Raw genomic sequence first — 61,288 nt, forward strand, 5'->3', positions numbered from 1 at the left:
TCCAACCTGGCCTTGGACACTTCCAGGGATGGGGCAGCCACAGCTGCTCTGGGCAACCTGTGCCAGGGCCTGCCCACCCTCCCAGGGACCAATTTTTCCCAAATATCCAACCTCGACCTCCTCACTTTCAATTCGAACCCGGGGCGTGCTGCTGCTGCCGCTGAACAGCCCCGCTTTACTCTCTCAAACGCTACCGGAGCCACAGCGGCTCCCCATCGGCGGGTCCCACAGGCGGCCGGGGATCGCGGGTGGAGGGACCGAGGGACGGATGAAGGACTGGACGAACGATGGATGGATGGATAGATGATGGAGGGAGGGAGGGAGAGAGGGAGGATGATGGATTGACGGTGCCGCCGCCGCTCCTCCCCCGGCCCATCCCGTCCCGTCCCCGCGGGCTCCGCGCCGCCTCTTGCCGCCGCCCCGCTCCGCTCCCAGCTGACGGGGGCAGCCCCTTGTTTACTGGCCGGGGCGCCGCCGCCAGCCCGGCCTGCGCTGGAAAGGGCCGCCGGGCCGGGGCCGACAGGCGGGCAGGGAGGGGCCGGCCGCTATAAAGGGGGGGCTCCGCGGGGCTCCCACCGGCGATGCTCGGCCGGGCCCGGCCCCCGCGCCCGCCCCGCGGGCTCTGATTCGCGCCGGGCGGCGGCGGCGGCGGCGGTGGCGGCGCGGGGATGGGAGCGAGAGCGGCGGCGGCGGCGGCGCTGGCCGTGGCCGTGGTGCTGGGAGCCTGGTGCGGCCGCGGCCGCGGAGAGAGTGAGTGGGGGCCGGGAGGAGGGGAGGGAAGGGAGGGAAGGGAGGGGAGGGGGCGCCGGCGGCAGCGCGGGCCCCGCCGTGCCCTTTGTACCTGCGTGGGGCCCGCGGGCAGCGCGGCCGCGGCCCCGGAGCGCTCCCGGGTCACCTTCACCCCCCCACCCCGGTTCGGGAGGGCCCGGCGGCCGCCGGGGCGGGAGCGGGGACGGCCCCGGGAAGGGCTGCGGGGGTCGCTGACGGAGCGGGCGGCGCGTCCCGGCCCGCGGGGCCCCGCCGTGGGGCCCGGAGGTCACCGCGGGCCGCGCCCGGGGCAGGCGCGGGGTGAGGGCACGGCCCCCTCTCCGGTTCATTCCCCGGGCTCCTGCCCCTGATCCCCTGCCCCTGATCCTCTGCCCCTGAGCCCATTCCCCGGTTCTCTCCTTGGGTCCCCTCTCCTTGCTCCCCCACCCCAGTCCCCTTCTCTGCTTCTCCTCCCCGGTCCTCTCCCCAGACCCTTCCCCTGCTCCCCCACCCCAATCCATTTCCCCAGGTCCCCTCCCCGGTTCTCTCCCTGAATCCTTTCCCGGCTCCCTCCTCCCTGATCGCCCTACCCGGTCCCTTCTCGGGTCTGTCTCTAATCCCCTTCCCCAATCCTGTTCCCGGTCCCCTCTCCAGCCCTCTGCCCCCTCCGCTCCTCGGCCGCCTCAGAACCGGCTCCAGTTTCAGGAGGGTTTAGCGTGGCCAGACGTGGAGGTTTTGTCTTGAACCACTTTTGGGTCGTGGTGCCAAATCCCCAGGTATTAAAGGGGTGAGAGCTCCGAGGGGATGGTCTTGTGTTTACACAGGGGCTTGTAAAAAAAGAAAAAAACAAAACAGGGGCGTAAAGATTTTGGGGTGGAGGTCACAAGCTTGTTAAACCCACGGCTGGCTCGAGGTTAAGCCTTACGAGCTGTTTTGGTGGGTTACATTAAATGAACTTGCTTAGGAAATCCTTTTAATTAGAGGTTCTTTAATTTGAGGTAATTTTTACCAATTTTTTAACAAAAGGGAAATATTTATTTAAAGGCAGCTGACTGGATCCGTGGATCATCTCTGCCATGGACAATCTGCCTGTTAGCATTCCCATTGGAAAAGGTGGTAGCAAGAGAATCGGTGCAAATATAGGCAATCCAGTGATGGACATTTTTGGGATGTGAATGGTATTCAGGGGATAAAGCAGGATTTATCCATAAAACAGCCTCTTTTTCCAGCAGTAGGACAAGTTCCATGTTTCAGAAATACCCCAGTTTCTTCCTCATACATGTTTTTATGTTCAAAGCCTTAAAGAAGGCCAGTGGTTCAGTGTTACCTTGGAAGAGTCAGTCCCATGGTGTGGGCAAACCTGCCCCTTGCCATCAGAGAGATGAAAAAGGCAGTTGACATACAGCACTAATAATAAATAAACCCATGTACAGCTTTGAGTCCAGCAGTTCCTAATTTGAAAACGTTATTATTACTGCCACAGTGAAGCGTGTCATTTAGTTCTTTATTTAAATCATATTTGCTTTTAGGAATGCAAATGTGTTTATGATCTTAACTCCATAATCTTTGCTGTGTTACTGCTTGGTGGGATCACTCCATGGATGGAGAAACTTAGCACAGGATACCAAAGCAAAGCCTGGGCTGGAATATTTTCATATCATTCATACAGTGCAAGTACTATTTTGCAGACAATTCAGACCACCAGGTCCCTAAATCAGAAGGTTTTCAGCTGCTTGTGGTGCTTGGCTCAGTTTTCTGGGAATGATTAGGTCACGGAGCTCTCCGATGGGCATGGAAAACAAGCCGGACCCGCGAGGGCACCAGCCTGGCTCGGAGGGGAAATGCACCTACAGGAGTTGCATAAGCAAACAAATTGTTCCCTGAGCAACGGGGCTGATGAGAGCAGCTTTCTTGGAGCCCTGTGCTCACAGGGACAGGCCCTGAGATAATGCTGTTCTCACTGACAATATTCCCCCTCCATAGTTTTCCTTGTGCCCCGTGTCCTTTCCCTTCTTGTTACTCCCTTCAGACAGCAGCAGTTTGGGGGGAAGGCAGTGTATGGAATGTGTAGGTGGTTCAGGAGGCAAATGGAGTGGATGGTTTAAGTTCACATTTACATCCTTTGGATGCAGACACTGAGTTTTCCCTCCTCAATCCGTCCCCGTCTGTGTGAGAGCTCTCTTCCTCTTACACAAGACTGGAGGGAGTTGGTGAGTTCAGAAGTTACTGACACAATTAAAAAAAAAAGGGTTAAGGAAAGGAGGCCCAACCTGTACATAAAATGAAGATCCATACGTCTTGTTTTGGGAAGAAAAACAGGTTTGTGTATTTATTTTTTTTTATCGCTGTGTAAACATAATGCAATTTCTTGAAATAAATCTCCCACATGACTCATGCCCGTCAGTTCATTAGCTGTGGTATTTGGGGTGGGATTTACCTCACCTAGTTTTAGGCATCTACTAATGGAACAACTTACTCTGGGCTCCTTTTGTGGTTAATGGAAAACTAATCAATGCACTCACTGGAGTTTGGAGTACACTTCCCCCGCTTCGAAACTCTGGCCCTAAATTTGGGTGCTGCACATGCATTGCCTGCTGCTGATGTGGGAGTTGGGAATCTAGCTGAGATTTCTCCATCTAAGTCATCATGTGGGACATATTTTACTGGGTACTGCTGTAGTACTACCCTTACAAATAGGTTGCTTCTTAATTATTGTATCTGGCTCACACAGACGTTCATGTGCTTGGGAACTCATTAAGAGACTGCCCCCTTGTCCCACCTCGACCCTGTGTGTCAATTTTTGGTGTTGAGAGACTTGGCCTAGAATGAAATTGTGCTCCCAGAAGTGTAGAGGAGGATGAGTGCAGGAGGAAGGGGGAGTGCAGGAGGGCAGGGCTGCACCAAGCCCAGCACCAGCCGTGTCCATGCGTGTCCTCTCACCGCTCTGCAGAGAGGCAGCTCTTGCTGTCCTGAGCAGGGTAAAACCCCAGAGCTTTCTGGAGGTCAGTTTTGGGGTGACTGTGTCATGGAATAGAAATGATGCTGATATTGGCCATGTGTAGAGCCTGTTCCTGCTGCCTTTGAAGCAGGAGGGTCCTCAGGTCCGTCGGCATCGACGCCGACTTCAGCCGTTCCCCCGAGTGATCTGCGTGGTGCTGGGATGGTGTCACCTCACTGCTGGTTATCTGTGCCTGGAAACGGGGCAGGATGAGTCCTGCTTGCTGTTTGTGTTTTGAGCTGAGTGAGTAGAGCAGAAAGATAGCCCAAACCAGGCTTTGTAGGCCAGACTGGGAGCTTATCTGTGCTTTGGGTGACCTCCAGGAGAGGTTTTCCCTCCACTCAGCGGTGCCAGTGTGAGCTGTGAGAGGTAACAGGCACCCTGAGGGGCTGGGGATTTGTAGGGGCTCGCTCTGGAGTCCATATCCAGCTCTCTGCTCGCATCTGAATGTCTGAGGCGCAAAACTGAAGCTTAAAAATTCGTATTTCACAATTAGATGGTTTGCATGTTTATGAAACTATTGCTGCAGTGGGTAGAACTGTCTCACAGGCCCTGCCACTGTCATGTCACTTAACAGGGTGTTTTCCTGTCTCAGCAGTTATCCCAAGAAACACCCAAAAGTCCTTTTTCCACTTTCCTAATACCACTACCTTGTGTAGAATTGCAAAACTTTTGCCTGGACCAAAGAGAGTGTGATTTTTCTCCAGTAATTTGTTTATTCAGTAGGCAGCAAACACTATAAAAAAAGCAGAATTAACTAATAGTTACCTCAAATGGTTTGTGAGCCTTCTGTGCCAGATTACACTGGTCTTTATTGTTGGAGGCCAGAGCTCTGAAGCAGTGAATCATTAAGGTTTGGTGTCCACATGATTTACTATAAACAAGGTTTAAGTTCCACCTATTCCCCTGGTTGGACTCTATCTTGAAAACTTAACCTCTGGCATCAGATCTGGTTTCTTTATTCGGGATTTGAAGGTTGTTACCAAACCAGTTTTGTCTGAGAGGCTTCAGCATCCTGGGATTTGTTTGTTTGTTTGTTTGTTTGTTTTTAAAAAGCAGGAGTTCAGCTTGGTGCTGATGGAACATGTCTCCAATGATTTATTCCCTTTTTGAAGTTGCTGTGAGTAGCTTGGTAGCAGGGATGGAGGATGTGCTTCCTCTGGCAGCTGTGCTGCTGGTTGTGCTGAAATTCGGGAATTTATGTGTAGCAGAGGCTTTGCCAGGAGTTTGCACAGGAGCAGCTTTGGGCCCTACTACTGGAGAAGCAATTTGGGATTTTTAGTTCCCTGCAAGCTGATTAATCTGTTTTTTGAAACCAGGTTGTCTTGTGGCTAGAATTGATGGCTCAACTCTGCTCTCCATCTTTTGGGATCAGATCTCCCTTGCCTTCATCAGGAATGGTTGACTAATTCCACTGTCCCTGCAGAAGAAATACTGTTGAGGGAAGCTGTGGAAAAAATGCTTATTACTTTGCTTTGAACTGCTTCTTGTTGTCTTGGTAACAATAAATTTATGGGGTGACTTAAACAGCTACTGCAGGAACAGGAGATACAAAACTGCTGCAAATTCAGAGGCATGAAAAGATGGGGAAGCCTCCAACCAAAAAGCACATTTTGTTTCAGATGTTCCTCATTCCTTATTATTCTACTTGAGGGGGTAAAGAAAAGAAGCTCAGATACTGTGGTGGTCCTTATCACTTAAAACCTAAACTGAAGTAGAAGGTGAAAAATAGTTAACTCTGATTTTTCTCTCAATGTGGAGAAAAGCTGGTGAAAACCCCAATTTAATCTGTGTAGATTTATAACCATACTAGTCTTTTATTCAGTTGTTTACTTCAGAAGCAAACCTCTAATGTGCTCTGAAAGCCTCCTGAGCTTCCATCCCAGGCTCCCAGCAGTGTTTGACATCCTTCCATTAAAGGGCAGGGATGGAACCCCCGTGCTGGAGAAGAGGATGTGACCATCATTCCATCATCCCACTGCTGCTGCTGCTCAGCTTTGGAAGCAGCAGAGTCTGGATAACTCAGGGGACATCCTGGTTTGCCAGGATGTGTGGAACCCCCTGTCAAGTCTGCTGGCAGCACTGATGGCCAGTAAGGCATTCTGTCTTGGGCTTAAAATGGGTGAAAAACGCAAAGAATAGTTGTAAAACACGACCCAGCTGATGGATTGTGGATGTTGTGCTCCCAGCTCTGGGAGATTTATATGATTCTTTAACTTCTCAAAAGCTCCACCTGCCTCTTTTTAGATTCAGCTTCAGCAAAGCTTTGTTCTTTCCCACATCTCCTCAAAATATGGGGTGTTCTCAGCCTTTGGCCACCTCTAGTGGGGAATCTGTGTCAGGATGGGGAGAGCTGGAGGGGAGGGAGGTTTGTGTTGTGTCCTGGGTGGGTGGTTTAAGTTGTTGGATTTTTTTTGAGGAGGTTGGAGGATCTTTGAGCAGCTTTTCAGGCTGTTTGGGCCAGGAGCAGCGTGGCCTGTGTTAGTGGTGATCTCTGGAAGCCTGGAATGATTTGGATCAGGTTCATGGACAGGGGAATTTAACTGGGTTTGAGTCTTTAGGAAAGTGGGAAGAGCTGTGATCTCCAGGCTGTGATCTCCAGAAACCAGGCTGGGGTTTGATGGGAGCAGAGCAGACCTTTGGAAAAGGGATGGAGGGACAGGACACAGGGAATGGCTTCCCACTGCCAGAGGGCAGGGGTAGATGGGATATTGGGAAGGAATTCCTGGCTGTGAGGGTGGGCAGGCCCTGGCACAGGTTGCCCAGAGCAGCTGTGGCTGCCCCTGGATCCCTGGGAGTGTCCAAGGCCAGGTTGGACGGTGCTTGGAGCAGCCTGGGCTGGTGGAAGGTGTCCCTGCCCGTGGCAGGGGGTGGGATGGGATGAGCTTTGAGGTCCCTTCCAACCCAAACCTTTGTGTGATTCCACGATAACCCTCCCTGTGAAGTCTGGCTGGGTGTGCATCTGTTCCTCTGCCCAATCCCCTCGGTGCTGGGCACCCACCCTGAGGTGCTGAGGTGATGCAGCAGTTCCCACCCAGAATAGCTCCTTCAGACCAAGTTCCTCAGCTCTGCCCCTGGAAAACAGGGAGATTTCCACAGCCTGAGATGCAGCCACAGCACCAGGAGGGCCTGGCCCTGACTGTACCAAACTGGAGATCTTCCCACCCGAGCTCCAGGTTCTCTTTCCGTGGAGCTGAGCAGGGATGGCTGTGGGTGAAGAGCTTATCTGGGGCCAGCTCAGTGTCCAGTTCCTGGTGACTTCCCTAATTCCAGGAAAAAGGATGAAAGACTGAGGCAATTGTGCTCAGTGTGTATCTGCATCTCATGGCCTTGAGCCACAGCAATAGCCTGGAGCTCTTACTCCCCACAGCAATTCCCAGTCTGGAGAGCTGAGCTGTACTTTTTGCCCTTTCCTTTTCCTTCAGGTCACATTCCAACAGGCAGGACTTTATCCTGTGAGGCAGCAGCTGGCCCTGGGTACCACCTCAGCACCGCCTGTGTGCTCAGCAATCATGAGGACCACTGATAAATGAGAACCAAGACGTTGGATTTTGAGTTTAGCTGAGTTTTACCGTTGTGGTGACTTGTACACCGAGTTTAATCTGTCCTTCTGTTACTTCTCCTTTCGTGAAGAAACCACTGCCCTGTGCTGTCATGCACTTGCTTCCTTGGAAACGCCAAAATCTTATTTATTGCAAATAAATATGCAGAGTATGTTGCTCTCCCAGTTCTTTTAGCCCAGGGGTGGGATGTGCAGCAGGACAGCTTTGGAGTTAATTCCAGTCTGGGACACAGAGGTTGCTGCTTCCTTTCCCACTTTTTCAAGTGCATCCCTAATCTTTGAGGCACTTTTTCTTCCAGAAAGCAATTTATGAAACAACTTGGCTACAGTGCCAAAAAGTCCCATTGGGCAAGAGCATTGCTTCAGATCCCGTATTAGTGTTGCCAAATTTAATATTTTTATTTTTTTTTTAATTACGGTGGAACAAATTTTTGAATAATCGTTAAGACATTTGCGTAGAATTTGGTTTTAACCCCTGCAGCAGAGGGCTGTGTGAAACCAGGAGGAGTCAGGCAATGCTAACAGTGAAATATTTGTGTCTGCATCAGTTGTGATGTGGTGATTTTAGTGTTGGTGAGCTTTAAATACAGTGACAAAAAGGGGAAAGGCCCTGTGCTTTTTGTTCTTAAGTGGGGAGGGAAGATGCTGGCTAAGCTTTAGACAAAGGAGAGAATCCTTTTCAAAAAAGAAAAATTCATAAAGAATCCACCTGGATTTGAGTATTAAGGTCTGGCTGATGTTTCTGTGAAGTTTGATTTCAAAAGGGTTGTCACTGGCAGTTCTGTTGTGCTGTGCTGGTGCAGGGCTCTGAATTTCCTTCTTGATTACTTACCTTTGCTTAGAGTTAACAAAAATATTTCCCTATTCAAACTTTTTCCTTCTGCTGGTGCCTGGATTCCTACTCTTCTGTTTACCTTCTAATTTGTAGTTGTTCACTTTGCCAGTTCTTTGGCTTACTGGTTCTGCTAAATAAACTGCCCAGGTAGTCAAAACAGGGGAGATTTTGCACCCTTGAGAAAATAATAACAAAAAAAAAAGCCCCAACACCTCATCTGAAAAGAATGCTCAGGGCAAAAATTGGTGGTAAGGTGAAAATAAGGTGGTAAATGCCTCCTGTCAGCAGAGTCTGGGCACAGGCGTGGGCTGTGCTCCTGCCCAGGTGTATTTCCAGGTTTTTCTGCTCCCTTCCCAAGCGCTGCCATCTCTGGCCATTATTCTTTTGGTGTCTTCCCCTCCCTTCAACTGTTCTGAATCGCTCCCTCTGATCCTCTGGCGTTAATTGCACAATCTGAGGCTGGGGTAGGTGTGTCGCTGGCAACTGCCTGAAGAAAACAGCCCCAGTTGCTCAGATGTCTCTTCCTTTTGTGAGGGGTGTCTGTCGTGACAGAGGCAGCAGCCTGACCCTCGAGATGGCAGAGAAAAATGATGAAATGCTCTTTCAGCTTTATTTTGTAACCTTAATACCAGGGAATGTTCCCCACAGTGTATTTCTTAACACTCGAGGGCTGCCTCGCTGAGGGGGCCACGTGTCCCGGTCACGGCGCAGTCAGACAAGAACTGTTGTGTTTAAGAAGCTCAGAAAACAATGAAGCTTCTGTTAAATAAATAAATAAATAAATAGATAGATAGATAAACAAATAAATAACATCATCCTTTGCCTCCCAGTTTGCAGGAGCATGGACATCCGCAACAACCTGACCCGGCTCAGCATGCTGGAGAACTGCACCGTGATCGAGGGCCACTTGCAGATCCTGCTGATGTTTAAAACCAAGCCGGAGGATTTCCGTGAGCTCAGCTTTCCCAAGCTCACCATGATCACAGACTACCTGCTGCTCTTCCGTGTGTACGGCCTGGAGAGCTTAAAGGGCCTGTTCCCCAACCTCACGGTGATCAGGGGGACTCACCTGTTCTTTAACTACGCCCTGGTGATTTTTGAGATGGTTCACCTGAAGGAGATCGGGCTCTACAACCTCATGAACATCACGCGGGGCGCCGTGAGGATCGAGAAGAACAACGAGCTGTGTTACCTGTCCACCATCGACTGGTCGAGGATTCTGGACTCTGTAGAGGACAATTACATCGTGGCCAACAAGGATGACAAGGAGGAGTGTGGAGATGTTTGCCCTGGGACCGTGAAAGGGAAGAGCAACTGCCCCCCCACCGTGATAAACGGCATTTTCATCGAGCGCTGCTGGACGCACGATCGCTGCCAGAGGGGTGAGTGCAGGGTGCTGGAGCTCAGCTCCGGGTCTGCTGCCGCTTTTTTGACCTTCCAGGTCCTGTGAGGCACTGGCAGAGCTTGCCCAGAGGAGTCTGGAATGATCCATCCTTGGAAGTGTCCAAGGCCAGGTTGGACGGGGCTCGGAGCAGCCTGGGCTGGTGGGAGGTGTCCCTGCCCATGGCAGGGGGTGGGACTGGGTGAGCTTTAAGGTCCCTTCCAACCCAAACCATTCTATGATCTGCTGGAGAACTAACAGGTTCTCTAACCTATTAATTACTTACCTTTAAGCACAAGTTCCTAAAAGCCAGGCTCAAAATTGGCACTGGAAGGTGAAGAGAGAACCTTTGTGATGGGGCTGTTTGAGAAGTTCTTTCACCTGCATAAATGAGGAATCCCAAAATGTGTGTTTTGGTTTCTCTGGAGAGTCAGGAACTGCCTGGAGCACCCCATTTTAGTGGACTGTGAGTGGAACTGATGTCTTGCATAATGGTTGGTGCTCTGAATGTCCCTGTTGGTGCTTGTGTAGGGATTTAAAAGTCCAGACTGACTGAAAGGCTGCAGCAGATGGGAACAGGACAGCAGGGAAAAGTCTCTGTGGAATAAACCTGACCCTGGAAAGGGGCAGTAACATTTTTCCTGAAACCTTCCTGCCTTAAAAACGTCTGAGATCCGTGGATGAGTGAGCAGTGTTTGCACAGAGTAAGAAGCAGGAAGCCAAGTCAGACCTGAAGGGGAAAAGGGAAGGAGGAGAGAGGACCTGGCTGGGGTGGGGGGTGAAATGATGGGATCTGAGTCCAGGGTTTTGGATCAGGGGACAAGGTGTGTTCAGAAAGCTCCCTGAACTCCAGTTCTCAAACTCTGCTGGAGCTGCTTTTAATTTCATGCAGATTTGTTTTTACTGAACTTGGACCTGACCTTAAGTTTAGCTTTAATTATATATTTACTTTTGATTTATGTCAAATCTGACTTGTCGGGGAGCAGAAGTGAACTGAGGTGAGACTGACACATTGAGGGTTGTCTGCCTTTCTGGAGGCTGAGCATCCAAATGAACCAGTGTGTCCTGAGACGAAATTAGGAAACTTGTGGGCTGGGGAGAATTTCTTGCCAAGCTTTAAAGGGCAACTCTGAGTGCTGAGTGCCAAATTTCAGGAGGAATTCCTACCAGTGTGCACAAACTAATGCAATTAATGTGGTTTCCCCTCCGCTACTCCTCACCCCAAAATTGTCCAGCTTCCTTTTAAAGAAAGTGGTTATTTTTTGTGGCCAGAATAACAGGGTAGGAGCAAGAAGATGCGAGTGTGTACGTGTGTTCCCTTTTTTAAAATAAAAAAAAAAAAATAAAAAGGAATCCTATTTATAAACTTTGGGGGGTACAGTTATATCAGCACTGAAATGTAGTTTATTATGCATTTAGTTTGTTTTGCTTTCTGCTGTTTCATGAGGTTAAAGGTCCAAGTGACACTTTGTCAGTGGCCAGACCTTGGTGTCCCTCATTCCTGGGAATTTTTCTGGGCTACAGCAGACTGGAATGTATTGTTTCTCTCCTTCATCCAACTGCCTGTATCCATGAAACCTGTAGGAATGTGATACTCTACCACTGGGACAGGAATCTCAGCTCCTCAGCCCTCTGGTAAACGTTCACTGAGCTTGTTGGAGGACCCCAATGCAGCCCCACAGCGACTGAGCTCGCCTGCTACGTCTGTTTGACTCAGGGATTGAGATTTAAATTGGAAGATGGTTCCAAAAGTCACTGTACACAGATGGTCCCATCTGATTTTCCTCGCAGAAGCCGTGGACAAGCAGTGCTCCTGCATATTTGGGCAGCCACTGAGCTGCATTTCCCAAACCACTTAACAAGCCGGGCTTATCTTTGTTTTGAACGGCAGGATTTGTTACTTTGAATTTTTTGGTAGCCGGCGTTTCCAGCACGGGGTGGGGGTCCTCCTGTGCCTTGGGACACCTTCCCGTGTATCTCTGGAGTTATTTTGACAACCTGAGGGGTCCTTTGGACCTTCCAGGCCGTTTGTGAGGAGCCTTCGGGCTGGGAGCGATGGTGGAGATGAAGCGACGTTTATTTAGCGAACCTGCCGGTGGAATCGCTGCGTCCTCTGTTCTCCTGCCAGCCCATAATGTATCCTTAATCTTGTAATTGTTGTGTCAAGATTATTAAGAGCTTGTGTGAATTGCATTTTGGCTTTCCTTAGCCCGGAGAGCCTCACGGCAGCTCCCGGTACCGGGGGTATTCACGGCGTGAAATCTTTCCCTCTGCGTCTTTGCAGCTTATCTGGGAATCTTCAGCAGCTAAAGCAGGTCTGAATTCTCCTGCCTCTCTGCTTTTAAGTGTGTTCTCTTTTCTTTTTTTCTTCTTTGAAATGCAGCAATTTCAGTATCGTTTTCGTGGGGAAGTTTGGCTCTGTGTGTTTGTTTTAAGGCAGGTTATTTGTGCCCCTGCTTTGTTTTGCTGTGGAATCTCCTGTTTTCCTATTTTTTATTTTGCATCTCAGGATGGGAAGTTGTTGCTGTCTAAGCCCCACAGCGCTGCTGGAGAGCACTGCTGCCCTGGGACTGGGAAAAAACCCCAAAGGAGATGTAAATGTTGATGGTTTTGATGTGACAGAGCGTGTGTTGATTGATGGACACAAGTCCCAAACTGAGCAGCTTTTCCAGCCTGCAAGAGAAAATCAGATGGGCAAGAAGTTTGGGAGAGCACACGTGGGGAAGGCTGAAAGGTGTCACAGAAAATGAACTCCCTGCCAGGAGGGTGTAGCCAGGTTGGGGGGATTGGTCTTTTCCCAGGTAACAAGTGACAGGATGAGAGGAAACGGCCTCGAGTTGCCAGAGGGCAGGTTTAGGTTGGATATTAGGGAAAATTTTTTCATGGATAGGGCTGGAAAGGCTGCCCAGGGCAGTGGTGGAGCCACCATCCTTGGAAGTGCTCAGAAAATGTGTGGATGCAGCACTTGGGGACACAGATATTTATTTAATCAGCACAAAGATCCTGGTTAACTGCAGGATTGACTTTGAGTTACAGCACAGAATCCTCTCCAAGGCTCTGAATCATCCTTGCAGCTCCAATTCCAGCCTGGAATTTTTATTTTTTTGTTTTCACTTGGTGATAACACATTGGAGACAACAAAATAAAGGATCTCCTTCCAGACCTTGGAGAGAAGGTTCAGGACGAAACCAGGGAGGAGGAACTGAAATCACTTGTGGGCAGCTGCAGCCTTTGAAAAAACCAGTTTCAATGGTGAGGAATCTGTGTCTGAGTGTAGGTGGATTCACTGTGGATTGGGAGCTGTCAGGATGTGCTTCCTCAGGGTTTTATTTGCTTTTTTTTTTGCTTTTTTTTTTTATTCTCCCTAAATCACTTGTGTTGGTGTGAAAAGCAAGTCGGTTCAGTTGAGGCCAACTCATGTTATATTTTGGGTAGGAAGGGAGGGAAATGTGTAGTCTGGTTGGAATTTGGGTCTAGCCTGATGCTGTTTATGGCAGCCAAGCGCTGTTCCTGCTCTGGGGGGTTTTGTACCTCTCCACTCACATTTTTAACAGGTTTTTTTTTTTTCCCCCCCCATATGTTCTTACTTTTCTTGCCATAAAAACACACTTTTTGGTTCTGTGCAGCACGTTGCTGCAGAGAGAGTCTTTGCTGAAGAATGCAGACAACAAAAATGCTGGAAATGCCACGTCCTAGACCTCGGTCTGGATCTGCCAAACATGATTTTCATATTTTACATTTTTTCCACTTTTTTTTTTTTTTCTATATGTCTGTCACTCCACTTGAGGAAGGAACAATTCCCTCTAAAATAGGATTTCCTGCCAATTCCCTCTGCATTCAGAGGCTGCTCTGTCCATACAGAACTTGGAGCAGTTTGCTGGGTTTCTCAGTGTAATTATAAAGGCAAGTTCAGCCTTTTATTGCATTTTGGGTCATCTGGAAGTGGAGTAAGGTAACAGGAAGGAGAAGTAGAATGGCCAGATGAAAGTAACCAGGAAAATCATCTGCAATCTCAGGCAGTCCCTTGGTGGATACTGAAGGGCCACATTCCTGGAATAGAAGGATGGATATCTGAAATATTTTTTTATATGGTCAGATAGTGATAGGGAAAAGGGGAATGGCTTTAAACTAAAAGAGGAAATATTTAGGCTGGATGTCAGAGAGAAATTCACACAGAGAAGCTGTGGCTGCCCCATCCCTGGAAGTGTCCAAGGCCAGGTTGGACGGGGCTTGGAAAAACCTGGGCTAGGGGAAGGTGTCCCTGCCCATGGCAGGGGTGGAACAAGGTGGGCTTTGAAGTCCCTTCCAACCCAAACCATTTTAGGATTCATTCTATAGTTCTGTGAAATATAAGCTTTATTCTTTAGAGGATATGATGAAATTCAAGTTCTGTTCATCCTGAATGAAACCTTTGCAGGAATCCGTTCTTGGTCTTGGGATTTCTCGTTACCAGGAAATTTGAGTTCCTGAGCGTGGGGGCCATTCCAGCTCTGTCAACAGACTCTTTGTCTGTCATTTATTATCTTGCTTTTGTGGGTTAAAAACAAAAGTTGTCTCTCAATTAGTGCAATTTGGAAGTTGTGGCAGAATACTAAATTTGTGGAAAGTATGTGAAACAATTAGGGCCCATTGAAGGGGACATAAAACAGCAGATGGAAGGGATGACAGTCTGGAATAATTGACATGCAGAGGAGCTGCTAAAGAAAGATTCTGTGCAAAAACAATAATGTTTGTCCAGATTTTGGGCTGTGATTTTTGGGGCAAAGCAGGAGTTGGACTCTGATCTTTGTGGATCTCTTCCAGCTCAGGATATTCCACGATGGTTTTTTTTTTTCTGTGATGTTGGGAAAGCAGGTGTAATGGAGACACAACAGAATCTCTCTTTAATTTTCCTGTGATTTATCCAGGGAAAGTTCTGGGGCAGGCAGGGGACAGGTGAGGAACTGAGTAGCTTTGTTTCCCAAGTACAAGCAGCACGACAAAGCACTGAGGGAGAGATTGCTCAGCCTGAAATGTCTTTCAACTGCTGTGAAATCTCACTCCCAGAGAGAGCAGTGCCAGTAGAAACTCTGCAGCCCTGAACCATCTTCAAGGCAGGTTGGAATAACAAAGTTCAGAGGTGTGTGTGGGAAACGTTTTTGTGGTGTTTACTTAGGTAGAAATATTACTTAGCAACAGCTTCCTGTAATTTTTATGTGCTGGGAATGTCTGTAACCATCAGCTTGGTTTTATTACCTCTGGATGGGAAAAGGGGGCTCGAAGCACCGAGCAGGCTCAGCCAGCCCCAAGGGCAAGATATTTTTAAAGCTTCAAACACAAAGGAAATTTTTCCAGTTGCTACTACACGAAGTGGAAGTGCTGCTTTTATTTGGAGATCTGATAAGAGCTGCCTTTTTTTCCCCTCTCCTAGCCCTGACAAATGCCAGATGGAAGTTGACACCGGATAATCTCACCGGGGTGGCTGTGCTGACCCCTGCCAAGGAACAGCTTAATTGAGGGCCCATGGTTGGGGCTGTTGGGATGTTCACCCACACTGAGACACCCTAAACTAATTCACTTGAGCTTATTAAGACCAGTAGAGAGATTTATGGTGCTTGGGGGGTGTGATACAGCCCAGAAGTGGGGGAAAAGGGGTGGAAACAGCCCCTCCATACAAATGCCTGTTTAAGGGTATTACATTTAAAATCACCAAACAAAACTTGTGAAGGGGCAGCTTTTCTCCACCACCCTGGGGTGACACAAGGCTGGAGGATTTCAGTACAAGAAGGTTGCAGCTCACTGAGAAATCCCCTCCCATGCAGCTCCCGTGGTCTCTGATGTTTCTCCAGGTTCTTCACTGCTGCACCTTTATTTGGGAGTGAAAATTTTCTTTTCTTCTCCTGTCCCAATCCCCAACCAGCACTTCAAACAGAAACATCTGTCTGATCCTTTCCATCTTTAGAACTCTGGAAAAACAACATCATAGAAGAATCACTCACCTGACAGTCAATACACATTAAAAACAGGTAATTCCTCCACATAGCTTAGCTATCTTAATTTCTGTGCAGAGGTCTTGCCCAGGCAAAAAGGTTTTTGAGGAGTTGAAAAGCAGAACGAGGTTATTTTGCCGCCAATACAGCGAAAATTGAAAAAGTTTTCATCTGCTCTGTTCTGACCTGCTATTTTAACTCGTCCACCCTCAGCCCTGTCTCCAGAACACTTTAATTGTTTAAGTCTGGGCCCTCGAGGAGGCTGAGGGGAGTTTAAGGCTTCACGTGCAGTGGCTCAGCCCTGCCGTTACTTGAGATGTTTTTAAAGCCCTGCTGGATCCTCAGCGGTGACGTCAGCCCTTGTGAGTCCCAGGGGTGCTGTGCCAAGTGTGCTTCAGGTACAGCACTTACTTCTCCCGCTCCAAGAGCAGTTCCAAGTCGCCTTATTTGCTTAAACAAGGGAACCTGCGCTGCCCCTTGGGAGATAAAGTCCGGGAGACCGAGCACGCTTGGCAGGCACGGGAAAACAGCCGTGGAAGTGGGAAGTCAGAGAACGTAAAAACAATAATAAAGTAATAATTCTGAGCGACAGTTAAATGTGTGTTAATGCCTGAATGAATGGTGGAGCAGGAAGTGGTTCACCTGGTGTGAGGTGTTTGCTCAGGGAGGAGGAGATGGTTCCTCCTCAGCAAATCCTGCTGGATGGTCGGGGCGCTTTGGTGCTGTAAGTGAGGATAAGGAATTAGCCAGTTTATGTGTCCTGTGTGTTTTCCTCTCTTCACCCCTCCTTCATGAGGGCAGGAACAATTGTTCTGTATTTTAAATATTAAAACTGGTGATTAATTATTGGAACATTCTAAGTCAGATGGAATTCTGATGCCCCTTCCCGGATTTAGGCAAACAGAGCCAAATAAATGTAAGCTGGGTGATGGTAAAACATTCTTTGATTTTGCAAAGAAAGGACTGGAAATATTTGTTGTTCAAGGCAGTGAAGAGATTGTGAACTGCTGGGTCCATACAAAGAAGTGTATTCAGGGAGTGTGAGCAGACCCACTGAAATATGTCACTTGGCAAAGCTCTCTGAAACATCTTTCTCTGTTAGGAATTGGATTTGACAGGGATTGCCTTTGTAGATAAATTTCGTGTTTAAAAAAACCCCAACAAAACACAAAAACCACAAACCAAAAACACGAAAAAGGTCAAAACCCCCCAGGTGTGAGCAGCACAAAGATGGTTTGTCACTGAAAGGTCGAGGATTTCAGGACCTTTGTGATTAATTACAGAGCTGGGGAATAACCAGCCATGTCCTGGAGGAAGCAACACTCACCCTCCTCTCAGCTTGTAACAATAGCTGGGTACAAGTTCAATGATTAGACTTCCCAATTATATCCTATAATTGTCTGCAAGTTCCCATCATAGGGATGTGAATGGACTTGCTGGGGTGTTTATGCTGCTTAATTAGGGCTGGTGGGTGGGAGAGAGAAAAGGTTGGGTCGGGGAAGGTTGGAGGGGGGGTGGGTCCTGGCTGAGCTGCTTGGGATGAACCTGTAGTTATTCCAGGCTTGGGTCCCAAGTTTTCATCTGGTATTGCATAAGTGTGCAGGGAGATACTGGATCCCAGCCCTGGACCTTCAGAGCCTTTATCTTGATTTTTGTAGCGGAGGGGACTGAGGGGCACCGGGCTGACGTCGTTGGGGAGGCGTCAGCGTGGCTTTATTTTGGCCTGTGACATGGAAAACAAACAGTGATTTAACTTTGGCTCCGTGTGGTGCTTAAATGTTGGCTGAGTGGGTATAAATGGTTTCGTGTGAAGAGTCTGGATTCCTTGTAAATCTCGATTTAAATGAACTGACGAAACAGGGCGGGACACTCGGCACCTGTTCATGGCCTGCAAGTTTTATCCTTGGAGTTTCCTTCTTCAGAATGGCTGTTGAGAAGGACAGGCTCTCTGGGACCAGGGACAGGAGCCAGGGAAGGGCTGGAGCTGTGCCAGGGGGGTTGGGATGGATCTCAGGGAAAGGTTCTTCCCCCAGAGGGTGGTGGGCACTGCCCAGGCTCCCCAGGGCAGTGGGCACGGCCCCAAGGCTGCCAGAGCTCCAGGAGCGTTTGGACAACGCTCTGAGGGACGGGGGGGGATTGTTGGGGTGTGCTGGGCAGGGCCAGGAGTTGGACTGGATGATCCCTGAGGGTCCCTCCCAGCTCAGGACGTTCTGGGGTTCTGTCATTCTGTGACACTGCAGGGCAGGAGAATTCCATGGACTAACACGGAGCTTCTGTGCCCTCCATGGGAGTTCCTTAATTTGAATTGTGTTTATTTCCCTTTTTATTTTCCACTTTGAGGGGTTGGAGGAAGGTGATGTTATGAAGAAAAACCCACAGAAGAGTTGGAAAGAAAAGTCCGGTTAAAATAATGTTGGGGTCAATTTTCTTCTATTTATTTTTAAAGAACTCAGGGTGTATTTGATTTCCTTGGCATCACTTTGGTGCACTCCTGAAATAAAAATAAAAAAATGTGATTTTGATCTTGTGCATCAGGTTAAAGGTGCCCTTTTTCAAGGGTGGCAAGAAATCCTGCTCCCCTGGAATTGTGACCTGGGCAGTTTAAGCTTTTGCAGACATCAGCTCCCACACTGCAGGTGCTGAAGGACTGACAGGGACTGGACAGGTGAGCTGTCAGGAGTTATGTCAGGAATTATGACCCTTGTTCATAGTCCTCATGAGGGTGACAGGGATTTAGCAAGATAGGTCTGATGAAGATTAAAATTTGCAAGGTCTTTTTAGCTGGAAAAGAGGAGTTTCTTTAATCTGTTTGTAGAACTACTCCAGTCTATTTTTTTTCCTGTGCAATTTAGAGGCTTCTGGAGCTGCACACATCCTAGTGCTGCTCACCTGGGACTCCCACACAACTGCTGCTGGAATTTCGGGTCCCTGATGTGATGAGCTGAGCCTGAGCTCAAGTTCCAGCACAAGACAGGAGTTGGGTGCTGGGATGGGACATTCTCATGGGGCAGTTTGATGACACAAAATGGGGCTGCCCATTTGCTGGTTGAGTTTCCCCCGTGGATGTGAAGAGCCCTCATCTGACACTGGGTGTTCCAGGGATGGATTATTTGGTCTGTCTGAATTTGGCATCAGCTCTGAGGTGGTTGTTCTGAAGTAATCTGCAGCAACTGAGAGTTTACTGAGCAACCTGCAGCAAGAAAAAAAACCAAATTCCAGATGTTGCTCTGACTTGGGCACTGGGAAATCTCTCCCACAGAGGGTTCAGACAAACTCTGTCATATCCAGCAGCGTTTTGTGATTGAAGAGGTGCATAAAGGATGCTTGGGTTTGATTGGGCTTGACTGGAAAAATCTCAGGAATGATGCAGGAAGCTTTATCCCCGTGTTTTGGGTTTCCCAGGAATAAGGCACATGCAACTCCACGGACATCCTGGGATAATGAAGCGTTTTTCTGTTGCCATTTTCAACTTCATTAAGCACATCCATGTTGCATTACAACACTGCAAGGGCTTTAATGCTCCATGAGCAGTGAAAGGATTCATTAAAATTTGAGTATCAGACGAATGTTCTCCTTGTCTTTTCTGTGAAGACAATCCAATTATATTCTCTGGGCAGTGAAAACAGTGATTTAATAGAACGAACAGGGTTGTTTTTTCTGGTCTTGGGTCTTTTCTGAATGTCATCTTTCTGAAGTCAGGCTGATCGCACTGATGTGTTTACACAGCTTCAGTTGGGGATGAAGGAGTCCAAGAGTTCCCTTTAAGTACCCCTCAAAAAGCTCCCAAAAGCCAGAGAGGAAATGGAGCTCCTCAGTGTGATGTCTGACTGTCTGAAAGTCTCGCCCAGAGGAGCCTTAACATGGCTTAAAGGAGTAAGGCCTTTGTTTTAGAACTGTACTTGAAGTGAAGCCTTTAAAGCTCCATAAACTGTTTCTCTGTTCATTCAGTTCCATGGATTTTAGGCTCCAGGAATCCGTGTTTCTGGCAGAGGGGAATTGTAGCTGTATGGTACAGTCTTACATGGAGAACCAACCGAGGAAAAAGCATTTCTGTGGAAACTGGTGCTTTATCTGAAACAACTTCTCACCTCATCAGTGTCTGCACAATTAGTAAATTAACAAAAGAAATGCCATGTGCAGATTACCTTTTCCTTAGGCTTCTCTTCCACACTCCAATAATCTTATCATCTCCAGGGCTGCTTAAATAATTCGTGTGGTGTTTGGCTGCTCTCTCAGCGCTCGGATATCAAGTTTCTAGTCCACAAAACCAGCCTTTTCGAACCGGGTATCTGCATCAGGAGTCAGTTTTTGTTCTGGGAAATAGAAAATGTTCTCCTTGGAGTGTGTGAATTTGGTGGGTGTGATAAGAAAAACGTCCCCTTGTTTTGCATGGCTGGGCTGGCCAGAGGAGGAGCTGCTCTTGTTGATCAGCACATGGGGGAAGAGTGTGTTGTTTTTCCACATGCTCTAATCTGTGATAACAAAAAGAAGTCCAGATTGTGTTTTTCAAACGCTCTCTAGGTCTCTCTGTGCTCAGATTTGTCAGTAACTCTCCACTGTGGTAACATGTCCATCCACCCAGGGCCTGATTTGAAGTGGCACAGGTTCAAACACACGCTGGGCTTTGATGCTGGGGGAGGCTGAGCAGGACTCAGCAATCAACTGTCAAGTGTTTTGCTTTGTACTCAGTGTTCTGCTGAGGGTCGAGTGCTGGGTATGGACTTTGGTACCACCGGTCTTGTTCTTGGCACTGCCAGCTGTTCTTGGGTGGTTCTGGGCCCCTCTCTGTGACTTCAGTAACTGCAGGAAGTGCCTCGAGGCAGAGTTTAACTGCGAGGTGGGTTTGGACAAACCATCAGCAACGTCTTAGGGGGATTATTTGATGTGGCCTCAGGCAATGTGGATGGACTGGGGGGCACCTCCAAAACTTCTCGGGCTCCCTCCCAGTGGCAGATTGACCCCCGTGCCGGCAGCTCCGAGCTGAGCTGTGAAACCTCCGGGGCTCGCTTAAGAAAAGGACTTTTTGTCCCTGGAGAAACTGATTTGGCTTCAGGTTTCTTGTAGAGGAGAGTCCCATCTCTTTTGCTTGCTAGATAAAGCTGGTTTGTGTGTGGGGTTTTTTTTTTTCCCCCAGAGGACTCTATGCATTGTCAGGGGATTTCCATTCCTTTCCATAGTACCTGCCCAGCTGAGGGATCCCTGTGGCATCGATTAGAGCAGCTCTGAATAGTCCTAATTGCTCTGCAGTGGACAATGCTGATGGTGACTGGTGATTAGACCATATCTGACTCCCAGCATCCCCGAAGCTGGAGGTTTTTAGCACCGTGGCACACGCCAGCACCGGCAGGGTGATGTCAGCAGATCCTGTTCCTCCTCCCGATGGGCCAAGCGCAGCTTCACGGGCAGATAATGAGAATTCTGCTACTCCTCCACTTCCTTGCCACTGAACAAAGTGACCTTAGTGACAGTCAGTTTTATTTCAAGAGCTCACCAAGGCGGTGGGATGAGATAAAGCAGAATTTTCACCGTTCTGACCATTGACAGTTGGAGCCAATAATTATTGTGGCAGAAGGATTGAGAATCCCAAATCTCCCCTGAGTTTAATGTAACTTGGGATGATTCAGTTCCCCCATCGTTGGCCTTGTTGAGATGGCACAACTAGTTTGGCATGAAATACCTTCAGATTACAACTCTCTCTTGCATAATTTACAGGGAGAATCAGATTAATGGCCTCCAAGGGTGGCTTGTGCAATGCAGTTAATGGTTTTTTTTACTCATCTCCAGCCTTTTGGTTTTCCTCAGGGTTGTGTTTGTGCTTGGTAATTTTTTCACTTCTCACTCGGTTAGAGCAGCAAAGGGATGTGGCACAGTCACAGGAAAGCCCCAGGGATCAGTGTGTTTGTGAGGAGAAGCTGGTAAAGCCAAAGGATACGTGGATATCTGGAGAGAGCTGAGCTGCAGGGTTTGTGCAGTGCCACATATTCTTATACAGTCAATTAGTTGAAAATGGGCATTGCTGGTATGCCGAGGATGACGAGGGCGAGTAGTAAATAAAAATACACTGCACATTGCTTGGCTCTGCAGGCAAACAGGATCTATTTCAGTCCTGCTAAGGAAATTCTTACACCTCGAAATAAACCGTGGCGAGCGTGCACAGAGCTCTGGGCAAAGGGGAGGGTGGACAGATTAATGGGCAGGGGCTGAGGAGGCCAAAACAACCCGGGGGGCTGAGAGAATTTTAAATGCATGCAAATAATTGGTGTGTTTGGTACTTGTGCACCTGGTAATGAGATACTTGAGTAGTTTGGACGAGGCTCTCAGGCACAGGTTGGGGTGTCCGTGCAGGGCCAGGAGTTGGACTTGATCCTTGTGGGTCTCTCCCAACTCAGCATATTCTGTGATTCTGTGATTTCTCCTTTCCACAGTTCAGGTATTGTATTGGCAAAAAAAAAATTACTGTAAGTTCAGGGAAAAGCACGACAACTGTGAAATGAGTGAAGATGTGGTGGGCAGTGTGGAGTTTGGGAGGTATCTGCGTGGGAGATAACTCTGGTAACTGGAGGATTGTGTGTGTCAGCCCTGAGGGGAGTCCTGACTGCCCTGGCTGCTCGCTCGAGGTAGGACTGCTCTGCTTTGATTCCTGCCAGGCTGGGCTGTGCTGGGAGAGGGCAGCTGCCCAGCAGCTTCTTCCAAGGGCTCTGCCTGCTGGGAGAGGCTGCTGGAGCCCCGGAGTCGCCGTCCCTGCGCTGCTGTCTCTGGTGGTCAGACTCTCCTTGGCACGGAGCAGAGCCCTTTACCCTCGGAGTGGCTGCAGTGGGACAGAGACTGGCATTGTGATCCCATTCCCTGGCTGATGTGGATTTGGGCAGCAAGCTGAATGGCTGTGCAACTGAACAGTTTCTGCATCCTGGGGATTTAAGGAAGGAAAAAAGATCTGCTTGGTGTAGTTAGCTGGGAAAACCCACCTTCCAGATACTTCTTTGCACAACTGGCCTCAGGGTGATACTTTACCTCCCTCTCTGCTCACACTCTCTGGGAGGTGAGATGCAAAGGGGGATCTGGAAGAAGTCCCGTTCCCTTTTCCTCCCTGCTTGTTTTCGGCCTCGTCACCCGCAGACACAAATTCGGTTTCAGTATCGATGTTTACACTTCACGACTGCGCCGTGAAATCTGCCCAGATTAAAATCTTAACCTCTGCCTGACATTTCTGTGTAGATCATTAGTTATCAGCGTAATCTCCTCGTGGTTAATCTTATACTTCCGCCCATTCCATTACCTTTCTCAGTTATGGACAGCTCCATTTTCCGATTTGCTGCGAGCTCTGTGTGCTTTTCGGTGGAGGTTTGTTACTCTGCGTGTCTGGGTTACATTTACCAAACATATCTAAAATTCCATCTCCCTCAGCCCCACACAGCTGCCTGGGTCAGCTTAGCTTTCCTTCTTCCATGGCTTGTTTACTACAACATCCCTCCCTGTGGCCTTGAGGAAAGGAATCTTGTCCCTCGCTTATCTCTGCAGAAAGCAAAGGTTGGACATTTCACCTCGTGCCTTAATCCCGTCACTCCTCGTTTTCAGGATGGGCTTTGGAGGTAAAAGTAATAACTTGTCTTAGACCTGTGCTTGGAAAAATCAGGTGGACCTTGGTCTTAAACCATGACCATGTGTTGAAGCCCCTCTGTGAGTGTCCACTTGTCTCTGTTTCTAAGGTACCAACTCTTAGAATCAGAGAATTCAGAATATCCTGAGTTGGAAAGGACACCCAAGGACCATCCAGTCCAACTCCTGGCCCTGCCCAGGACACCCCAACAATCCCCCCCTGTCCCTCAGAGCGTTGTCCAAACGCTCCTGCAGCTCTGGCAGCCTTGGGGCCGTGCCCACTGCCCTGGGGAGCCTGGGCAGTGCCCACCACCCTCTGGGGGAAGAACCTTTCCCTGAGATCCATCCCAACCCCCCTGGCACAGCTCCAGCCCTTCCCTCAGCATGAAGACACATCTTCCCTGTCCTTTTCTTTCATGTCTTGTCCTGATGCAGCACCTTCTCTCAGTGAGCACTGAGCTGCTGACTCCTTATTCTGGTCAGTCCCTGCTGCCCATCACTAAGAAATAAATTGGTGTGAGGACAGACTTGCCCCCAGCACTGATTTGGGAGAGGTGGTTCCCATCCTGCTGGTTCAGAGAGAGGAGATCTGTATTCAAAAGAGAGACTACATTAAATTACACTTATTTTAGGATACCCATGGCTGCCTGGACCACTTCCCTGGGATTTGGGTCTTCTGGGATCGCAGTGAGTGAGCAGGTCTGGCAGGAGTAGGTTAAAGTGAATATTCAAGGGATGTTTACAAGATGCTGTACATTGGAGAGTAATATATAGTTAAATATTAACATGAGGCTTTCATGAAGCTCCCAGGTGGCATGGACCGTTGAATGATAACACCAAATCCTCAGGTTGTTATAAGGATTGAAATTTAACAAGCCCTAACAACAGGAAAACAACCTCCTTGCTGGGAGTAAAATTACGATCAAAGCTTTGCGGGAAAATGCCCCAAATTAACGTTAAAGATTCTGGTCGTGGTCTAAATTACAAATAGTCCCTTCTGATGTGCAGAATCAAGGACAGTGTGAGGTGGCTGATGTACAGACTGCTTCAAAATGAACCCTTCCTTACGAACCTCCGTGTTCCCCAGAACGCTCAGAGCGTCTCTGCTCCTTTTTGTAGGGAGACAGATTTTATTTAGCGGCTCTTCTGCAGCTCAGGGAGGGGTTGAGGCTCAGAAACTTCTGGCCTTGCAGTCTGTGGGTACCTGAGGGACAGGAGTCGGGGTGGTGGCTTCTTAATCTGCTTCAATTATAAACCATCAGAGGCACTGAGAGCAGCGAAGCCTGGAGTTAGTCTCGACTTGCACAGGGTATTACCCACACAGATAACTGCCTGTGGGCTCCAGGTTTTGCCTGGAGATGTGGTGTCAATTTTGGGGATTTACCTATTAAATAAAAACAAGCCAGCAAGCAGAAGTTGGTGCTCGTTCCTGATCCCTCAACTGTGCTAAGCTCCCCTGTAATTTTGAACACAAAGTACAAGGAACAGGCTTGATCTGCTGCTGGAGACTCTGGGTAAAGTATTTACAACTTCTCGTCGCTGTCCTGTTGTGCACTTGGTGACACTCGTCCCTCCTTTAACTGTGCTGCTGTGTTTTCAAATCAAACTCCATGTTTTGGTAGTTTGAGCTGATGGCTGACAGCTTTAGCCTGATTTCTGCAAGTTGTTTGTACCTGCTTGGGGAATCAGCTTGATTGAAAGGTGCCAGGTGAAAACAGACCTAGTGTTGACTTTCAGTTTCTTTGTTAATTCTTGTTTTTTTCAGCTTGAGGTGCTTTGCTTTGTAAGTTCAGCTCGTGAGGGACTTGGCAGCCACAGTGTCAGCACCGTGAGCACTGCTGAAAACTCAGGAAAGGAAAAATGTTTCTTGGATCTTTGTTCTGACTGGGCAGTGTTAGGGATACTCGAGTGGGAGACATCCAGCTACCTGTGTAAATAGTTGGGGTGACAGAGGAGAGCAGGAGTGAAATGGGAAGGTCTAGAAAATGAATTAAATGAGAGCCTGTCCTGAAGGTTCAGTGGAAGAAGCTGAGGGACTTGCACTGCTGAGGGTTGCAGCCTAAGTCCCATCCCCAAAAAATAAGAGACTGTAGTTGGGCTGTCTGAGTCCAGCCATCAGCTCTGAATTCACACAAGGCTTTGTACACCTGGCCACAGGTACTGAGCACATCTTGCCCTTGGTGTGTAGCTGGAGAAGATCATTTGCAAAGGTTGTCACTTCCTAACAAGGTGAGGAACAAGTGACCAAAGGCATCGTGGATCCATCGCCATTGGTGGCTTCCTCCGGGCTTCATCATGTTGAGATGGCTGAGAGATAAACATATTTTATATATGATATAAATAAAAGTATGGGTGTGAATATGTATGCGTGCCTGTTTATGTGAGCTCCTCTTGGCAGGTTTTCCATGTTCCCTGGCACAACTCCCATGGGAGTAAATACATATTTCCAGAGAAATGCCCCACCAGCAGGTGTAGTACAGATGATAATAAATGACTGCACAGTCTGAACAGCAGAAGGTTGGCAGGGAGGGCACTGTGCTTCTGGAGAGATCTCCTGTTATCCACCCCTTCCCTCTGTAAACAGCCCCACTCAACCTTTCCCCCTATCTCCATTCACCAACTCCTTCCACAGACCTCCAAGTCCTCCGCTATCGCGCCTGGACCAGGTGGCACAGAGCTCCAAACCCTTTTATCTTGTCTGAACTCACGTTGGCTGATCCTCACAGGTCCACACAGCAGTGCCAGCATCCCCACTGGCTCCAGGGGTGGCCACTCCTGGGTGGGAACACCGGCTCCAGTTTGGAATATTGGGGACGTTCCGTGCAGCTCCACTCGAGCACGTAATTTGTGAAAGGGTTGGGAGGAGAAAGGATTTTTTTTTTCTTATCCTCACTGATAGAGGAGATAAGAGTTGTAATGTTGCCCTGAGAAATGTCAATGGGAAGAGCTTCCTTTACGCTGTAGTAAGTGTGTTGTTTTTGGAAGTCACTGTCCATGGGAAGGGAGGCACCTGCAGTTAATTTTATCTGTTCCTGTGTAAATAGGGACCTCCTAACGTTCCCAACTCGCAGTTCAGTGGGGTCATGGCATTATGTACTGTAATATTTTATAAATAACGCTTTATTTTCGTGCTGATTGTAAAATCTTGGGTTCATTTGGCACCTGCTGCTTCCCGAGTCGGTGCTGAGAACCGCAGCCCTGGGGGTGGGTGACGGTGTCTGGGCTGATGGCTCTTGGGAGGGCGGTTCTTTTGTTGTCTTTGGTGCTGGGGAAAAGGGAGGGATGAATGTTGTTAGAGCAGCTGAGCTCTGGGAATAGGTGACACCGAATTCACTTGAGCATCTCGTGATGTTTCCTGAATTTTGCTTGGGCTGGCCGTTGCCAGGAGGATTTGGGGAGCAGCGTGTTAACTCCTTATTTTTTTGTTCTGTTCTAGCTTCTCCATTGATTTTGTAGATTCGGGAAGGGCTGGGAGAGCTGCTGTTGTTGGTCACTGAGGTGATCAAAAGTCCTTGTGCTTTTTACAGCGCCCTGGACCTCCCTAACCCTGTTCCTCCCAGGCCCAGTAATGCCATCGTGGTGCCCTGGGAGCAGCATGTCCAGTGAAGCCCAGAACTGCTGCTGGTGGCTTTGGGGTTTAGGTTTCTGCCTCTCTGGTCTTGGTGACATGGAAAAATAATTGGAGGAATAATGCACCATCCAGTGGGGTTGGCAGCAACCCTCTGTCCACACTCTCTGCTGTGGGTTTTAGATTTATACCCAGTCTTCACAGTTTTGTTTCATTTAATAGCTCTTTTCAGCCTTATGGCATATTAATGCTTAGGTGTTGTCTTGACGTGTTCAGATCAAATAAATACTCACCAGGAAAGAGATGGTCATGAGTTAAAAAAAAATTTAAAAAATTGGTTTAGGGGTAAAAATTATGTTTCTAGAACCCTGTAACAGATGGGACTCCACAACGTTGTGAATTTGGAGTCTTGACAGGAAGAGAATGAGTTCATCTTGAGGAAAAGTGATCAATTAAAAACACTAATGCACGTACAGCAGGCTTTAATCCATTTTCTAAGGAGGTAAGATCCATATGGATTTCCATAGCAGCGATGGCACTCAGCACTTGCAGCAGCTCAGGAAACAAGCCCAAGCCCTGTAGTACTAAATTAAGATCACATGCTTGCAGCAACACACTCCCAGGAGTGACTGCCGGGGGTGATTAGTCCTCGCATTTCCTTTTTTTTTTTTTCCCCCCCTTGTTGGCTTTGTGTTTGTTTAGAACCACAAGAACCCATTGCCGTGGAGCTCATTATCGCCACGACACTGTTAGGAAATTAAATTACATTAAATTACACTTCCCTCTGCAGGCGTAACTCAAGAGGGATCCTCTGTGTGTGTGTGTGAGCAGGGCTGCTCGTGGATAAATTTATATGTCAGATATCGCAGCCATTTACAGTAAGAGGAAGAAAAACCCCGGGGACGTGCAGAGCTCTGCGATCCTATTTCTGCAGGACTCTGGGTTTGGATCATCCAGCGTCACCCTAAGCCCGGCCCTGGCACCGGCCCCTACGTGTGGCGGCCAAAACAAGGCACTTTGAGCTGTGGCAAAGCAGGGGGATCGTGCTGGCTCCCTCCTCCCCCTGGTTATAAATACACCGTGTGAATTAAACGCCCGCCGCTGGGCATCCAAACCCAGGGTGGCCCGTAAATTGCGTTAAATCGCGTGGAGTCGCGCTGGGCTGGTGAGTTTTGCACCGTGGTGGGAGGCGAGGGCTGGCTGGGGGAGCTGGCAGGGTTAAGATGTGTTTGCCTTGTGCAGATAGCGGGTGGTTGGTTGGATGCCTCCCTGCGCAGGCAGCAAATGCATTGGCTGAGGTTGAGGGCGGTTCTCCTGCCGCAGTTGTTTTCTGTCCTGGACTTCGTTGGATCCGGAGCCTCCCAATTGCTTTGTCTGTAATCAAAACACGGCTTTGTGGAACAGACAGGGCCAGGGGGGGTTTTGCTTCTTTTGCTTCTTTTCTACTGCACCGTAGAAAGATCAGGTTGATCCACAACAAGTCGGTCCCGAAACCATGTGGGAAGCTCTGTCCCTGGGCAGCACGTGGGGAAGCATCTTAGACTTTCATGCTTCGTGTGGTTTAGAATTTATCCTTTAATGAGCTGTCTTCCTCTCATCACACCCAAACCACCATCCCGGTGAATGCTGGTTCAGCTTACCCAGGGTGCTGCTATTTTGGACTCGATGATGATCCTTGAGGGTCCCTCCCAACTCAGAATATTTTGTGATTCTCCTGTGATTCTATTTAAACCCACCCAGTGGCAGAGGATCCCAAAGGAACAGCAAAACTCAGCCTGAGTGATCTTTTTTTCCCCTCTTTTTCAGACAGTTCACTGTTTTGGTAGCAAAGACCTAAACCAAAATATTTTTAATCTTACTTCAGTATTCAGGCAAACTGTTCATTAGCTGAGCAGCTTAATGCTTAATTGACTTGACTGTTAAATATGGATCTGCTGGTTACCTGGGTTGGCTCAGGAATATGTTTACAGTATCAGTGTGTTTTGTTTCCACCTGGAGCACAGGGAAGTGGTGGAACATGGGAGCAATCCACGGAGGTAGAAATTCCTTTGTGCTGACTCCACTGCCTCCTGTCCCCCCCCAGCTGGGCCTCAGCAGCACGAAGAAATGTCCCTCTGAATCCCTAATCAGAAAGGTTTGGAAAATGCGTTGTTCCCTCGGTCTTGGGAGCCACGTTAGCAGAGAGTTAAATATTTATTCACCCCTGGAACAACAGGTTTGAACCTCTCGTGTCTCAGCTCCGTTTCTCCCCCAGTCCAGGGCGGGTTATTTAGGAATCAGGCTGCTTGTCAGCTTTGGGATGGGGATTTTAACCTTCCAGTCCTTCCAGATCTGATGTCGAGGTGTTGTGGCCGTGCTGCTCAGCCTTGCTCTGGTGCTGGTGCTGAAGTCCTTGTTCCTGCAGCAGCTTCTGTGGCTTGGTGTGGTGGCTTCTGCCCCTTCCCTGTAGTAGCTGCTCCCTTGTCTCTCACAGGGGTTTATGAAGCTCCCTTTTGACTTTCTGTGAGGGATGAAGAGAGTTAATTTTGACTCATGCTGGGAGCGGGGCACTGCATTGCCTGAAAGTCTCCCACAGCATTAACCAGGGGCTGGGGGGGTGTGGGTGCCACTTCTGAGCCTCCTCACGTTGTACCAGGTCATGCCACAGCTTCTAAAAGTGCCATCTGAGAATCACAGAATATGCAGAGTTAGAAAGGATCCACAAGTATCATCCAGTCCAACTCCTGGCCCTGCCCAGGACACCCCAACAATCCCCCCTGTCCCTCAGAGCAGTTGTCCAAACCCTCCTGGAGCTCTGGCAGCCTTGGGGCCGTGCCCACTGCCCTGGGGAGCCAACCAGTTTGCAAAGAGGCAAATTTACGTGAGCTAAAGGCAATTATTGGAGTCTGCAGACCTCAGTGGCAAAGGGGTAATTGAGGTGCACTTGGTCAACACAAACCTACTCAGTGTCGTCCTGCCGTGACAGCACAACGTGGCAGCAAAAAACCCCCCCAAAACCCGCCAGCTGACCCATCTGAGTCACAAAACCTGTAGTATTAGTTATAAAAAGCCCCAGTGAAGATACTCTGGAGAGGTTTTACACGACTTCAGATGCTCCCTGACACGCAGACTTTGATAATGTCACGCTGACATCTGTTCAGGGATCGTGGGTAATGAGGATTTGCACAAAATAGTGATTGACAATTTCTGGTCTTGAGTGCTTAATGGAAAAAAAAAAGCTGTTGCCTCGGGTGCTTTGCTTTCTTTGAGCTGTCTTTGAGGCATCAAAAGCTGGTGGAACAGGAAAAAGAGAAACGTTAAGAATGGTTTAAAAATAGTTCAATTGTACCTTCTGAGAACCTTTGGAGTGGGGACTCGAAGCAGTTTCTGCCCTGTGAATATTCACAGCTGAGTTCAAAACGTGTAAATAAGCAGAGGGCTTTGAAGATTAGTTTCCATAACAAATTAAATAAAAATATTGTGTGGCAGAATGTTAAGTAGGTGCCATGTGTCACCGGGTGCTTTGCATGAGGGCCGGCTTTTCCCAGTTCCCCATCTGCTCCTTGGGAAACAAGGGCTGTCTTTTGAATAGTTTTAAACTCTGTAGTTCTGAAGGCCCAGGAAAATATCCATTCCTGCTTGCATTTCCCGGTTTGCTTCCCAGCTGGATGCTGTTCCCGCTCCAGGGAGGTACCAGACAGTGTAGGGCATCTCTGTGTCAGGGGAGGTGTGGGAGAAACAGCCCAGGCTTTCCCCCCACCCATAAACCTTAGTTTAGACTGGAATCAGTATGATAATGTTTGAACTAAATTCTGGAATTTTCTATTGCCAGCATTTCAAATAAACTGTTGCTGGACAGTGCTCAGCTATGGCCTGGTGAGGAATATATAACCATTTAAAACATCCTTGTGTAACCATTTAAAAAGACCACATATAACCATTTTAAACAAGCTTCTCATTTTATATTCAATCTAATACAAGGTATCAATCTGTCATCGTACAAGTTGCTGCTATTTGGCTGTTGCATTTCAGTCAGTTGCTATTTGTGACAGGTTCACAGAACGTTGCTAGAAAAGGGCAAAAAGTTGGTCAGCATGAAAGGAAAATGAATTTGTTAATGAATGAATTGTGAGGGATGCACAGAGAAAACACCTGCAGTGAGTGACTGACGTGGAAGCAGTAAGATATTTGAGATTAAATTGTCCTTGAGGTAGAATTTCAGCTTTGTCCACTTCGTGTTTCCTCAGGCTGGAACAAACCAGCGGTTGCTCATCTTTACTACCTCATCTACTGCTGCTTATTCCCAGAATGGCATTAACAGCTTTACCACATTTAATTCTGCAATCCCCTAACGTGGGGCGGAGGGGGATTTTCCTCCTACCCGCAGCTGGGGATTGGATCATCCCAACACGGGCAGCACATGCTGGGGATCCCACGTGCTGCTCCTTTGGCTGAATAGAACTGCACCGTGTTCCCTGACTGCTCTGCTCCCGTGTGTGAACCAGAAATTAAAGATAACTCTTCACCCCTGAACACTCCCCAGATGGAGTCCTTCCTGCTTTGACACTGAGCACTGGACACAAAGCCTGGGGAATCTTGGGGCAGGTGGTGCTAATTCAGGATTTGTCTCTGTACCCCTCGCTGAGGCAGGAAGGGCATCGGAAGCTGTTCAGACAGGACGCTCTGGTTTGGTGAGAGCAAGGTGGTGTCTTGATCTGCGTCCTGGCAATTCACAGCTGTGTCCCAGAGGCCGTGGGGATAAATCCAGGCCCACACCCCCCACGTCGGGCCCTTCCTCTTGCTGTGTCAGAGCCAGGCTCGGCGTTGGTTCTTGCTCTGGGAGTGCTGATTGCAGCTTTGTTCCCTCCTTCCTGACGTGAAGTTCTGGATTGAGCAGTTGGATTTAATCGGTGCAGCCTTGTTTGAACTGCGAAGACTCAAGTGTGGAGGTGCTGAGGGGCAGGACTGACCTTCCCTCAGGAGCTTCCCTGGCTCTGCTCAGCCTCTCCTCGCCGTGTTACTCGTGGTGTTGGCTCTGGGCTGTGCCGCTGGTTTCTAGTTCAGAGCCCAAACTGCTCGTTAAAGGTACTGTGGGGCACTAAGTAATGGGTAATTAAGAAGTAAACCATAAAAATCTCAAGCAGTAACACTCATGGGTGCTCTTCTTTATGGAGCTGTTGAGAGAGTCACCAAAGAGCTTATGTTGGTCCAGGGCATCCGGCAAACCATTGACAGGATGAGGGAGAGATGGGGAAAAAATCCTGATAAAGCTGAAGGGTTGTGTTAAAAGGATTGTTGGACGTGTGTTATTCACAGCATTCCTATGGGAAACTTAAAATTCTCAAACTAAGAAACAAGAACTTTCTGGCTGGAACTGTCCCAGGCTGGGACTCTGATCACTCCCGAGCTTTGGAAATAGTGTTGGGGTCACCAGCTCCACCTGGAGCTTCATAGCACCAAACTGAGGGAAAAGGAAACTCACTTTTCTCTCTTTGAAGATGAGCATTATTGAGTTGTGAGGGTGAACGATAACACTCCTCAAAAACATTATTAAACTGTGGACTTCCCACTGAAAAGTGGAGATGAGGCGACCACGAAGCGTGGGAAAGGGAAGATGCCAAAGGAAGCAGGACCAGGTGCCACAGCTTGTGAGCTCTCACGTGGCTGGGTTGTTCCGTGACTCTCACCTGCCTCTGATGTTTCCTCTCCCCAGTTTGTCCAGCTGCCTGCAAGTCCCAGGGCTGCACCTCGGACGGGCAGTGCTGCCACAGCGAGTGCCTCGGGGACTGCACGGAGCCCAACGACCCCGAGAAGTGCGTGGCCTGCCGCAACTTCTACCTGGAAGGGAGGTGCGTGGACAACTGCCCCCCTGGGTACTACCGCTTCGAGGGCTGGCGCTGCGTGACCTTCAGCTTCTGCCAGGAGCTGCACAACAAGTGCAAGAACGCGCGGGAGTCGGGGTGTCACGTCATCCACAACAACGAGTGCATCCACGAGTGCCCCTCGGGGTACATCATGAACTCCAGCAAGTGAGTACATGCTCTGCAGGTGAAGAATCCTCCGTGCTGGGGGTTTTGGGGGCCGTGCCTCCCTCTCGCTTGGACGTGGGGTTTGTGTTCTCTGTGAGCACCAGGAAAAGTTTCCGGCTTCGGAGCATCCGTGACGATCAGCTGGGTGGTCTGCTTTAATGTGGTTTACCAACTAATACCTTGCTAATTCCGTCCATTAAAAGCAGGCAGCTCTAACCCACCGTGTGCTGGGAGTTTATTCTGCCCTTGGCCTCCCTTGTTTGAGGAAGGTGCAAAAAGGGAGATCAGAGAGAGAGGACAAGGAAGAGGAGCATCCTCAAATTGGGACGGATTTGAGGAGGGAGGTGGGCAGTGGAGAGGCTTTAGCAGCCCTGTTTCCCTTCCCTCTAGAGCAGCCTCAGGCCAGAAAACTGGGCTGGAAAATGCAACACGGAGAGGTTGTGGCTGGAAAGCACAACAGGGAGAGGTCATGGCTAATGAAGAGAGCGCAGCGTCCTTTGAGTGGATCGTTCTCAGAATATCTGTTCCTCATCCCTGTAATTACTTTCATTGAGCAGGTTCAAGCTGTGCCAGACATAAATGCACAGTGTAACAAACAAGTGTAGCATGAATCAAAGCAGGGAACAGCCATTCTGTCCATTCCCAGGGTTTTTCGACAAAGGAATTAAATAATTTATGCTGCTGAGCTGTTTATCACTGAAAACTGTTGTTTTTCCCATAATACCATTATATATTGTGATGAGTCAGATTTCCTCTGAATATTGGTAGCTTTGTGCTCCCATGTATTTGCTCCTGCCATAATAAATTTCAGGGAATTCACTCTAACAGGACTTTTTATGCCATTTCCTGTTTTGCTTTTCAGAAGAACAAACAAGTAGCCCCAAAGTAGCTCTCCTGGTTGTGTAACAGCACCGTGGCCTCTCCTGTGCTGTTCCAGGCTGCTGCCAGTGGGACCTCACAGCTCTGTTCCCTGCTTTTCCTGGAGCATTTCTTTCTCTGAACGAGTTGGGAACACATTTTTGTGGTGGTGTGACCAGGACAAGCGATGAGCTCGCAGTATTTCCCCGGAGCACAAAGCACATACTTGCCTTTTGGAAAGCAACTTTATGTGCAGTCCTCAATCAGAGGATTCCCAGATGAGGGGCCAGCTCATCAATTACCCGTTTGGTTAACGATCTGGGGGTGAACACTGGGTTTGTTGGTCTTGAAACCCTCGGTATGTAGAGCACTGAGCAGCACTGTGGAGAACTGGCTCCTCAGCATAACCAAAATCACTTTGTTCTGGTTTCTGCTCATGTAGGAAGAAAGGGAGTGATTTACATTTGAAGTGTGGAAATGACAATTTTAAAGAGTGATTTTCAGGGCCAGGTTGGACAGGGCTTGGAGCAGCCCGGTCTGGTGAATCCTGTGGCGTCCTGCCGGGACACCGGTGCTTTTGGGGCTTGCTGGGGGTGGCATTCCATGTTAAGCATCACCCCTGCATCCCAACTGTCCTGTTTTGCAGCCTGCACTGCACGCCCTGTGCGGGGCCCTGTCCCAAGGTGTGTGACTTTGGGAAGGAGAAGACGATCGACTCGGTGACGTCAGCGCAGGAGCTGCGGGGCTGCACGGTCGTCAATGGCAGCCTGGTCATAAATATCCGGGGTGGAAGTAAGTGCTCCGTGGGTGAGGAGGGGGCAGGGCAGGGAATGTGAGCCCAGCCCTGAGCTGGGGCTGTTCTGGTGACCAGCACCCGAGGGAATGGCCTGGAGTTGTGGCAGGGGAGGTTGAGGTTGGATATTGGAGAAAGGTTCTTCCCCCAGAGGGTGGTGGTCACTGACCAGGCTCCCCAGGGCAGTGGGCACAGCACCAAGGGTGCCAGAGCTCCAGGAGTGTTTGGATGATCCTCTGGGGCACAGGGGGTGACTCTAGGGGATGGTCCTGTGCACGGCCAGGAGTTGGACTGGATGATCTTGTGGGTCCCTTCCAGCTCAGTCTATTCTGGGATTCTCTTTTGCTTTGACCACCCTGAATCTTGGAGGGATTCAGAGGAATAACCACTTAGCAAAGGCTCTTGAAGGTTTTTGGTTATTTGGGTTTTTGTGTTTAAATGAGTTTTGTAAAGTCTCATGAATTAACATAAACCAGTTCTGTTTAATGTGTTTGGGTTCTGATATCAGTGTTTCTCTCAGTGATATCAGAGAACTAATCCCAATGTTTTCATCTCCATAGATAACATAGCAGCTGAGCTGGAAGCAAATCTTGGCTTGATAGAAGAAATCTCAGGTTACCTCAAAATTCGCCGCTCTTATGCCTTGGTTTCTCTTTCTTTTTTTCGGAAGCTCCATCTGATTAGAGGAGAAACACTCGAAGCTGGGTGAGTTCTCTCAAAAGACACTGTGTGTTTGAATGCTTTGAAGTGCAGGGAGTGCCAGTGCTATCAGACTGATAGCATTTGTGTTGGGAAACAATTCCTAAGTTATTTTTAAACACTCCTCTGCCCACGGATTGTGGCCTGCCAGGGGAGACAGTTTGCATTCACTTTTCTTTGGTGTCTGGGTCAGTGCACGAGGAAGAGTTTCCAGTGGATCCCCTCCCAACCTGTGTTTTCATTCTTTTTCTTTCAGCAATTACTCATTTTATGCCTTGGACAACCAGAATCTCCGCCAGCTCTGGGACTGGAGCAAACACAATCTCAGCATTGCACGAGGCAAACTCTTCTTCCACTACAACCCCAAGCTGTGCTTGTCAGAAATCCACAAGATGGAAGAGATCTCCGGGACGAAGGGGCGTCAGGAGAGGAACGACATAGCCCTGAAGACCAACGGGGATCAGGCCTCGTGTAAGAGTCTCAGGATGCAGCCAGACCTGCCTCAGTTCCATCCTCACACTCCTGTTTCCCTCAGCCTGGCCCTTGATGTTCATCCAGGGATTAAATAGTCACAACCTCCTTTTCTCATGAGGAGATGGTGGGCACAGGGAATAAACGTGGGAGAAAGGGGATTTCCACCCATCCCTGGAGCTGTGTGAGGGAATTGCCCTGGCAACAGACAGGAAGATTTTTCTAGTGGTTTTTGCTGTGCTTCTCAGAGGTTTTTAAGCTAATGGCTTTCTTCAGCAGCAGTGATAAGGCAGTGCCTGTGTCAGCGTGGTTAAGGCACTGAAGTGGTTAAGGCTCCTGAAGGTGTAATTTTGAAGACACTTATTTTGTCCCTCTGCTTTTGGGGGACAGCACTGCTAAAGGTCCCTTCCAACCCAAACCATTCCGTGATTCTGTGATCCCCCAGTCCTGCCCTGGCTACCCTGATGCAGCTGTTTGTGAACAGGCTTCAAAAGTGAAGATCTTGCCGTTGACTCAGTTTGCTGCTCTGCTTTTCCACGTGTCAGCACATGCAGCCGTGCCAGCACAGTGGGAGAAGGGAATGCAATGGCTGTGACCTAAAAACTGGCAGTACCAGTGAAAAAAACACACCCAGAGCCATGTCCTCGGGGGCACCACAGCTCCAGCCTGGGCAGAGAGGGAAGGAGTACAAGGAATTAGCTGTCTGTAAAGTTCATCTCCTCCCATGAGACACTGAAAAGCTCTTCCCACATGGGGGATGAACCTGGGTTTGGAGTTCAGGCCCAGCTCTGCCATGTGGCAGCTCCTGGGCTGGTGTTTGGTTTGAAGGCAGCTGGAGGAGACAGTTGTGTTCCTCTTTGCCAGCTTTGCCCCTCCTCTGCTGAGCTGGTGTCTGTGCCACCCCCACCTCAAACCACAGCTTGCCAGGGTGTTTGGCTTTTTGTTTGTTTTTACAGTTCAAGTTTAGTTTTCACATTGGCAGCATCCTGTTTACTAAAAAAAAAAAAAATAGATTAAAAAAAAAAAGCCCTTGTTTGTTCTGGTTGTGGTGCCAGTGAAATGAATGTTCTAATTCCCTTTGCAGCTACTGCAGGAATAGCAGATCCAGTCAGAGCCACGGTTTGTCCTTCTTGGGTTGCTGGGACAAACCTCCTGCAAACACCCTCCTGTTTGCAAAGGGACCAAACTATTCCTGGGCAAGGCTGGGAAATCATGTGCTTCGTTTTTGTGCACACCCCGTTGCTGGGGTCAGCTGTGTAGATCATCATAAATTGTAAAATACGTTGCATTTACAGTTCCCACTTTTTAGAATTTAGTTCAGCTCATCTACAGAGTCATCTTCATAAAATCACAGCAAAATTTAAGCTGGCAGGAGCCTTAGGAGGGCATCTGTTCCAACCCTGACTTAAGGTAGGAAGAGCACTGAAATAAGATAAGCTTTTGATAAGCAGCTCTTCTCAGTGCCAGCATTCCCATATTTATCTTACCCTTCTCAGATAATAAAAATCGCAACCCTTATTTTTTAGCATTACCAAATTCGTTGTCGCTTCTCATTTGCCTCAGGTGAAAACGAGTTGCTGAAATTTTCTTACATCAGGACTTCTCACGACAAGATCCTGCTGAAGTGGGAGCCGTACTGGCCTCCTGATTTCCGAGATCTCCTGGGATTTATGCTGTTCTACAAGGAAGCGTAAGTGGCCCCCCCTTAGACCACAAACTCATGGCCATGCTGGGCTCCCACAGTCAGCAGCTGGCCTTGAAGAGTGGATAATAAACCTGTTGGAGGCAAAGCTGTTTAATCTCTGATTGGCTGGCTCCAACACTTCAGCTCCCTTCTGTAATTGTTCATTAAGATCCCTGACTTAACGAGTCGTGCCCAGTCAAAATTCCTCATCTAAGAACACTCCAAACATGAGTTCTTCCAATTCTTCCAGCCATGAAGTTTTATCATCTCGCCACCACCTGCATGGGATGTTGAGGGCTTTACTCCCTTTGAGGTGGGAAGGGTTGATTTAGAAGCTGATTTTCATAAAGCTGAAAATAATTAGCCTGGATTTAGTTGCTGGGGTCGTGTGTGGCTCAGCACCTGCTCTTTGATGCCTCGCTTTGAGAATAAATACAACAAGAGAATTAATACTTTCTCCAAAGAGTAAAGAATGGTAACTTTCAGTGATGTCCTCAGAACTGTTGTTTTTAAAAGATGAGTGAGGATTCTGTTAATTTGAGCCTTTTCTGTCCCAAAAGTCCGTACCAAAACGTGACGGAGTTCGACGGCCAGGACGCCTGTGGGTCAAACAGCTGGACAGTTGTGGATGTTGACCCACCCCCACGGTCCAACGAGCCCAAAGCCCAGGCCCAGCCAGGCTGGCTCCTGAGGGGCCTGAAGCCCTGGACACAATATGCTGTGTTTGTGAAAACCCTGGTCACCTTCTCCGACGAGCGCCGCACGTACGGAGCGAAGAGCGAGATCATTTACATCCAGACCAACGCCACGGGTCAGCACCAGCACACTGATGCTGCTCTGCAAGGGGGAAAGAGTTCTAAATAAGAAGAGGGGCAGCCACTGATCTCTTCTCTGTGGTGACCAGTGACAGGACCCTGGGACATGGCCTGGAGTTGTGGCAGGGGGGTTAGGTGGATATTAGGAAAAGGTTCTTCCCCCAGAGGGTGGTGGGCACTGCCCAGGCTCCCCAGGGCAGTGGGCACGGCCCCAAGGCTGCCAGAGCTCATGAAGTGTTTGGATGATCCTCTCAGGCACAGGGTGTGACTCTTGGGGATGGTTCTATGCAGGGCCAGGAGTTTGACCTGTGGGATGATCCTTGTGGGTCCCATCCAACTGTAAATAGTCTTCTGCTGTGATAGTCCCACACCCATGAAACTTTCCATCGCTGCTGTGCTTTGGTAGGGAGGAATTCCTAAACCAATGGAAGGGTGTGGGATTCCCTGCACAGGGAGATTGTGCCAAGTGGGTTCTCTTCTACCCAGCTCATGTGGCCATGTGTAGGAATCATTAAGGCTGGAAAAGACCTCCGGGATCATCAAGTGCAGCCTTTGGGAGCCTGAGTGTTCTGGTGTTTCTGCTGCAGGAACCTCCCATGGACAGTGCTTGATTCCCATAGGAATGGCAGCTTGCCTGTGCTTGTCCCCCATCCTGTCACCCCCTGGCAGGGCAGTGCAGTGACCTGTGTCTCTTTGCCCACCCACACAGTCCCGTCGGTGCCGTTGGATCCGATATCCGTTTCCAACTCTTCATCCCAAATCATCCTGAAGTGGAAGCCGCCCTCGGAGCCCAACGGGAACATCACACACTACCTGGTGTACTGGCAGCAGCAGGCAGAGGACAGTGAGCTTTATGAACTTGATTACTGCTTGAAAGGTGAGTGGCTGCTCCTCTCTCTGGGCCTTTCCTTCGGTCTCTCTCAGAATTCCCTGGAGTTTTTGCCTTGGAGATGCTCTGGGGGCCCAATTCTGCTGTTTCCAAGAGTGTTGTTCAAGAAACAGGCTGAGATGCAGCTGTGTCCTCCCCCTGTTCATTATACATTAGGTGCTACTGCCAAGGTATGTGCAAAAGGTCTCCAAAAACATTTCTTACAGAGTAATCAGACATTTTTTTCCTTTCGGGATCTCCCTGTTCCCCCCTTCTTTTTAAACTGAGTTACAAGTTTAACAACAGCTGTGGAGGTGGTAAATTAAAAAATCTCAGTGCTTCTGGAGCTCAGGGCCAGGTTAATTTTTGAAGGTATCCCGTGCCTGGTTTGGGATTCCTTGAGAACACAGAGTTTCACTGAGGACTCCCAAATTCTCACCTGCTGCCTTGTGTTACCTAAACTGGGATGGACTGGGATAGAACTCACAGACTGCAGCAGCATCTGAGCTTTGTTTCAAAAGATATTTTTGAGTCAAAGGCTTGTCAGAAAAGAGGGAACTGCTCAGCCCTGGATGTGAAAGCTCAGGATGCCCAAACGTGCCGTGAATTGCACGCTGGGTTGGGTTCTTTGTAGGGTCAAACATCTGCCAAGTCAAGCACGAGTGACACTAAAACTCTTTTGCCCACAGGATTAAAACTCCCCTCAAGGACTTGGTCTCCTCCTTTTGAATCTGAAGACCCTCAGAAGTACAATCAGAGTGAAAACGAGGATGTCAGCGGGGAATGTTGTTCCTGCCCCAAGACAGACTCCCAGATCCAGAAGGAGCTGGAGGAATCTGCTTTCCGCAAGACATTTGAGAACTACCTTCACAACGAGGTTTTTGTGCCCAGGTAGGAACATCAAACAGCGCCCAGGTGGTCAGGGGGAGGGAAATGTGATTATTAAACACAATTATTAGGCTGGATGTGGTCACGTTGCCAGTCTCTGGGCTTCCATGAGCCTGTCTAGTGCAGCTGGAATGGTGACAGCTGCTCACCTACGCTGATGTCTCTGCAAATTGGGAAGATCCTGCTTTAATTTCCTGTCTCTCAATCCTCCTCAGCTTGGGAATAAAGTGAGAATCCTTAACAAACAGCTGGATGCCTGCAGCTCCTTGAAACTCGGATGATGCCAAAAATAGCGATTTTTTTTTTTTCCTATCAAAAACTTTTGTGGTCAAGTTTTTCATTGAGTTGAAAAGAAAGGGAAAGGGCAGTTTATGAGGCCACAGCCTCGTCCTTCAGTGTGGTATTTGTGGTCTTCCTTGCACTTAGTGTGGGAAATACCTCCAATACCATGAGGAATGCGAGTGCTGTGGGTGGTGAATGTCCTGTTTTGAGTGGCACACACAGTGTCACATTAGGTGGTGTTGAATGTCTTCACACTTCATATGCAGCTCAGGGAGGAAGTGCTGGGAAGCAGGTCAGAATCTCTGATGATTTACCCTCTTCCCTGTCATGCATTTTGCGCTCTAAATTTATTCTCAGCTTGCTGAGCCCTGAGCTAACAAACCTTTATTTGCAGCTCCTTGGCAAAAGCTGCGTCCCTGCCCTGAACATTTTCCTTTTGGGAGGCACTGAGTGCATTGCTGGGGTGTTCCCTGTGAGGCTGCTCCGGTGCCTGGGGCACAGTCCCTCCTTTTGCCACTCCCTGGCTGTTGGTGCCCATCAGGACAAGTTTCACTGGGCCAGAGGATGCCAGGACATGTTTTATTCCACGGCAGAGGAGAGCCCAAGCCATGTGCAAGAGCCAACCTCCTCCTGATGCAGGCAGATGATTCTGACAATCTGATTTCTTTTTATTTCCTTTTTTCCCCCCGATTTTATCGTGCAGCCAGCCCAGGATGCTTCTCAGGCCAGTTTCTGGGGTATGTATTTTAGGAAGAAACCAATCCACCAGGATGTGCCACCCTGTCAGCCTGCTGAGGAACAAATCTCCACATCCCTAGGCTTGGCTGATCCTTTAAAACAAGTTCTCTTGCTGTTAAAAGTCCATGGTAAAGATACCTCCCTGCTGCCACATGTCCTGCTTGTCTTCCCTGGCAGCTCCAGGCTGTTGTCACATAAATCAGAATTATTTTTCCTGTGAATTCTTTGCTATCACCTGCTCTCACAGCCTGGCAATGAGCGGGGTTTACCTGAAGTGCTTGTTTTGTGGCTCCTGAGAGTTCACTGACCTCTCTCGAGGTGCTGTGTGGCCTCTCCTGGAGAGAAGGAACCTGCCAGTCACGGGAGGAATGCGAGGGACGAGGCCAGCAGGGAATGTGAGATGGCAGAGGGGCAGAATCGGAGCAGTTTCTCCCTGATGCCTTGTCTCCTTGTTTTCCATGTGCCCCTGCCCTCCTCCCAGCCACCTGATCCCCATGTGCACGGTCCTGGACGTGGCTCTGCCCTGCTCTGCTCAGTCCAGGGCTGATCTCACCCTTCTGGAAATCAGAGGCTGTTCCTTCCCCCTGTGCACATTTATTCCCAGGATTCACCATCACTGCTGTGGGTCAGTTTGCTGTGGCACTGACAAGGCAAAGCAGAGATTTTGGGATGTTTCTTCACCCCAGCTTGCTCTGTGACCTCCCTTTGGAGCTGAGCAAAGGGGCCATCAGAAGCTGGTGCTTTGTTCCTTCTTTCCCGTTTTATTTGCCCTTATTTTGGGAGAGTTTTGTGCAGGTTGGATGGTTGCACACTGGAACAGGGAGGTGTGGAGTCTCCATCCCTGGAGATACTCAAACACAGTCCTGAGCAACCTGCTCTAGCTGGCCCTGCTTTGGGCAAGAGGTGCCTTCCAGCCTCAGCTGCTCCACAATTCTGTGGAGAGCATGGAAAGATTTCAAAAGTGAGAAAAGTCCTGAGAGGCAAAGGGGAACTAAATGGCTGCTGTTCAGGATGTCATTCCATGTGTTCTCTCCATTACTGCAAAAAGAGAAAAAAGAGCAGACTCACTCTTCTGTCTCTGTGTCCCACACCCTCGTGCCATTCCCAGTATTCCTGGGTTACAGAGTGAGCAAAATCTGGGAAATTACTCACATTAAAAGTAATTTTTTCCCCCTGGGTTTCCCCAGTTCAGTTAACTGTGCACACAAATATAAACTGCTGTTTTCCAGCACAGGGAGGGAAGCCAGGCCAGGTGTCCTGAGCTGGTTTCAGGTGTGTGGAAAATCTTGGCTTAAGGTATTTAAGGCATTTTTAGAGTCCTCCAGCACAGGCCATAACATTGCATGTGATGAGTTGTCACTTCCAGCCCCTGTGAGCCCCACACTGGTTGGTTGTGACAGCAGGAGGAACCTGGAGCTGAGGATTTCACAGGGAAGGTGACTGGAGCTGCTGAAGTAGCTCTAATGCAAATTGCACAGGATAACCCTGAGAAGAATCAGATGTTTGAAAATACAGAGAATTTGGCAAGAAAACTGCTGCAAATCCAGGATAATAAATATTGGAGGATTGGGGTTTTACACCTTCACAAGTATTTCTTGCCTTCTGTGACTTGGGAAGGAAGGAGTTCTTGCATTTTACCCTGTGTTTCATCAGTGGTCAAATGACTGTTTTACTTGTGAAAAACAACATTCCCTTAAACACGAGGATCAGCTGAACCCACACTTTGTAAACAGCAGGTGTAGCTTTGCTTTTTATGCAAACAAGGCCCTGGTTGACCATAAGGAACCCTTCCCAAGGAGGAGGGAGGTGACACGACCCAGAGCTGGGTCTCTGAACTCTGCCCCATCCTGAGGGGACACTGCTCAGGACAACGCACAGACCGAGGGAGCAGCAGCTCCAGAGGGAGTTAATTAGTAATTAAGAAAGAGAAAACCGTAAACTGGAATGTGCTCACTGAACCTGCCATTTGGCACCCAGAAATTCCTCCCCTGTGAGGGTGGGCAGGCCCTGGCACAGGTTGGGCAGAGCAGCTGTGGCTGCCCCATCCCTGGGAGTGCCCAAGGCCAGGTTGGACGGGGCTTGGAGCACCCTGGGCTGGGGGAAGGTGTCCCTGCCCATGGCTGGAATTGGCTGATCATTGCCTGGCAGTCAGAGGGTGGCAGTGGAAAGTTCAGTTCAGCAGCTTCAACAGCTCGTTACATTTTTAGAGACTGGAGATGCCTCAAGTGTGGGTTCAGTTCAGGTCACTCTTTGTACCCTTTAATAGCTGCACACACATAAAAAGATCATCACCCCCTTAAAATAAATGGTCTGGATTTCAACTGGCATTAATTCCTTTTGTGTAACTGAATACAGTTACTGATTCACCACGTGCTGGTTCCAAACCTGGAATTCCCCGTGGCAAATGTGTGGCAGGACATAAAGTGTTAGAAGGAGCAGTTTTGGTTTGGTACTGCTCCTTTCTTTTTCTTTTTTTTTTGCCAGGAAAGTGAAATTTGTGAATGGCTTTTAATTCTCTTGAGTTTATTCTGTTTATTTACTGATAAAACCTGATATTAAAGCTGGCTGGTGGCACTCACCTGCAGACAGGGGAGGTGACAGGGTCACGCTGCTGGTGCTGGTGTTACAACTGAAAAAAATTGATTTTCAGGCTGAAATGCAAATAATTTGAGAAGCAGCATTTGGTTAACAAAACCACAGAGCTAATTTGTAATCAAAGTCACGAGTTTTAAATGCTTCTGTTGGAAAGGACTTAATAGATTTGGTCTCTTAGGTAAAGCTAAAACCAATTCATGTATCCATTGAGGTTCAGCCATAGGGTTCAAATGTATTCCAGTGAGCTGTGAAAGTGGCCTTATGCTTTCTAAATGCAAGTAGTGACACTTGGGATATGTGGCACATTTAAGGTCATCAGAGTCAGGGGCTGTGGTGTGACCTCATTTACTCAAAGCTAAAACATGTGGGAGCTGAACTCCAAAGCATTGCAACCCTGGCAAAGTTAGATCCAGCTCAGAGATCCAGAAGAACTGGAATTCTCAAGCAAATGCTTGAGACTCGGATTGATTTATTTTTATTTTATTCTCCCTGCATGAAGTTGTGCAGGGAGAGAGCCTCGTGGATAGAGAGGTTCAAAAAATTGCTTGGTTAAAAAAATAAAAATAAAATAAAAAAATCCTGAATTTCTTTGCTGCAAATAACGAGGCTTTAATCTGAGTTTTCAGTGGCACCCTGAGCTCTGTTGTTTGAACTCTTGCATTTCAGGTGGGTGTGTTGACAGTGAGTGGAACAGATAACATGGTGAGCTGTGTTGTTTAACAGGCCCTCGAGAAAACGCAGAGACCTGGCCTCTGTGGCCAACGCCACCGTGGTGATCCCCACCATCCCAGCCTCTCCCAACAACTCTGCAGCAGCAGCTGAGGGTGCAGAGGAGCAGAAACCTTTTGAGAAGGTCCTGTCCAAGGAGTCCCTGGTGATCTCGGGGCTGCGCCACTTCACCGGCTACCGCATCGAGCTCCACGCCTGCAACCACGACGCTCAGGAGTCCCGGTGCAGCGTGGCAGCCTACGTCAGTGCCAGGACCATGCCAGAAAGTAAGCACCTCCCTGAGCCCTGCACTGGGCTGGTGGCTGTTCCCCAAATGCTGCTTTTCCCCTGGGAGCCAGCTGCCATAGGGAGACATCGCACAGGAGTGGGGCTGTCCTTGAGTCCTGATGGGAGAGGGGGACGGGTGAGGTGCTGGCAGGTTTGAATTTTGCCCAGGGTGTGAAATGAAACTTATCCATCATGAACTTGGTTGCAGCTAAGGCTGATGACATCGTTGGTCCAGTTTCCCATGAAGTGGTTGAAAAGAACACGGTGCATTTGAGGTGGCAGGAGCCGAAGGAGCCCAACGGCCTGATCGTGCTGTACGAGGTGAACTACGGACGGCTCGGCGAGACAGAGGTGAGACTTTCTGCTTCTCCCCTCAGCTTCTGCTGGAGAGTGAGCATCTCTGACAGAGTGAGAGCTTCTGCTCCTCCACACTACCTCTGGAGAGGTGACTCCACCTGAAAGCCCAGGGCTGTTTAGGATTTAATAGTCCTGGTGCATACGGTGCCCTGTCCGGGCTGGTTTCCCGGTGCAGGAACCAGTGGGACACAAAACTTCGCTGGTGAATTTGTCTCCTCTGGAAATCTGTCTGGGATAGCATCAAGAAATAATCTGCCCCTGGGGTGTCCGTTTGCCAGACAAATGGACGCTGCAGGAACCCCAGAGGCTGCAGAGGGAGGGTGACACAGCTGCTGTCCCTGCAGGAAGCCCATTTCTGTGTGTCCCGAAAGCACTTTGCCACCGAGCACGGCTGCAAACTCCGGGGACTTCAGCCTGGGAACTACAGCGTCCGGATCCGGGCGACCTCCCTGGCTGGAAACGGCTCCTGGACAGAACCCACCTATTTTTATGTGGCTGATTATTGTGAGTTCATTTTATTTTCAACATTTAATCCCTGATAGAACCTCGGGGGTTTTTTGGAGAATGGGGTTTAGCAAGCAGAGCACAGAGAACTATAGGTAGTCTTTAAATATTTAACAAAGCATCTGCTTTCAAGAAGCTGGAATTACTTGGAAAAGTGGCTTTTCTTCATTCTGACCACCCCCACCATATTCTGAAATCTCTCTAGTTTCATATTTGTTCCAATTTATTATATTGAGGAAAAAACTTGGATTTTGGACCTGTGTAATGCCTCCAACTCTCTCTTTCTCTCTTAGTGAATGCTCAGCCCAATATTGCTGTTATAATCGTTCCCATCATTTTTGCCATAATAATTGCTGGAATTGTTGGAGCTGCTTACGTGCTTGTGAAAAAGAGGTGAGTGCAATTTCATCTTGCTTTCACCAGACCGACCAAAACTTACATCCAAAAGCTTTGTTGATTTGCTGGGAGTCAGTTTTTGTCTATTTTCTGATTTCCATAATGATTGGAACACCATTTTAGCATAGGAAATATTTTGTGCCTTTGGAAACGGGGAGAGTTTGTGTTTGCTGGATGTTTTGGGAGTTTATCAAGCTGCCTGCACCTGGAGTGTGTGGAAGGCTGCAGATGTGCTGAAGAACTTGTGTCTTTTCCAGACAAACTGAAGGACCAACGGGACCCCTGTATGCATCCTCCAACCCCGAGTACATCAGCGCCAGTGATGGTGAGAGCAGCCAGGGCTTTCTGCAGGGAATATTTCTTGTTCAGCAGGGTGGGATTGGAATTGTTTTCATGGGGTTTTCTTGTCTTTTTTCAGAAGTTTTACCCATAGTGTCCTGTGGCAGTGGGGGAAGGGCCTTGAGGACACTGTGAGGGCACTGAGGGCACTTGGTGTGTTCAGCTGGAGAAGAGGAGACTGAGGGGAGACCTCACTGCAGCTCCAACTTCCCTGGGAGGGGAGGAGGAGGGGCAGGCTCTGAGCTCTGCTCTGGGGGGACCAGGGACAGGACCCAGGGAATGGCTGGAGCTGTGTCAAGGTTGGATATTAGAAAAAGGTTCTTCCCCCAGAGGGTGGTGGGCACAGCCCCAAGGCTGCCAGAGCTCCAGGAGGGTTTGGATGATCCTCTGAGGCACAGGGTGGGACTCCTGGGGATGATCCTGTGCAGGGCTGAGGGTTGGACTGGATGACCCTTGTGGGTCTCTTCCAGCTCAGCCTGTTCTGTGAGTCTGGGGTTTGTATTCAAAGCTGCCACCGGAGCAACCTTCACGAGGTACTTGCTCCGTTCAGCAACGTTCCCCTCTGCTCCACAGTTTATGTCCCTGACGAGTGGGAGGTTCCACGGGACAAGATCACTCTCCTCCGAGAGCTGGGCCAGGGTTCCTTTGGAATGGTGTACGAGGGGATTGCCAAGGACATCGTGAAGGGAGAGCCCGAGACCCGCGTGGCCGTGAAGACGGTGAACGAGTCGGCGAGTCTGCGCGAGCGCATCGAGTTCCTCAACGAGGCCTCTGTGATGAAAGGCTTCAGCTGCCATCATGTGGTAAGTGCCGGGTGCCTCGGCTCGTTAGCACATCCCAGCACACGGCTCAGCGTTCCTCGGGGCTTGCAGGGCCTGGCTCTCAGCTCCCCGAAGCAGCAGAGATCAAACGGAGCTGGGATCGCTCCCTGTTGGATTCCGCGGAACTCACCTACCCAAATCTGCTCTTCCTAAACCCCTCAGCCTGACAGGGCTTTTTGAGGCTCTTCTCAGCTCTGTTTTGGGGGTGCTGGCCTTGTCCAGTGTGTTTGGACACAGCCTTGAGGGAGTTTCTCCCTTGTTTTCCAGGTTCGCCTCCTCGGGGTGGTCTCGAAGGGACAACCCACTCTGGTGGTCATGGAGCTGATGGCACATGGGGACCTGAAAAGTTACCTCCGCTCCCTGAGACCCGAAGCTGAGGTAAAGGCAGGAGAGGGGGGTCTGTTTTGCAACAGGGTGACCTGATTTGAGGTTTAATTCTTCTTTATTAAATGGCTTTAAGATGAGAGAGGGTAGATTTGATTGCAGAAATTCTTCCCTGGGAGGGTGGGCAGGCCCTGGCACAGGTTGCCCAGAGCAGCTGTGGCTGTCCCAGCCCTGGAAGTGTCCAAGGCCAGGTTGGATGAGGCTTGGAGCACCCTGGGCTAGTGGAAGGTGTCCCTGCCCAGAGCAGGAGGGCGGAACTGGATGATCTTTGAGGTCCCTTCCGACCCAAACCATTCTGTGATTCTGCGACTGATTTCTTGTAGAACAACCCTGGTCGTCCACCCCCGACGCTGAGGGAGATGATCCAGATGGCTGCAGAGATTGCAGATGGCATGGCCTACCTGAATGCCAAGAAGTTTGTTCACAGGGATCTGGCAGCTCGGAACTGCATGGTCGCAGAGGACTTCACAGTGAAAATCGGAGGTGAATAGTGCAGGATCAGAGATGATGTCTAAGGTCCCTTCCAACCCAGGCCAGTTTTGAGAATCAGTTCTGTGATTCTGTGATCAGAAGATGATTCTGTGCATCACATTTGTTGTGAAGGCAAATAGATGAAGGCCAAAACCAACGTGAGAAACTTGGGTGATTCTCACTGGCCACCTTTGGAATCGCAGCACTTTCTCTTTTTCTTCTCCGTGACAGAATTGAATGGATTTCAGTGAGAAAAACATCTGTAGAAACAGAACAGCTTTTCTCTGGGTGGGGAGGCCCTGGCACAGCTTTCCCAGTGAAGCTGTGGCTGCCCCTGGATCCCTGGAAGTGTCCAAGGCCAGGTTGGATGGGGCTTGGAGCAACCTGGGCTGGTGGAAGGTGACTCTGCCCATGGCAGGGGGTGGCACTGGATGGGCTTTAAGGTCCCTTCCAACCCAAACCATTCCATGATTCTATGACATGAACCAGCCTGTTTCACTGGCAGGGAAATGAAACCAGTCTGGCTCTTAAATCATGAGTGCAGATTCAAGAGAAGGAAGTACAATTCCCTATTCCCAAACCTCTGTCCAAAAGCTGCCTGAGTTTCTCTCACTGGTCTTTGCTTCCATGAGAATTATGACAATGTTTGGTACAAGAAACAGAGCGTTGATAATCCCATCATCAGGTCAGGTGACTTTAAAAAGCCATTTATCTTCCACAAAAAAAGGTTTTTAACCCAAACTCTTTTGAAAATAAATAAATATAACATTTAAAAATAACCCAAAACCCCAGCAGTGGGGTGGTTTTTCAGAGCTCTCTGCAGGTAAGGCATTTTAAGGGACATTTTAAGGGATTTAAGGCAAAGGGAGCTCTTTTTTTCCTTACAGAGGACAAATAAAATAATGTTTAGAATAGAAGCTGCCACCAAAAAATTTAACTCTGGAGTCTGTAGAAAAAAATGCAGGGAAAGGGAAATATTTTGAACACTAATCACAAGGTGCCAGATGACTGGGCTGGGCCAGGGAGGGGGAGGCTCACTGAGTGTGCAACAACAGGGAAGGCAACATCCATCTGGAGATGGGAAAAGCGGGATGGGGGGAGATATTTAACACATCCCAATTGCTTTTCCCAGACTTTGGGATGACCAGAGACATCTATGAGACGGATTATTACCGCAAGGGAGGTAAAGGGCTGCTCCCCGTGCGCTGGATGGCCCCCGAGTCGCTCAAGGACGGGGTTTTCACCACCTATTCCGACGTGTGGTAAGTTGTGCTCTGCAATCCCAGATGGATCCCAGCTCAGGAGCTCGCTCTTTTTAACACAAAGCCACTGGTTTGAAACCCCCTTGTTCAAAATGTGGCCCTTTTGAAGTGTGCGCTCTCCAAAATAACTCCGTCCCTGGGAGAGCTCCGGGGTGGTTTTGTTCTTACCAGGAGTCTCCTCTCTTTCTCAGGTCGTTTGGGGTGGTCCTTTGGGAAATCAGCAGTTTGGCAGAGCAGCCCTACCAGGGACTCTCCAACGAACAGGTGCTAAAGTTTGTCATGGATGGAGGATACCTGGATCAGCCAGACAACTGCCCGGAGAGGCTGTAAGTGCTGGAGCAGGGACAGTCAGCCAGGCTGCACTGCTGGGCCAGAGCGTGGCCAACAAAGGTGGCCCCACCTGGGGCTCCTCTTAACCCCTCCTGGACTGGGGAGGAGCAAAACAGACTTTAGGGGAGGCACCTCCCACAGAAATGCCACCAACACGTCCTTAGTGATCCAGGGGTTACACAGGGTGGGCAGGCCCTGGCACAGGTTGGGCAGAGCAGCTGTGGCTGCCCCTGGATCCCTGGAAGTGTCCAAGGCCAGGTTGGACGGGGCTTGGAGCCACCTGGGCTGGTGGAAGGTGTCCCTGCCCATGGCAGAGGGTGGGACTGGATGGTCTTTAAGGTTCCTTCCAATCCAAAGCATTCCATGGTTCTGTGAGGTGAGCCAGCCTGTTTCACTGGCAGGGAAATTAAAACAGCCAAGGCCTTGCATCATGAATGTAGATTCGAGAGAAGGAAATACAAAGCAGAGGGAAAAACTTAAAATACAAATAAGCACTGGGTCACTGGCCCAAAGAAGATGTTCTTCCTCCACTCCAGGCTCATGTCACGTGGCAGAGGTGGCCACCACCTTCATTCAGGTGGCTCTACAGAGGCCAGACAGGAGCTTCTCCTTCCTCCAAGGCCTGCTGAGGTTTTCTGTGATTCTCTCTGTAAATAGTGTGGAGAATTACAACAACTTTTTACCGCTGCATTTCACAAATGCATTTTGGGGCTCATGAGGAGGAGAAGCAGAGGAATCCTGTACTGAGTTGTGAGCTGTTTATCCTGCCTGAAGCCAAGAGGAAACATCCTCAAACTGTGCCAGGGGAGGGTCAGGTTGGACATCAGGAGGGATTTCCTCATGGCAAGGATGGTCAGGCACTGGAAGAGGCTGCCCAGGGAGGTTTGGAGTCCCCACCCCTTGAGGTGTCCAAGGAGTGACTGGATGATGGCACTCAGTGCTCTGGGCTGGGGGACAAGGTGGGCATCGGGCACAGGTTGGATTTGATGATCTCAGAGGTCTTTTCCGACCTAAATGATCCTGGGATTCTGTGTGAGGAGTCCCACTGGAACAGTGGTGAGGGGAAGGAGCCCTGGCTGGAAAAGAGAGTGCAGATGGTAACTCACTGGTTCTGGTAACCTCTTCCCACATCTGCTTCTGGCCAAAACAGCACTTAGAGAGTCATAAAATAAACATGTTTTGTGAGTATCCCTGTGAAAAAAGCCTGCTGTGCTGGACATCTGTCCCATGGCCAGTTACAAACTCCAGTTTGAAATCCTATTTGTATTTGTAAGTTCTTTCTCCGTGGTGTCTGATAACATGTGACCTCTTGCTGCAGCCTTCCTTTTGGGTGGGATGTTTACAGGACCTCTGTCCTCTGCCCAGCCTCCTGTTTTCCTTGAAGTTTTTAGGAGCTTTGTTATCTTTCAGGCTGAGTTAAAATTAAAATGGAATTCATTAAAAAGCTGTGACCTGGCTGTAAGGGCATGCACACACACACAGAGAGGCTGTGAACCACAGCCCTGTTTCCTTCAGAAGCCAAGTTAAGAACAATTGAAGGAATTGGAAGGGATTTTTGATCTAGACAGAAATAGAGAAAAAGGAGTGTCAGGATCTACAGGCAGTGTGGAGGCTGCAAAGAGAACAAACAGCTGGGGGTGTCAGAGGGTGGGTGGTGTGCCAGGGATACCAGCCCTGGTCTGGTACGGGGCAATTGTGGCTTCCTGCCCCTCACTCTGGTTCTCCTGCTCCAGGCACAGCCTGATGCAGATGTGCTGGCAGTACAACCCGAAAATGCGGCCCACCTTCATCGAGATCATCGAGATGCTGAAGGAGGACTTGCACCCCAGCTTCCACGAGGTCTCCTTCTTCTACAGCGAGGAGAACAAACCCCCGGAGACCGAGGAGTACGAGATGGACTTCGAGAACATGGAGAGCATTCCCCTCGACCCCTCCTCGTACTCCCAGAGGGACAAAGCGCTGGGGAGGGACAATGGACCCTCCCTGGCCCTCAAGGGGAACTATGAGGAGCACATACCTTACACTCACATGAACGGTGGCAAGAAAAACGGGCGGATTCTCTCCATGCCCAGGTCAAGTCCTTCCTAACACTTCCTGTTTGGCCCCAGGGTTGTGTCTGCTTCCCCACCCCCTCTTCCCCTCCACAAATCTCAGGACTCTTGTTATTGCTGCCACAGTGTATGACACACATCTACGAACTCTTCAGATTTTTAATCATCTTACGATTAAATCTCTTTTTTTTTTTTTCTTTTTTTTTTTTTTTTTTTTTTGCCAAGTTGACTGGTTGTCAGTGGACTTATCTGTGAACATAAATGGGAGAGGTTTCCATGGCTGCTGTCTCTTCTGTAACCATGGTTTCACAACAGGAAGCCACCGTGCGAGCTCAGCTGAAGGAGAAGACGTTGAAGTTCGCCGGCGCCGCGTGGAACGAACCCTCCGCAGGGCAGGAGCGTTCCCAGCAGAATTCCAGGCTTTCAGGCGGGCTCTCCACTACAGCTGAAGGGTTCAGCAACCTCAGTCAGATCCTCAGATTGACCAATAGCTGCTGCTTTCATCCTTTCTCAAGGGGTTGAGTGCGTGGGTGTGTGCGGGTGGGTGTGTGTGGGTGCGTGCAGTTATTTCCACGTGGGGTGGAACTTAAGAGCAAAAGAGACGCTTCTGGCTTCGTGCACAAGTGACAATGCTCTCAGGCACATGGTGGGACTCTTGGAGCATCCTGTGCAGGGCCAGGAGTTGGACTCAACAATCCTGAAGGGGTCCCTTCCCACTCAGTGGTTCTGTGTTCTCACGGGAGCTTTCCTCTTCTCGGAAGTGTGTGCTTATCTTTTTTTTTCCCCATTTCCCTGGAGGGACTGAATCCTAAACAGATTATTTTTATACTGAGGACTCTTGGGAGTAGGTTTTCTCTCATTCACAAATGAAGAAAACGTGCTGGGAGCCAAAGGAGCAGAAATCTGAGATTTGTGGGTACTTTTAAGACCAAACGGAGTAGGAGTCCCCTGACCTGAGACACGGAGTTCTCTGTCCTTACAGCGTTGAGTATATATATTGTTTGTTGTAACATATTTAAAGATGTCTTTAGTTTAAATTTTAACTTCATATAAATTATTGACTGTTCACGATCCTTTCGGGGAGGGGAGAGTTTGGGGGATTGTTTGGTCTTAAAGTGGTCCAAAGATTTCAGAAGGAACTGAATTTTTTTAGCCTCGGGGGAGCGATGAAGCACACGTTGAGTCCATGCTTGACAAGGCTTTGTGACAGTTCCATGATTTACACAACACAGTCAGCTGGCTCCAGTCGAAGCCCCAGTCTGGGTGTTGGGAGCTGAAGGACACCAGGACATCCCAGCCCCGATCCTGCTCCTCCTGCGCCCCCGTGTCCCTCGCTTTGCCTTCTGTGCCACGGACGGAGCCGGCGTGGAGGACGAGCACGAACTGCAGCCGAGAAAGGGGCACGATGGGAAGGAGGGAGCACGAGGCTCTGGGCTCTGCACGTGCAGCAGGAGCTGGAGGTGACCGTGGTTTGCTGCCTGTCCCTGTCCAGCCCCGCGTTCCCCGAGATCCCCGCTGCGGAATTCCCGGGATGCGGCGCTTCGGCTCGTCCGGGATGTCGGCCTTGGCCTTCTGGACTGTGCTTTGTTGTGCTGCTGTTTGCATGAAGGCAGAGGTGATTGATTAGCAGGCGATGGTAGAGGATAGCTGTGGAACTACGTGTGTCCCGTGGTGCGGAGGGAGCGAGTCCGGCCGGAGAAGGGCGGAAGCAGGAGATGTAGATGATGAAGATGAAGATTGATGGATGTTGCAGGCCCGTGTCAGACAAGAGATGGTTTAAAAGCGGGGAGAGATGCTCAGTCCTCCACTTCTGGAGAAGTCCAAGACCCATTTTGTGCTCTCTGCCGGGAGAGAACGAGGCTCCCTGTCTCGGGGAGAGCAGGGAGGCTCAGCTGGCGTGTGGGGTTTGATTCCAGCCCGGGCAGAGCTGCTGCTGAAACCCAGGGAGAGGGCCTGGAATGCGCAGGGAAGCCCCTCTCTCAGCCCACACCCCGGCAGGCGCAGCCTCGAGGGGCAACAATGAACTCTGGGCACCCCCACGAGCCCTTTGTTGGGCCCTTTGCTGCTGGAGGCTGCTCGGGGCAGACCAGGTGGAGGGCACAGCTTGCTCAAAAATTTTGGGGTGGAAAACGCAGTCCAGGCGTGGGTGAGAACCTCTGGATTTCAAAAGGCCTCGTTTACATTTCTTCTGCTTTACAAAGTTGTAACTGTTTAGCAGCTCTATATTACACTGCAGGAAAGAAGACATATTCTCACACTTTTCTAAGGAAGAGAAGTTTTTCTTATTAGAATTTTTTTATTTATTTTAATATATAAAACACTGTAAAAAAAAAAAAAGGCAACAAACAATTTGTTTTCTTAAACACGCAGAACGTGTAAATTTGTATCCATAAAATCTTGGCAGGTGGATGTGGTGGGATTATTTTTGTCCTGTTCTGGTGCAGTCTACCTCAGTGTTTCTTAAGGATATTTTTAATACTACGCACCTCTAAACCTGTTGAAATATTCTGGTCTGGACCTATTGTGGATCAGGGAAAATCAGTATCAGCTGATTCCAATACCAGGGACCATTCATGAGGGGAATGGGAAGGAGAACGGCTCACCACTGTTGATCCCTAATCTCAGCAGTGGAGACAATGAACCCGTTTTCAAATTTGGATCTGATCTTGTCCTCTTAGTTCTGCTGTGATTTAAAAAAAAAACAAAAACAAAAAACAAAACAACAAAAGAGCCATTTAAATGTTTGGACTTTGGTGAACTCATGAGCTGAGAGAAGCAGGCTGCTTCCTCCCGGAGCAGGGACTGAGACCAGCCCTTGCTCTTGGGCTTGGATTGGGGTGTCCTGCTCCCTGAAATAAATCTTTCCCGGCACACCCTTGCTTTGATAACATTTCCCATGGCAGTGATCACAACTGTGGAAAGAGGAGCTCTTTTTGTCTGAAGGAATCTTGGAACCTCGTATTGGGTCTGGCTTTTCCCCGTGGTTGATACTGGTTGGCCCTGTGCGCACACGTGGTTTGCAACACTCGGATCGCTGAACCAGGGAGCGTGTGTTGCTCCATGGACAAGACAGTCCCTTCCCATGGCTCATCTTCTTCCCTCTGCACCGAATGGAGCAGTTGTTTGTACCCAGCACTGTGTGTAAAGATTCCTCTGGCCGTCCTTCCTCCCTCGTGCCCGGGGTGTGGAACGGTGTGTGGTACCAGTGGAGGGGGGGGGTGTCGTGTTTCTCCTTTTTAAAAACAAGTAACACTAGTGGTTGCTGCTCGTGGCTGTTCCTGATCACACTCAGCTGCAGGATTAGGAAGAATAAAAGATCATCACCTGTGAAGCCCAGCTCTCACTGCTGGAAAATCTTTACCCAGCCCACGGCTACAGGTCTCCACTGCTGGAAGATCCTTGCCCTGGGGATGCCTCAATCCTCCCTCAGATCTCACCGATTCCTGCTCAGAGACACGAGGGTTGTGTATAGGTGGAGACTGCATGTGGCAGATGAAAGCTCTGGGGTGCTGTGAGGGCCCCCAGCCCGGGCAGGGGTGTTGGGCTGAGCCTTTCCTGGGGGGAGCTGCTGCTTTTGCTCCAGCCAGATTCTTATGGGATGAGAATTCCCAGCTGCAGTGGGAGCACAACACTCGCTGCTGCTGCTCAGGAGGAGCAGGAGAGCAGGTGGGATGGCTGGAGGAGGGCAGCCAGCACCAGCAAGTGGGAAGCTCTGTCTTTCCTTGCATTAGTATTTACTGGAGGGTTGGCTGCTGCCCTGTGTGTGCAGGGAACGTCCCACTCGCAGCATGACAGACCCTTCAGCCTGTCCAGGAGCAGCTGGAGCCTCCTGGGCACAATCTGGCACCCCCACGTAGACAGAAATTCACTCTGGGGTGAATCATGAGGAGCAAGAAACAGCTCTCTGTGCTCTGCTGAGCTGTCACTGAAAAAATGTCTGAAGTGTGAGGCTGGAGAGGTTTCTCAGAAAGGTTTCCACATAAATTCAATTGCCACTTCCTGAATGGCTCTTGCCAATCTGGAACTTCTCTTGCAGGCCAGTGCAGTGCTGCAAAGCTTGGCTGCCAGGTTAGGAACGTGTCTGTCTTGGCTGCTTGTAAATACTCTATTGTGTTGTAAAATAGACGAGCTAAAACATAAACTCTGTGCCAGCACTGGGTTGGGAAAGGTGATGGGAACTTGACCACGCTGCAACGATGACCGTAAAGCAGCTGTGTGGGTGTGGAAGAGGCTGCTTTTAGGTTGCTAAAGGGTACTCTTAATTTATGGGTAGTTTATCTCTTTCCTCTTAATTTGTATTATAGCGACGGGACACTTTGCTTCATTTTAGTGCGTTGCGTGTAGCGTTGGGAAACAAAAAAAAAATCGCAGAGTCGCTTCTTGTGTTACTGAGCTGACTGTGATGAAGGCAAATAGGAAATGACAGGAGCCAGAAGGGTGCTGAGCCTCTTGTTTTGGGGAGGAGGGAGGCAGTGGAGTTCCCTCTCAACACCACTGTGACACAAAGACGGACCCTGGGCCCTTCGCTGCGAGCGGCGATTCCTGCTAACCAAGACTGGAACCTTGTTTTTTGCCAGTCAGAAAGTCAAATATCTTTGTGCCATAAAACCTTAGTCTCAAGGCTGTTCTAGGTGCTCCTGTGATCCGTGTGGGGCCGGTTCTGAGCCTGGAGTGAGGCAGGAACTGCGGATAAACCCTGTGACCTTCTCGCCGTGCCCTCGGAGGACCCCTCCGAAAGAGCCCCTCGTAAGTGTCCTGTGTGTGTGTGGGGTCCAGGGAAAGGAACTGTTGAATGGATTGGAATCGAGAAATAAGTTACTTCATGAAATTCAAAATAAGATTGGTTTGGGTTATTTTGTATGAACTTGGTGGAATTTGGCCTTTTTATGACCTTCTGCTTGGCTCTGTGTTCCCTCTGCTTGGGTTCTGTCCGTGAGCGTCGGTGTCAGGCCTTGACCTGTTCGTTCAGCCTCGTTACAGGCATCACAAGAGTGAAGCCAATCATCCAGTTGACTTCTGGAGGAACCTGACTGTTGAAAAACAACTCTAAAGTTACTGTTTTTAAGCAAAATCTGCTGTCATTAAATGTGTATTTCTTTTTAAGATGAATTTGCTTGTCCTTCTCGGAAGGAAGCACTTATTTCTCGCAGTTTGGGCGAATTCACTGCAGCACAATTGTAAGCTGTAAGGGGACAGGTAGAGAAATGACTTTTTAAATATTGTATAATAAAGTTAGTATTAACTCCCACGGCCTCGTCGTTTTTTTTTGCCAGCAGGTTTGCAATCAGCAAAAAATTCTATTCCTGGTGGTGTGGGGTTGTTTTTTTTTTTCCCAGTCCAGGTTCCAGCTGGTGGGATTAAAACAGTTTCTTTTCTCAGCCCTGAAGGTACCTTGGGAGCAGGTGGCTGGGAGGACTTGGGGTAGTCCTGGCAGCTAAAGAGCCAGTGGAGGTTAAATGTGGGCACAGATGCTCGTGCTTAGCTGAGCCCCAGCCCCTGGGAAGTCCCAGCAGTAAATCTCGAGCTTAGGACTAATCACCTGAGAGCTCCAAGCTGGACTCGACACCAAAGCTCTGTTAATTCAGAGTCTCCCAGAAGGATTCCAAAGCTTCCACCATCTCCACTTCCGGGGCTTCTCCTGTGACAGAAAACTGATGGAGAATTTTAGAAAGGCCACCTCTAAATCTGGAAAAGTAGGGTGTTATTTAACCAGGGAGAGCGTTACCTTTGGCTTGAGTTTGGGGAATGGTTTTATTCCTGGAGTATCAGAACTGCTTTGTGTTTGAGGACCCACGTGGATGGGGGGACTTCATCAAACACAGCCCAGAGCAAATGCTCTTTGCTTGCACTTAAATAAGCCACAGTTTCGTGTTAAATTATATTCTGTGAGGCCTTGGGGTTTTTTTTTTTTATTTTCTTTCCCAGTTTATTCTTGCTGCTCCCACCTTTCCCTCTGCATATCTAAGGTTCCAGAATACAAATACTACTGCAGATACCTCTCGTTTGAAATAAAGGATCAAATGTGCCATGATTTTTTTAATTTTAAAAGGAAGAGAAAGAAAAACCTTTCCCCTTGATTTATTTTTTTTTCAGTGTTTTCATACCTAAGAGCCAAGCAGTGACATGTACAGAAAATATCTTTGAATACTGGGGAAAAAATTCTTGCTGTGTCAGAGTATTGAACAATTAACTGTTTATATTAAAATTCTGAATAAATTATCCAAGAATAACTGCTCATTTTTTTTGTCTGCTGTCTGTGCAGCACCTGAAGGCTGCTTTGCCATAGGGAAAGCACTAAATTCATACCTTGGAATAAACCCAAATGACACAGATCTGCCAGTTCTAGGCATGTGGTGGGAAGGCAGTGGAACTCTCCCTGATGGGCTGTGCCCTCATCCCAGGGATATCAACAGCCTGATGCCATCGGGTGGACATTGGTACCAATGGCTCCTTTCTGCCTGATGCACCAAGAGCTGGGGCTCTGGGATGTAATTCTCTTATTTCCTGTGAATGGACCAGATCTCCCCTCCTCAGAGGGGGACAAACTCCTCCCAGGCAGCTTTAAAGCAGAGGAGTCAGAGGATCAGCTTCACCCCCATCCTGTGGTGGAGCTGCTGGAACAGGGGGTGCACTAGGAACCTCCTGTCCTGCCCAGGCCCCTTCTGGTGTGTCAGATCTTCCTGATTTAAACCTGGTTTTGTTTCACCAAGGCCAAGATTTCCCTCCTGATCAGCTGCACCAACGAGGAGAGGGACTCGTTCTCCCTCTCCGTAGCCGCTCAGTGACGGTGTCCTGCTTGCCTTCCTTCCAGTGCCATCACCCAGGTGAGATTGCCAGGGCCATTTCAGCAGGAGCAGGAGCTGCTGCTGGTGCCAGCTCCTCGTGGGGCTGCCAGCCAGGTGGCGTGGTGCAGCCCAGCAGCTGGTGGAGTCAATTTGATGGCTTAATATTTCCTTCCCCCTGACTCCCACCCAGCCACAGTGTGGTTTGCTGAGCTCCTCCCTGACAGCTGCTCTGGCCCTAGCTCTTCCTGCCCCAGCCCTGCTAGTGGCTCTTTCCTTGCCTGGACTTGGAGTCTGGTTTGGACACATGTGGAGTTCTGCTCCCTGTCTTGCCCCTCAGGAGGACACAGGGAGTTGGACACCCATGCAGTGAGTTGTTGTAAAAGCAAAAACACTTCATGGGTGGTGACTCCACCACCTCCCTGGGCAGCCCCTTCCAATGCCTGGCAACCCTTTCAGTGATGTTTCTCCTGATGCCCAGCCTCAACCTCCCTGGCACAGCTGGAGGCTGTTCCCTCTCCTCCTGTCCCTGTTCCCTGGGAGCAGAGCCTGACCCCCCCCCGGCTCCCCCCTCCTGTCAGGGAGTTGCAGAGCCAGAAGGTCCCCCCTGAGCCTCCTTTTCTCCAGCCTGAGCCCCTCCAGCTCCCTCAGCTGCTCCTGGTTCTCCAATGCAAAATTAAGCAAAGCCACAAAGCTTGAACTTGCTGTCCTGGGAGCTTTGCTGCCTGCTGGGCTCTCTAAGATGCCATGGGGAGGCTGCTGAGGCTCAGCCACCCCTCCTGCCCTTATCCCTCATCCCTCTTCCAGGCTGCCTGCACAGCTCAGCTTTGGCAACCCCCATACTGTGTCAGACACGTGGCAGGAGGAAAAGAGCTTGTCCTCATTTGAGCCGAGGACAACTCACCATCCCATCAGCTGGAGCAGCTGCCTGGTGTTTGGGATCAGCCCTGATCTCTGATGCTAATCGAGCTCTTGTGGACTTCAGAGAAATTAAACCTTAATTCCTCTTTGCTCTTGTGGTTTCCTGGAGCACGGGGTAATTGCTATTCTAAGTGCTGCCAAAGCTGCGGTCTCTGAGTAATTGGAGTGTGAGTGGATCTTGTTCTGATTAGGGCTTGGCTTGGGGCTCTGGGATGAGCAGCATGTGTGCATCAGCCACGGGGCTCCTTGGGAAGGAGGGAATGGCTGTGTGGACAAACCTGAGCCTGAACCAAGGGCAGGGCCATCACCCCCCTGGCCCTGGAGCTGAAGTCCCTGTCTCTCACTGCCTGGATGAACATGGCCAGCACAGGCATTGCCGTGCTTTGCTATCGCTTCATCCTGTGCGGGACTGAGACCTGCTGGCCTTGGGGTCTCTGCTGCAGCCCAAGGTCCCACCACGGCAGCCAAGACAAGGGACTCGTTCACAGGAGCTCTGGGAGGCTCAGATGGTGCAGGGAGCCCCTGGGCTGGGCTGGGTGTGCCGGGTTCTCGTGGCACACACACACACACAGAGTGGTTTTTCTCTGAAGGCAACAGGAAGCAGTTGTGGCAATAGCTGTTCCTTCGCAGCCATTGCGAGCTCAGCAGCTCCCAGGGCCTCTGCTGGGTTTCTGGGGGTTCACAACCCCGCTGGGGACTGTGCTGGAGACTCTGCTGGACCCTCCCGGAGCCCAGGCCCTCGGGAGGGTGGGAGGGATTGCTGGGGCAGCGCTGGGGCCGCTGCTGTGGGAAAGGCAGCAGGGGAGAGGTGGGTTTGTTTGTGCCGTCGGAAAGGGGAAGCGGTGAGGGGGTTGAGCCAACAGCCCTCGTGAGCAAACCACCCTCATGGCCGCTGCTCCCTCCCCAAGGCTCCGCTCCTCGCTGTGCTGGAGAAGAAGCTGCGGGGGCTGCGGGATCCAGACGTGCACAGGGAACCCACCCCAGGGACTCCTCCAGCCCTCAGGGTAAGTCGCTCCCCGCACATGTGGCTCCGTGCCACAACAGCGGGGTTGTCACTCATCATCCTCAAGGCCTTGTGAGGAAGCAGCTTGTCCTGAAGCCAAAAGTGCCAGTGCTGGGTTTTGTGCAGCCTCCCCCCCTGCACGGGCTGGAGGGCACGGCGTGGGCTGGGAGTCTGAGCTCACGGGGAGCTTCGCTCTGCTGGGAGCGAAGAGAGGAGACGAGGTCGGGGTTTAACCCCCAGTGCATCCCCATGGTTGATTCTGGGGCAGTTCTGGGCTGGCTGAGCACCCCTCGGGTGCTGCTCTTGGCTCCTGATGCTGCTGTGCCACAGCTGAAGGTTTGCAAAGACGCCCTGGCACTGCCCACAGCTGGGTTTTGGGCTGGGCACAAGAGGGGTCCGTGCCTGGGAGCCCCAAATTCCACTCCAAACTGCCCACTCCAGGGCACCCACGTTACTGGGGAGATGGAAGCAGAGGGGATGTGGGGAGGGCTGTACTGATGGCACTTTGGGCTTTGTGGCCAGGTGAGGGGAATGGTTTTTGCCACCTGCCTTTGCACAACACCAGCCCAGCCCGGGCTCCAAGCCAGGAGGTGCCTGTGGTTGTTCCCAAACTGGCTGGGCTCTGCTCAGTGAGGCCACAAGTGTCAGGTAAACAACACGGAGGAGGTTTGGTCTGGCCAGAGAGCCCAGCAGCTTCACTGGGGTAAAACTTGGCTTCTTCAGCCTAATCGAGGGCTTGGGAGCAAACTTTGGAGCCAGTCTTGGCTGTGGGGGTGGTGCCAGTCAGGAGTAGTGGCCTTGGAGACCTTGTGGGGGGGGAATTCGGTCTCTTGGGGCAGTTTGGACTTGGCTGAGATTGCTCCCACCTGCCTGCCTGTGTGGGAGAGCTGAGGAGGGCTTGGAGAAAGGTCCGTGCCAGGGGATAGGGACTTGCTGCAAACTGCAGGAGGGTGCTGGTGTTGCAGAAGGACAGGGTTTCACGCGGTCCCTTGCAGGGGTTCTACCACAGCGCTTGAAACCAAGAACAAAGGCGCAAACGTCAAGCCTGTGGTCTTAACTCTCACTCTGCACTGAAGGTGGCTCTCACCCACGTGCCCCTTCAGGTTCTGCTCCTGCAGAGCAGCCTGGAAGGTGGTGATTTGCCATGCTGACAGCTGCCAGCCATGAACGGAGCAGGGAGGCTCTGGCAGAGGGGAAGGGGGTTGTGTTGCGCTCACAGCGTGTTTTCTGTGTCTGCCTGCAAGCCCCGGGCAGCGCTCGGGAGCTGTGCGTGTGTTCCGGGGCTGCCGATGCCCAGGTCGGGCCGTAGGAAGTCC

At 49.7% G+C, this 61,288-nt stretch overlaps 1 protein-coding gene across 1 annotated transcript; it reads left to right on the plus strand.

The window, feature by feature from the left end:
- Positions 1–539: 539 nt before the first annotated feature.
- INSR (insulin receptor) lies at positions 540–56,514 on the plus strand. The gene is made up of 21 exons (XM_050321363.1): positions 540–750; positions 8,973–9,524; positions 32,349–32,664; positions 34,169–34,314; positions 34,876–35,020; positions 35,271–35,485; positions 37,049–37,175; positions 37,730–37,980; positions 38,694–38,861; positions 39,542–39,743; positions 44,079–44,350; positions 44,560–44,702; positions 45,053–45,212; positions 45,506–45,605; positions 45,866–45,933; positions 46,521–46,750; positions 47,036–47,146; positions 47,476–47,635; positions 48,756–48,885; positions 49,077–49,211; positions 50,949–56,514. The coding sequence occupies exons 1-21, from the start codon at positions 669–671 to the stop codon at positions 51,301–51,303; spliced, it is 4,068 nt and encodes a 1,355-aa protein (XP_050177320.1). The 5' UTR covers positions 540–668; the 3' UTR covers positions 51,304–56,514.
- Positions 56,515–61,288: the final 4,774 nt, after the last annotated feature.

The sequence above is a fragment of the Myiozetetes cayanensis genome, unplaced genomic scaffold (genome assembly GCF_022539395.1).
Source record: "Myiozetetes cayanensis isolate MyiCay16 unplaced genomic scaffold, myiCay2020 scf26, whole genome shotgun sequence".
NCBI classification, from domain to species: Eukaryota; Metazoa; Chordata; class Aves; order Passeriformes; family Tyrannidae; genus Myiozetetes; species Myiozetetes cayanensis.

Excerpts from the sequence above, each read along its gene's own strand:
- INSR (XM_050321363.1), top strand. The coding sequence starts at position 669 with ATGGGAGCGAGAGCGGCGGCGGCGGCGGCGCTGGCCGTGGCCGTGGTG. Across the intron at positions 9,525-32,348 it reads GCACGATCGCTGCCAGAGGG|TTTGTCCAGCTGCCTGCAAG; the intron begins GTGAGTGCAGGG and ends TCCTCTCCCCAG. Across the intron at positions 44,703-45,052 it reads GACGGCTCGGCGAGACAGAG|GAAGCCCATTTCTGTGTGTC; the intron begins GTGAGACTTTCT and ends CTGTCCCTGCAG.